The 72,089-nt window shown below is 46.3% G+C and overlaps 1 long non-coding RNA gene across 1 annotated transcript; it reads right to left on the bottom strand.

The window, feature by feature from the left end:
• Nucleotides 1-34,489: 34,489 nt before the first annotated feature.
• LOC139236384 (uncharacterized) lies at nt 34,490-62,811 on the bottom strand. Its single transcript, XR_011588509.1, has 3 exons — nt 62,717-62,811; nt 36,702-36,758; nt 34,490-34,660 (listed from the first exon to the last, which is right to left on the bottom strand). It is a non-coding gene; the product is annotated as an uncharacterized lncRNA (long non-coding RNA).
• Nucleotides 62,812-72,089: the final 9,278 nt, after the last annotated feature.

Below are 72,089 nucleotides of genomic sequence, written 5' to 3'. Positions count from 1 at the left end.
TGTTGCCTCCGGCATTACAAGGATTGGTAATATAGGTTATTACCTGTGACCTTTTTATGACTGAGGTTTCACTGCTTTTCAAAGCACCAACTGTATAAAGGACTTTCCGCATTACATCGGAGGTTTCCAAATGTCAGGCACATCAATAATCTTTATTTGTAACACATAATCCAAAATTCATTTCTGTTTGTTTCCTCTTGTGGGAACTGTTAGTTTATAACCTGACCTTCTATTTCAATCAAAGGCAAATTCAAGTTGAGAGATGTGAACTAGGTGAATATTCTTATGTTATTCTCACTTCTCATTTAATATCTTCCTTTGTGGCTTGGATTAAATGCCTGTTTGCAATTAATCCAAGCCATACAGCCCCTCGAGCCTGCTCCATCATTTAATATGATCATGGCTGATCTGATCATGGACTCAGATCCACTTCCCTGCCTGCTCCCCATAACCCCTTAATCCCTTATCGGTTAAAAAACTGTCTATCTCTATCTTAAATTTATTCAATGTCCTGGCTTCCACAGTTCTCTGAGGCAGCGAATTCCACAGATTTACAACTCTCTGAGAGAAGAAATTTCTCCTCATCTCAGTTTTAAATGGGCGGCCCCTTATTCTAAGATTATGCCCTCTAGTTCTAGTCTCCCCTATCACTGGAAACATCCTTTCTGCATCCACCTTGTCAAGCCCCCTCATAATATTATACGTTTCGATAAGATCACCTCTCATTCTTCTGAATTCCAATGAGTAGAGGCCCAACCTCCTCAACCTTTCCTTATAAGTTAACCCCCTCATCTCCCAAATCAACCCAGTGAACCTTCTCTGAACTGCCTCCAATGCAAGTATATCCTTTCATAAATATGAAAACCAAAACTGCACACAATACTCTAGGTGTGGCCTCACCAATACCCTGTACAGTTGTAGCAGGACTTGTCTACTTTTATACTCTATTCCACTTGCAATCTTTGTATCATTAGCAAACTTGGTTACATTACACAGTCCCTTCATCCAAGTCATTAATATAGATTGTAAATAGTTGAGGACCCAGCACTGATCCCTGTGGCACCCCACTAGTTACTGATTGCCAACCGGTAAATGACTCATTTATCTCGGCTCTCTGTTTTCTGTTAGTTAGCCAATCCTCTATCCACGCTAATATATTACCCCCAACCCTGTGAGCTTTTGTCTTGTGCAGTAACTTCTTACTGACATATAAAAAACACCGTCTCTGGGCAGTTGAGCAGGTTAAAATCCGGAACTGTCAGCTCCTGCATCTCAAGGTCAGATAAATAAACTGGATGTTTTTAACTGTCCACAATCACTTACAAACTTTAAGATCACTTACTAATAAACGTGTAAATTTCCTAACTTACAAAAAACTTTTAATTTGAGAACAGTTACAACAGTAACAATAATAATAATAACAACAACAACAGCAGCAGCAGCAAAGAAAGGCTGCACCCATCTCTCCTCCACCTTATTCTAAGACCGCCCGCTGCGCTTGTTCTTGATGACTCCACCTCTGCCCGCAGGCAGTGGGGCAGTGTTTCTGGGGTTGGTACCAAGCTTATTCTTTCTAACATCTCACATCTAACATCTAACATCTGCGCACCTGTTGATTGGGGGGGGGGGGGTGCGGGGCGGTGGGGGGCAGCAGGCGGCAATGTGGAGGGGTCAACGCTTGGGGCTCTTCAGAGACTGGTGTGGGGATTGGAGTGAGAGTGGCAGTTGATTCTATCAATGGACGTGGGGTCTGGGCGTGTTCCCTTATTGCAGCAGCTAACTCCAACATGCCGTCCCTCATGTGCCCTGACAGTGTCTCAACGACCTGCAACATTCCCTCCCTCATGTTCAGTGATAGTGTTTGCACCATCTCTGATATTCCCTCCCTGATGTTCATTGACAGCACATCACCTACCTGTGACATTCCCTCCCTCATGTTCACTGACATCGTTCCCATTTCTCATGAGATTGCTGTTACTTCTCTTGACAGTCTGGCTACCTTGTCACCCACCCCACTGCTGGTGTCCAGGAGTGATCGCGTAAGGTCAATGCTCTCCCTACTCATTGCCATCATCTGAAGCACATCTTTTAGATCCTGCACCTCAGGAATGCACGGTCCAGCTCTCCTTCCCCTCCTCCCCCTGGGTGTGCCCTGCTGCACCCCACCACTGGGACCCGCTGCCTGGGATGATGGGGCCCTGGGTGTGCCTCGATGCACCCCCCTCCCCCCCGCCCCACTGGGACCCGCAGCCTGGGATGGTGGAGCCCTGGGTGTGCCCTGCTATACCTCACCACTGGGACCCGCAGCCTGGGATGGTGGAGCCCTGGGTGTGCCCTGCTATACCTCACCACTGGGACCCGCAGCCTGGGATGGTGGGGCCTGGGTCTGCCCTGCTGCACCACATTACTGGGACCCGCAGCTCGGACATTCGGAAACCATGGAATGTCCCACCAGTACTCAAACCACTAGTCACAGAAGGAGCTGTCACCACAATGAGCGGCACCTCCTCCAGAGTCAGTAGAACAGTGGGGGCTTCATCAGCTGCATCCCTTGTCCCTCCCCCTCACCCCCGTGTTCTTGGTCTGAAGGGTTGGATTCGAAGATGTTATCCTGTTCAGGCTGATCCTCATCTGAATTTTCTTCTACATCGTCAGAGTCGACCTCAAGTTCTGCAAAATATAAGAACACAGCCAAATGGTTAGCAGCAGAGGAGGGGACAGGGTGGCTGGCATGAGTAGGCTCACACAGTGCAGGCCAAGCAGCAGGCTGATGTGTAGGACCATGATGAATGATAGCACATTGCATCAACCGAAGAGCAGCTGATGGAGATATCCCCAGGAACTGAAGCATAGCTAGCCCGCGCAACACTTAACATTTAGTAAAGCCAGACTGTGGAATTTGCAGGACTTATCCTCTCCCTCGAGTGTGGGTCCAGCTTGTGCAGTGGTGGTTGCTTTTCTCCAGGCAGGACCCATCAAAGCAGCGACTCTCTCTTCCAAGGGTGTCAGTGGGTGCAGATTTGCCGATCCTCCTCCTGTTTGGGTTCTTTCTCGTTTGTTGTGTGCCACCTTCCTTTACAGAGATGAAGACATAACTTTTTCGAGGGGGTGTCTTTCTGCTGGGTGGGACATATACAGCTGGTCACATTTACAATTGCAATTGCATTGAATAACTGAAAATATTACTTACACTAACTACTTGACCAAGGTCGTGCCACTTCTTTTTACACTGGCCTCCAGATCTCGTGGTGGTCACCATTACGCAGTAATCTTCTGCAAATTGATTCCAGCATTTCTTAATTTCTTTGCGTGGAACTTTTATGTGACCTCTGCTGGTGTCCAGCTCCTGCCATCTGTTCTCAATCACAGTAACTAGTGTCTCCACTTCATCCTGCAAGAAATGTTTGGTCCTTGCACCGCGTTGCATCTTGTATTGCTGCAGATCTGATTTTTTCAATGCTCTCACACATCACTCCTTCTCACACACACAATTGGCTCTTTAAAAATGGCCGATTGCCAACTTGGAGCTTTACTGACCATGCGCGTCCATTGCAACAACGTCAAAACGTAACTTCTTTTGTCGCACACGCACAGAAGGTGCGGCATTGTTTTTCGGCGCCGTCAGCAGGCTCCTCCCCCCGAGGCGACTAGACATGCTGTGTGGCGCCAAATTTGAATTATAAATCGGGGAGACTTTGGCAAAATATTTCTGCCGCATTTCTGGCCTAGAAAAATGGGCGTAACTCTGGCAATATGCCAGAAAATGGGCTTGAGCAAAATTGTGCCCATTATCTTTTTGATTTGGAATCTATCCTTTGGCAATACAAACTATGGGGTAAATTTTCATCTTCACTTCACGGCAATAATCTGGTAGAGAGGATCACTTGCCCATTATCAAATCTGACTGATTTTCATTTCATTGATTTCAATAGAATGAAAATTGGATGGGTTCTGCAATGGGTGGGCAATCTGCTATGCTCGTTTACTGCCCATGCAATGAAACTGAACATATAGCCCACATGTTATTCAATTCTTTCATTGGATTGGTCAGTTAAGTTACTTTTTTTCCCAATAACCCCAGATCTCTTTCCTAATTAACATCCAGTATGACTATTCCATTCAACACATACTCCCTATGTTGGCCTCTTGATCCCATACTAATTCTTCTATATTTGTGCACAGTGCTGTATTTGTCCTCAACTGAACTCTGTTTTTTAAAATTTTTCTGAATCTAATTGTAATAGTCTTCATATTTGTTCAGCCTACAATGACAATGTGGCTAAATTTGCGGCATGCATGAGATGCGTAGACGCCCGTAGGGACCCCGCACGTTCCGGGTTTAGGCATGCACTGCGCATGTGCTGAAACCCGAAACTTGCGATCTGTCAAGAATCCTCCTGACAGATCGCACACCTCCGAAAAAAAAGGGCCTCTGTGGGCGGAGAGTTGGGCTATTTGCCCAACTTCTGCATCACGAATGCCCTTGAAATTCTTACGCCTGGTAAAAGCAGGTGTAAGGCCTGCTTTTACCAGTGTAAAATTAAAAAAAATAGAAAAATAAAGTTCTATAGTCTACATTTATACATGAAAAATTCTGTCCATTAAGCTAAGTTTATTTGTAGCCCCATTAAAACATATTAATGGCTAAATTACGGCTGAAAATTGCGGTCGGATGCTTACTTCGTACAAATGCCTGTGACCCCCAAAAAATCTACAAAACTGCCTGTTGGTCCCGGAGAATGTAGGATTCCGGTCTGAGGCCTTCATTCACTGTGCAGCGCATGGGAAAATGTCTTCCATGTACACACGCACCTGCTGGAATTAAGTGGGGCTGGACCACCAACCACTATCTAGTATTCTCATTGATAAAAATGGGAACTTTGGGCTAGACTTTCCACTTCATATCGCCCATCTAAGGCCCATCTATCACCCAAAATGGACCTCTATCGCCCATTTTCATGAGAAAGCGGAAACTAGGCCCAAAACATCGCTGGAAAAACAGGTGCCCAAGTTTCCATTCACGTCACCGAAATGGTCGCAGAAATAATCGCCCACACAAGGCCCATCCCAAGTTCCGGCACCTAGCATGCACTTCGCTGGGCTGATGCAAAGCCCAAAAGAGTGCTGAGAAATATTTGCTTTTACTGGGCTTAACAGAAGGAAATGGGCACAACGGATGCCATTTTGAAGATCGGAGGAAGGGTGGAGGCAACAGAAAAGGAGCTAAATAGTTGTGAGTTATTTAGAGAGTTATTTAAAGATAATTCTATTCAGAATATTAGATCAGATTATATAATGTAGGTATTATAGAGTTATTTTGGAAATAGCATTTATATAGTGAAATTATTTTGGAAATAGCTTTTACATAATGAAATTATTTACTGATATTGTTAGGGCCTATTAAACTGACTGGTATACAGTGTAGAGAGTACAGAGAGTATAGAGTACAGCGATTAGAGAGTATAGCGATTATTTTAAATTAGTGAAAGGAATTATTGATAGTGATATGGGGCCTATACTTTCCCTGCCATTAATTGTAACTGCTCACACACTGGTTACTGAAAGGTTCAATCGAAGAGGTGGCAGAGAAATGCATAGACAGAGTCGAAGACAGAGGAGGCGACCGTACAGCCAACTTGGAAAAGCAATCTTACCTGAACTTGTCTGAAAACGCTTGTCTTAGGAGGCTGCGATTCCGGAAGGAGGTCATCAATGAGATATGCCAAATCATCAAGGGTCATTTGTAGCCTTCCAGTATCATCAGAACCGCACTGTCCGTTGAGGTGAAGGTCACTGCTGCCCTAGCCTTCTACACATCGGGATCTTTTCAGGCTTCAGCTGGCGACATCTGCCATATCTCTCAGCATGCTACACACTGCTGCATTCGACAGGTGACTGAAGCCCTTTACGCTTGCAGGATGCACTTCATAAGCTTCCCAATGACCAGGGAGGCACAGACCGAGAGGGCTTTGGGTTTCTACAGGATATCACACTTCCCCAAGGTACAGGGATCAATAGACTGCACGCACATTGTCCTGAAAGCACCCTTAAAGAACGCGGAGGTGTTTCGTAACAGAAGGGGGTTCCACTCTCTAAATGTGCAGCTTGTTATCGACCACAATCAAACAATCCTGACAGTAAATGTGACATTTCCTGGCAACATCCATGATGCGCACATCCTACGTGAAAATGCTATCCCTGACCTGTTTGTCAATCAGCCAGAAGGTCACAGTTGGATGCTGGGGGATAAAGGATATGGCCTTGTCAGTTGGCTCATGACCCCTCTGTGTAATTCCATCACTGAAGCACAGAAATTATATAATGAAAGTCACATAGCGACATACAATATCGTTGAAAAGAGTCCTAAAGCAGCGCTTCAGATGCCTGGATCATTCTGGAAGCAGCCTACAGTACCACCCTGACCAGGTCGCAGAGTTTATTGTGGTATGTTGCATGCTGCATAACCTAGCTATAAGGAGAGGACAAGTAATGTCAGATCGGGCTGCAGGTCCACCTCCAAAAGGAGGGGAGACAGAAGAGCCAGCCGGCGAGGATGAAGAGAAGGAAGGGGCGGAAGAGGATGCAGGCGAGGACATAGGGGATTACAATCAGCCTGGCGATCTAGCACCGGTACCACCACCCCCCTCCCGAAGACCAGTGGCCAGGGGCAGTTGTTGCGTCAGCAGCTCATTAATGAACATGTTGCATGAACTATCATTGTGGATATTCAAAAGTTAATTTACAGTTAGGGTTAATCACAAGTTTCATTTGCGTGGGGTTTCCTTGTTGTCTTGCCTGCACTGGCCTATCATTGGCATTAATGCTTACTTTAAGTAAAGTTTAAATAAAGTACTGCGATAATAAAGGAATATACAAATAAGGATGAACAACTGTAAATTTGTTAACTAATGTAACTAAGGGCTTAAGTTTCAGCCTGAGTTGCTCCTATTTTTTTGGAGCAACTAGTATAGAATGGAACATTTTAGAAATTGCAATTCTCGGCATTTAGTTTGCTCCAGTTCTAGTGAGTTAGAATAGTTTCATTGTCGAACAGATTTTTTTTTCAAAAGGGGGCGTGTCTAGCCACTTCAACCTGATTTGCAAGTTTAGGCAGTGAAAACTTACTCAAAACTAACTTAGAATGGAGTAAGTATAGATTTTTATACGCTTAGAAAAACCTTGACTACACTTTAGAAATTAGGCGCAGGGAACGAGATATAGGGGGGTGGTGGGTGGGGGGGGGCGCAAGGGAAATTATGGAATTTTACAAGCATTTAACACTTTCACTTCTACAAATAAAGAGCCATCCTGAATAATAAATGATAAATAAAGCAAATAAAAAATACATTTAATTTTCCTACCTGTCTGAAGCAGCAGCAGCAGCAGCCTCCGAGCTGCGAAGACTTAGGCTGTTCGGCCAGGGGACAGGGGCAACATCAGGCCACCCACTGCGACGGTAGCAGCAGCCTCCGAGCTGCGATTTAGGCCATTCGGCCAGGGACAGGGACGACGTCAGGCCACTCACAGCGATGGCCGAGTGCCAATGTTTGTATCACACTGTGCATGCGCGCATGCTCCAGCACACATGCGCAGGGCTGCCAGCCCAAAATCTGCTGCTGTGAGGTAGCCCCGCCCCCCTGCTTGCAGATCTTCGGCACCACGCTTTGGCCCCGCCCCCCGCAGATGCTTGTACGTGGCGCCGAACTGGAACGGGCCCGATTCGGAGCGCAGAATGCAGAGGTAGGCATTAGGCACACTTTTTATTCCACGAAACAGACGTGCCTCTCGGAGGTGCGCCGTTCTAAAGGAGGCCCGAAAATTGCCCCCTAAGAGAGAAGGCACAACATTTGTTGAATTAAAGATTTTTTTTTATTAACAAAGAGAACTAACTAATTAATTTTAATAAATTATTTAACAACACCCTCCCTCCACTCCTTCCCCCCACCCCCAACCCACCCTTCCCTCAAATCCCAAAGAGCATTGAACAAAACGCTAACAATTTTCTAACAAAAATAAACAATTCAACAATGAAAAACACACCCCTCTCCCTACCTGCGGCCATGTTTCCCTCCAGCTCCTGTTCCACCCCATGTTCTTACCCCACCCGTCTGTTTTGGTCTACGCTGACCGACATGAACATGTTGTGCAGTGTGGGATGGCAAGACTTCCTGCCGTGAAGGAGTGGAAGTTAAAGCCTGAGGCTCCACTTCCAAGTCAGGAGGAACTGTGTCCTCCATACTCGCTTGCATGCTCGAGGTCTCCCTGCGAGCTGACACGACACCTTGGGGTGCAGCGCCGTGTGCAGCCATCAACGCATGCCGAAGGGCATTGGTTGCGACAGTTTGCTTACAAATGGCCTCCAACGTCTCTCGTGCTGCCTGTGTTTACATGGAGGAGCAGTTGGAGAAGTTCATGCTGAACTCGCTCCAGGTTGCTGGAAACTGGCTCCAGTTCATGGCGAGCTGGCTCTAGTTTGCGGAGAAACCCGCGAAACCCTGGATAAGGTCACGACCGATCGCGACCGTCTCCCTGCACAGGGATATCAAGCTCTCCGTCTGCTCCTCCATGGTAAGTGATTGCTCACCCCACTGACTCGACCTCCGTGGGGTCAGCGTTTGCAATATTTCGTGCCTTGGCGTCACCACCTACACACCACTTGGTCCCGGTGCCTCATCCATCTCAATAGAGATGGCCGCAGGTTGTTCCCCCCGCCCACAAAAACAATATCATCCTCTTGCTCCTCCTCCTCCTCCTCCTCGTCTTCCTCCTCCTCCTCCTCTTGCTTCACAGTCGGCAGCTGTTCCTCCTTTTGCTCCTGCGAGGTATTTGATGGTGCAGGAGGAGTGGATGAGTCCACTGATTCTAACGACACTTGAGCTTAAAAAGACGAATGACATTTCTAAACAACTTATTAGGACATTAACGGTGCTCATTATTAGTAAACATACATATCAATATATATCAATTTTTCAATAACCCATAACATAAGAATACTTTTCAATACCCCATATGCACAAGGGTTCACCAGGGCTGACATGACCTCATTTGTAAATCAAAAGTACATCAAAAGTATATATCATATTGCATTATAATTGCAGGACATTACATGCATAACTAAGATATTTTTAAGATGTCTTTAATAATGTTAGGCATATTGCACAGTTCCCATTACTCATGAGACTCAAGAGTGGGTTCGGCCACACCATGGGTCGTGGCCGAACGGCTGTCAGGCCCCACTAAGGCGGCTGCAAGCTCCTCGTATTCCGATAAAATCTGCACCTGAGCAGAGCCGCCGCCCGTCCTCCTCTGCTCAGCTCGATTGATAGATATTTTCTTCTGTAAATGATAAGATAACATTGCATGGCATAAGCTAATGGACTTGTTAATTAACATTTAAGATTGACAGATTTAAATGTTAGATTAGAACTTTGCATTGCATTGCATATGAACAATATGAACAATATTCCATAATATAAAATTCAACTTAGTGTTAGGATGCATAAATTAATGTATAATTTAATTAATTAATACTATAACGAAATGACATTCAAGATTCCAATTAAAATTTGTATGCATCATTTAAATATTACACATTTAAAATTTAAAATATAAAATGCAACTTACTCTGGCTGCTGCCAACAAGCTGTTCCATCTTTTCATGCACTGGTCAGGTACTTCATTCGAGGCCAAGATTACGACATCGGCAATCTCGACCCATATTTTCTGATATGCACGGGGTGGAGGTTTCCCATGCCCACCCCATGTCAAGTCATCCCACCTGCCACTTACTATGTTAACGAGTGCCTCGTTGGCCTCCTCGCTAAAGGGTTTAGCCCGTTTCCTTTCACTATCTCCCTCCATATTTCAATATATTTCAATATATTATATAATATATTATATTGTATTTTTTTTCAATATTGAGCAAAAAAATAAGTATAAGTCGATAGGAATGATTATTTATCAATCCAAATTCTAATATCAATTCCAGCAAACACAAACAGCTCCTCCTCGTTTATTTTCTCCCTCTCTCTCTCTCTGACCCTCCCTATGCTTCTGAGCATGTGTGATGACTCCTGACCTCTCAAAACACGGCAAAGAAACTCAACCACAAAAAAAAATCCCACACATGCGCAGAATAGCATTGCTAGGGAAGCTTTTTTATTTACTTCTATCTTCGGTGGACGATCGTGAGATCGCCGAAAAATCACATCGCCCATTTGACATTGCCAGGGTAAGGCCTAGTGGAAAATCGCAAAAAAAAATGGGCCTTGTGTCAGCGATCAGCAAGGCCGAGACGTCCCACATCGCTGGAATATGGCCCATTTTTGGGCCCTTAGCCACCTAGTGGAAAGTCTAGCCCTATGTTTTTATGATGTCCCATTACTATCAATGAGAATAACCCCCTAAAACAAGAAACACAGCACAATTAGTTAAAAAACACTTCAAATGTTTAAAATTAATTGAAATTAAAGGTAATTAAATGTTTTAGAAAAACAAAATTGGGGGAAAAAAAATGCTGTGTTTTAATAGGGTTAAAAATAAACTTACCTTCATGGACAGGGTTTTTAATATAAAAGTGAATGATTACATTTAATTTTTCTGTGTTTTAAAAGTGTTACGCTGGTAAAAGTAAGCCTTTACCAGGCGTAAAAGTTTGAAGGACATTTGTTGGGCATGAGTTGGGAAAATAGCCCAATCTCTGCCGCATGGATGTTCTTTTCCCGGGGATGTGGAGAATGTCTCTAAAGAAATTTTGACAGATCAGAAAAGTCGGTTATCAGTGCATGTGCATCGCGCCCCAAGAACCGGCTTTTGCGAGGCCTCACCGGGTGGGTGCACACTTCATACAGACCCGGCGAGGCCGCAATTTCTGGCCCATAATATTTGCTTAAAATATTTAATTAAATGATATTTTAATTAATTTTAAATATGTTAATTCTTTTTATTTATTTCATGTGTTCGTGTATTTTTTAAGTGATCTCCATTCATACTTATAATGATTCCGTACAACACCATAAGTATAAATGAGGATCCCCTTCTTTTATTGGTTGGGCCAGCCCACATGATCCCAGGATTGCTTACGAACCGCATGCACCCCTGGGATACGTGGGCCTGTATGCAGGCCGCGCGTAGAGGTCCAGGAGTGCGAATCTACAAGCCAGGTAAATTCATAGATTTTTTGCAGGTCAGAGCCATCTGCCCACGGGGAGCCTCCAACAGCAATTTCTACTCTAATATTGCAAACTTACAAATCCTGTTTGTGACACTCTCATTCAAGTTACTTATGATATGATGTCCTGAGATTGATCCTGAGGATATTCACCTTGTAGCACATTTACAATTCAAAGAATTTTACTTCATGGCTATTTCCAGTTTACTGGTTTTGATCTGTCCATCACTCTGCTTTACCTCCCCATTCCCACCCTGTTACATAACTGCTTATGTTAACATTAATCGACAACACAGAACCTTTTTATGACATTTTGTTTGAAAATCTAACTATATAATGTAGACTGCATTCCCTTGTCTGTCACAGCAGTGATATCTTTGGAAAGATTCCAGCAAGCTAATTAAGCATGACCTCCCTTCCTGAATCCATACTGGCTGCTTCTTTTTAAGGTATGTTTGTCCAGCTGTTTCCCCGTTAGAATCATAGGCCTCCATATTGGTGCCTTACCGCCCACAGCAGCCTGCTGCCACCGACTGCCGCCGAGTATTGCTGCCTTTTTCCTCTCTCTCCCTGTTTCCACTTGGGCTGGAGCGGGCGGGAGGGGAGCACTGCCGGGAACCGCCCACTGACGTCCTCTGGCAGCCAAATCATGCAATTGGCCTCCCACCCGCCAAGATACTAGATTGGTGCAGGCGGGAGTCGGCGGGAGTCGGCGCCAGCAGGGGGAAGGACCGCTGCGTGAAGCCTGTTCTTACCCTGACGGTAGGTATGAAGACATGAAGGAAAAGGTTAGTGAACATCTTTAAAACATTTTTTTTTCCAGTGACTTACCTGGATGGAGTCCCCTGAAGGCGTTCCAGTGTTTTTTTTTGCTAATCTTTTTTTACTTTTCAGAGTTACCTCCTCCCTGGGCCCGACTCCATCCTTGGTGGCACTTGGGCGGCAAGTGCATTTGCCACCGAGATTGAGAGCTCCTGCCCGCTGCCACCCAGATTGATGGCGTAAGCCATTATTTTGCCGTCGGGCGGTACTGCCACCTCTTTTAGAGGAATCGTTCAGGCAAACTCTTGGCGGCCATCGGCAGTCCTTTTGGTGGCAAATGGGCGGGTCTTGCAGCTCATGAAAATCAGGGCCATAGAAACACAGCACAAAAGGAGGTCACTTGGCCCGCCGTGACTGCACCAACTCCTTCAAAGAACAATCATGTTTAGTCCCACACCACTCCCTTTTGTCCATATCCCTGTAAGTTCTTCATTCTCAAGTATCTGTCCAACTCCCTTTTAAAATTATTTATGGAATCAAGTTCGGCCACCTTTTCAGGTAGAGTGTCCAGATCCCGACAACTCTCTGTGTGAAAAGATTTCTCCTGATCTCCCCACTAGATCTTTAGTCAATGATTTTAAATCCATGATCCCTGGTTATTGACACAGTCATCAGAGGGAATAGTTTTTCTCTATCATATTGAAAGCCCCTATTAGGTCACCACTTAATCTTCTCAAAGAGAACAGTTCTAACTTTGCCAACCTCTCCTCGTAACTGATGTCTGTCAACCCTGGTAACATTCTGGTAAACCTCTTCTGTACCCTTTCGAGACCTTTACATCTTTCCTGAAGTGTGGTGCCCAGGATTGTCCACAATAGTCCCACTCAGGCCTAACCAGCGATTTATATTCTATCATGATCTCTTTGTTTTTATATTCTATTCCTCTATTTATAAACCCAAGTAACCCATATGCTTTCTTAACCACCTTATCAACTTTCCCACCACCTTTAAGGATTTGTGTATATGCACACCAAGGGCTCCCTGCTCATTTATACTTTTCAAAATCGTGCCATTGATGTTATACTGTCTTTCCATATTAGTCCTCCCAAAATGCATCACTTCACACTTCTCCGCATTGAAGTCCATCTGCCAAGCTTCTGCCCATTGCATCATCCTGCCGATTTCATCCTGAATCCTATAGCAATCCTCATCATGATCTAGTATGTTGCCAAGTTTTGTATCATCTGCAAACTTTATAATGCTGCTCCCTACACCTGAGTCTAGGTCATTTATAAAAATTGCAAAGAGTAATGGACCTAAAACTGGCCCTTGGGGAACACTACTGCAAACCACCTCGCAGTCAGAAAAACATCCATCCACCATCACCTTTTGCTTCCTGTCACTGAGATCCATTAAATCCATTAAAATTGTTTAAAAGTTTTCCCATTATAGGCTATATTTTCTACTAGGTTAAATTTAACAATGGCCAGGATTTCACAGTCAGCGGCAAATGAACAGCGCTCGCCTTTCATTACACTTACACTTGGCCACAGAATTTCTATAGGCTTTTACAGCAAAATTTGCGGACCTGGGACCTGTGGGAACAGCACAAGTTACAGCGTGTCCCCTCAACCAATCAGATTAAAGAATCTTCACTGTGGCACGCAGCATAAACCAGGTAATGCCAGTTAGAATATTTAATTCAATGTAAAGTCATGTACAGAAAGTGAAATAAAGAGAGGGAAAGAAAGTTAGAATTAAGAGAAAGTGATAAAAGAGACAGAAAGAAAATGTAAAAACATTATTTTAATTCTTTATTTTTTTTAAATCTCAACAAATCTAAAATTTGGACGAATGAGACTCCACACTTGTAAAAGTACATTTTCAGTATCAGAGAGATTGTTTGACTGTAATTAAAATGTATCACGCCGTTAAAAATTCACTTAAGATTGAATGGACAAGCCCTAACTTTTTCTGGCGTGTTAATGGGTGACTGGTGAGTAAGTGCCTCAAATTCACACCTTCTGTGTATTTAAATATCGAGTATCTTGGTGAGGTACTGTTAGAACGAAGATTGTGGAGGAGCAGGGCAACTCAGACAGCAGCTTCCTGATTTTCTGGTTTATCTGCACATGTGCGTACACCGGAATTTACCTGATTTACTTTAAAATAACGGTGAGCGCTGATAGCCTCTCTGATATTCTTACTGCAACATCCGAGTCAATAGTGCTTTATGGGAGATGCAGTGCAGTTCTACTTTGGCAATGTGACATAAATTATGATAGACAAAAAGGGATTCATTCCAATTTAAATGTCATCCAACATATTTAATAATATGGCATGAGCATGAAAATCTACCAGTAAATATGGGCCGTGCATAACAAGTGAAGGAAAAATGGGACCAAAATCCTCATAAATGTTTTCATTGTTCATGTTCTCTTCTCTTTGTGCCTTCAAAGAGTTTGATTTCATGCATGTTTAATTTCCTGATTAAGCAATCAGTATCCTTTCTGGTTAATTTTCTCTTTTTTTGTTACGCTATCTTTGTTGTCATGTTGATTAGCACTCATAGCCAAGTTGGTGCTTGTTACCTCTTACCTTATTCATATTTTATTTATATGTCTCCTCTGTTACTCAATGCATTTATCTGGTGTACTTATCTTTATTAAATAACAACTGCTTACATCAAGCAGAAAGCATGTCCTAGTACCTCCAGAATCCGTATAAATATGTCCAAAACTACAGAAAATGCAGCCAGTCATCTACTGTAATACAAGCTGCTAGTTACTTAATTAGCTACGTTAAGGTCCTCAAGCAAACACGAGATGCCACTCAGAAGACTTTGATGCTTTCCATGAAAAAATCTTCATACAGCAATTCATTTACTGTACACACAACAATTTTAAAACATCATTGGAAAACTGCAGAGGCTCTGGCCACAATTTTCCAATTTTCCTTATATATGGCTGTGGTGCTAGAGTACTGGAGGATTGCAAAAGTTACACACCTGTTCAAAAAGGAAAGAGAGATAAACTTGGTAACTATAGGCCAGTTAACCTAACGTGGGTGGTGGGGACAAAATTAATTGGCACTTGGAAAAATATGGGTTAACAAATGAAAGCCAGCACGGATTTGTTAACAGCAAATCATGTTTTACTAACTTGATTGAGTCCTTTGATGAAGTAACTGAGACGGTTTTTTAATTGGTTCCTGGGATTTGGGCATCGCTGGCAAGGGGAGCATTTATTGCCCATCCCTAATTGCCCTTAAGAAGCAGGTGGTGAGCCGCATTCTTGAACCACATCAGTCTGTACAGTGAAGGTACTCCCATAGCGTTGTTAGGGAAGGAGATCCAAGATTTTACTCAGCGACGATGAAGGAACGGTCATATATGGTGTGTGACTTGGAGGGGAACTTGGAGGTGATGGTGTTCCCATGTGCCTCCTGCTTTTGTCCTTCTAGGTGGTAGAGGTCGCGGGTTTGGGAGGTGCTGTCGAAGAAGTCTTGGCGAGTTGTTGCAGTGCATCTTGTAAATGGTACACATTGCAGCTACGGTGCGCTGGTGGTGGAGGGTGTGCCAATCAAGCGGGCTACTTTGTCTTGGATGGTGTCGAGCTTCTTGAGTGTTGTTGGAGCTGCACTTGTTCAGGCAAGTAGAGAGTATGCCATCACACTCCTGACTTGTGCCTTGAAGCTGGTGGAAAGGCTTTGGGGAGTCAGGAGGTGAGACACTCACCGCAGAATACCCAGCCGCTGACCTACTCTTGTTGCCACAGTATTTATGTGGATGGTCCAGTTAAGTTTATCATCAATAGTGACTCCCATTATGTTGATGTTGGGGGATTCAGCGATGGTAATGCCATTGAATGTCAAGGGGTGGTGGTTGGAGGCGCTCTTGTTCGAGATAGTCATTGCCTGGCACTTGTGTGTTGCGAATGTTACTTGCCACTTATCAGCCCAAGCATGAATGTCATCCAGGTCTTGCTGCATGCGGGCATAGACTGCTTTATTATCTAAGGAACTGAACACTGTGCAACTATCAGCTAACATCCCTACCTTATGATGGAAGGAAGGTCGTTGATGAAGCAGCGGAAGATGGTTGGATTTAGGACACCTTTAGAAAGTCCGTATAAACAATATCAAAACACTATCCTCATCAAACCTCATCAAGGAACAGTAGCATAGTGGCTATGTTACTGGACTAGTAATCCAATCATCTTCAGCCATCAGCAAAGTGATGGAAGGTGTTGTCGACAGTGCTACCAAGCGGCACTTACTCACCAATAACCTGCTCACCGATGCTCAGTTTAGGTTCCACCAGAACCACTCATCTTCAGACCACATTACAGCCTTGGTCCAAACATGGACAGTAGAGCTGAATTCCAGAGGTGAAGTGAGAGTGACTGTCCTTGACATCAATGCAGCATTTGACCGAGTGTGGTATTAAGGAGCCCTAATAAAACTGAAGGGACTGGGAATCAGGGGAAAACTCTCCGCTGGCTGGAGTCATATTTAGCACAAAGGAAGATGGTTGTGGTTGTTGGAGGCCAATCATCACAGACCCTGGACACGTTCCGTCACTTTGCTGATGATTGAAAGTAGATTGATGGGGCGGTATTTGGCTGGATTGGATTTGTCCTGCTTTTTGTGGACAGGACATGCCTGGGCAGTTTTCCACATTGTTGCATTGCTGCCGGTGTTGTCGCTGTACTGGAAGCATCATGAGGCGTTCGTTAGCCCAGCAGGGGGAGTCTTTGAGGCGGTCGACCAGCCCGTGTTTGATGGCAAAGCCGACTCCGTGGAGGTGGCGTTCTGCCTCTGGTTTCCCTTTCCAGAAGAAGGTGTAATCTCCACCTTGTTCCTTGAGCTGGCCTTCCCCAGGCTGCTGGGTCTCGCTTAAGGCTGAGATGTCGCTATCAAAGCGTCTAAGTTCCCGGGCAACTATGGCGGTGCGGCGTTCCGGTCTGTCGCTGCTGGGGTTGTCCATGAGGGTCCTGACGTTCCAAGTCCCGAACTTCATGTTAGAGGAGTGGAAGATGCCCTTGCGTGATTTCTTTTAACGTGGGGTGGTCGCTGCGGGCTACAAACTGATCATCTTCGGCGACTTCAACGCCAGGGTTGGCAAGGATACAGACCTCTGGGGAGGCATGATTGGCAGAGAGGGGGTAGGGAAAGCCAACTCCAGCGGTACACTACTCCTGACAAAATGTTTAGAGCATGAACTTGTCATCACCAACACCTTGTTCCGCCAGAGAGACAAATACATGGCATCGTGGCAACACCCTCGCTCCAAACACTGGCACCTGCTCGACTATGTCATCGTCTGAGCCACGGATCGCAAGGATGCGCGCATCACTCATGCCATGACAGGAGCTGACAACTGCTGGACGGACCACCGCCTAATCCAATCCATCATTGACATTAACATAGCCTCAAAGCGAAGGGGGCAGCAGAAGGAGTGTCGCAAAAAAGTCAATGCCGGGGCACTTAAGGACCCAGCTAAGAGAGCCCTATACAGCCAGCGCCTCACAGCTAACCTGGCGTGCCTTGATGACCCCGAGACACAGAATGCCCACATTGCTTGGTCTGCCCTCCAGGCCTCTATAACCAGTGTGTGCAAAGAGAAGCTCCGTCACTCAACCAGGAAACACCAGGACTGGTTTACTGAAAATAATCAGGAGATTCAAGAACTAATAGATTGCAAGCACAGAGCATTTCTGAGCCTTAAACATGAACCCAACCTGGGAGCAGCAAAGCAGCATTACAGACGGCTAAAGACTAAGGTCCAACAAAAAACCCGGGACCTAAAGAATAGATGGTGTATGGAGAAAGCACAGGAGATACAGCAGCTGGCTGACAGCCATGATGTGCGAGGATTCTTCACCACAGTCAAAGCCACCTACGGTCCAAACTCCCAAGGCTCCACCCCACTCCTGGCCAAGAACGGGGAAACACTCATCACGGACACCGAGACAGTCAGGGCCCACTGGAAGGAGCACTTCGAAGATCTCCTTAATCAAGACTCTGCCTTTGACTCGAGTGTTCTCGACTCCATCCCGCAGCATGCTACCCGCCACCACCTCAGTGATACCCCAACACTGCACGAGGTAGAAAAAGACAGCTAAAAAACAAGGCTACGGTAGTGGATGGAACCGTGCTGAGGCACTGAAGTATGGCGGAGAGGCACTAATGGCGCAAATTCACGACCTCATCTCTCTCATTTGGAGGGAGGAGAGCACGCCGGACGATCTCAGAGATGCAGTGATCGTGACCATCTTTAAAAAAGGGGACAAGTCCAACTGCGGCAACTACAGAGGAACCTCCCTGCTATCAGCCACTGGGAAAGGCGTTGCTAGAGTCCTCCTCAACCGTCTTCTTCCCGTGGCCGAGGAGCTCCTCCCGGAGTCGCAGTGTGGATTTCGTCCCCTCCGAGACACAACAGACATGACTTTTGCAGCATGACAGCTGCAGGGAAAATGCAGTGAACAGCACCAACCCTTATACATGGCCTTCTTTGACCTTACAAAGGCCTTTGACACTGTCAACAGCGAGGGTCTATGAAGCATCCTCCTCTGTTTTGGATGCCCCTAAAAGTACGTCACCATCCTCCGCCTGCTCCACGAAGACATGCAGGCCGTGATCCTTACCAATGGATCTATCACAGACCCAATTCATGTCCGGACCGGAATCAAGCAGGGCTGCGTCATCGTTCCAACCCTCTTCTCAATCTTCCTCGCTGCCATGCTCCACCTCACAGTCAACAAGCTCCCCGCTGGAGTGGAACTAAACTACAGAAGCAGTGGGAAGCTGTTCAACCTTTGCCATCTCCAGGCCGGGTCCAAGACCACTCTAATCTCTGTCGAGCTACAGTACGTGGACGACGCCTGCGTCTGTGCATACACAGAGGCTGAACTCCAGTACATAGTCAACGTATTTACCGAGATGTATGAAAGCATGGGCCTTACACTAAACATCAGTAAGACAAAGGTTCTCCACCAGCCTGTCCTCGTCGCACAGCACTGCCCCCCAGACATCAAGATCCAGGCACGGCCCTGGACAATGTGGACCACTTTCCTTATCTGGGGAGTCTCCCATCAACAAGAGCAAGCATTGCCGACGCGATTCAACACCGCCTCCAGTGCACCAGTGCAGCCTTCGGCCGCCTGAGGAAAAGAGTGTTTGAAGACCAGGCCCTCAAAACTGTCGCCAAGCTCATGGTCTACAGGGCCATACTAATACCTTCCCTCCTGTATGGCTCAGAGACGTGGACCATGTATAGTAGATACCTCAAGTTGCTGGAGAAATATCACCAGCAATGTCTCCGCAAGATCCTACAAATCCCTTGGGAGGACAGACACACAAACATTAACAGCCTTGTCCAGGCCACCATACCCAGCATTGAAGCACTGACCACACTTGATCAGCTTCGCTGGGCAGGCCACATAGTTCGCATGCCAGACACGAGACTCCCAAAGCAAACGCTCTACTCGGAACTCATCCATGGCAAACGAGCCAAAGGCGGGCAGAGGAAACGTTACAAGGACACCCTCAAAGCCTCCCTGATAAAGTGCAACATCCCCACTGACACCTGGGAGTCCCTGGCCAAAGACCGCCCTAAGTGGAGGAAGTGCATCCGGGAGGGCGCTGAGCTCCTCGAGTCTCATCGCTGAGAGCATGCAGAAATCCAGCGCAGGCAGCGGAAAGAGCGTGCGGCAAACCAAGCTCCCTGCCCACCCTTCCCCTCAACCACTGTCTGTCCCACCTGTGACAGAGACTGTGGTTCTCGTATTGGACTGTACAGCCACCTAATGACTCATGCTAAGAGTGGAAGCAAGTCATAGTCGATTCCGAGGGACTGCCTATGATGATGATGGTGTTCTGGAACAGCTTGGCTAGAGGCCCTACTAGTTCTGGAACACAATTCTTCAGCAAGACAGCTGGGATATTGTCAGGGCCCATAGCCTTTGCTGTATCCAGTACACTCAAATGTTTCTTGATATCAAGTGGAGTGAATCAAATTGACTGAAGGTTGGCTTCTGTGATGGGGGGAACCTCAGGAGGAGGCCGAGATGGATCATCCACTCTGCACTTCCGGCTGAAGATGGTTGCATTACTAGTCCAGTAACATGGCAATTATGCTACTGTTCCCCGATGAGGTTTGATGAGGATAGTGTTTTGATGTTGTTGAAATGGACTTTCAAAAGGTGTTTTTGACAAAGTATCACATGATAGACTTGCTAGCAAAGTTGAAGCCCATGGAATTAAAGGGGCGGTGGTAGTGTGGAGACAACATTAGCTGAAGGACAGAAAGCTGAGAGTTGTGGTGAACATTTATTTTTCAGACTGGAGGGCCATTTGCACTAGTGTCCCCCAGGGGTCAGTGTTGGGAACAATGTGCTTTTTGATATATGTTCATGAATTGGAGTTGTGTATATGGGTTATATAAGAACCATAAGCACATAAGAAATAGGAGCAGGAGTAGGCCATCTGGGCCCTCGAGCCTGCTCCGCCATTTAATAAGATCATGGCTGATCTGATCTTGGCCTTAACTCCACTTCCCTGCCCTCTCCCCATAACCCTTGACTCCCTTACCATTCAGAAATCTGTCTATCTCCACCTTAAATATATTCAATGACCCAGCCTCCACAGCTCTTTGGAGTAGAGAATTCCAAAGATTCATGACCCTCTGAGAGAAGAAATTCTTCCTCATTTCTGTTTTAAATGGGCGACACCTTATTCTGAAACTATACCTCCTAGTTCTAGATTTCCCCATGAGGGGTAACATCCTCTCTGCATCAACCCTGTCAAGCCCCCTCAGAATCTTATACGTTTCAATAAGATCACCTCTCAGTCTTCTAAACTCCAATGAGTATAGGCTCAACCTCCTCAACCTTTCTTGATAAGACAACCCCTTCATCTCAGGAATCAACCTCATGAACCTTCTCTGAACTGCCTCCAATGCAAGTATATCCCTCCTTGACTCTGAGGTACTGCCTAAGAAGATGATCCCACCTTCAATAAGGAGACTAAAACTGCATGCAGTACTCCAGGTGTGGTCTCTCCAACATTTCTATTGTAGCTACAGGTGTAGCAGGATTTCCCTACTTTTATACTCCACCAGCCCCCCCTTGCAATAAAGGCCAACATTCCATTTGCCTTCCTAATTACTTGCTGTACCTGCATGCTAACTTTTTGTGTTTCATGCACAAGGACCCCCAGATCCCTCTGTAATTCAGCATTTTGTAATATCTCTCCATTTAAAGGGTAGCATAATAGTTATGTTACTGGAATAGTAATCCAGAGGCCTGGATTAATGATCCGGAGACCAAATTCCACTATGGCAGCTGGGGAATTTAAATTCAGTTAATTAAATAAATCTAGAATAAAAAGCTAGTATTAGTAATGGTGACCATTGGATTGTCAGAAAAACCCATCTGGTTCACTAATGTCCTTTAGGGATGGAAATCTGACGTCCTTACCTGGTCTGGCCTATATGTGAGTTCAAGCCTCACCACCACCTTCTCAAGGGCAATTAGAGATGCGCAATAAATGCTGGTCTTGCCAGCAACACCCACATCCCATGAACGAATATAAAAAAGTAAAGGGTATAATTTCGAAGTTTACAGATGACACAAGAATCAGAAATGTAGTAAACAGTGAGGAGTATAGTAACAGACTTTAGGAGGACATGGACAAATTGGTGAAATGGGCAGACAAAAGGGGAGAAATTCAGCTGCTTAGCACCTCTTGTTAGCGCCTGGGGGGGCGCTAAGTGGACGCGCCTGCAGTGATGCCCGTGAACTTTAGTGCCAGTTTAGCATTGGCGCTAACTCTTAGCGCCTGGGTCTCTAGCGCCTCGCAGATCGTGATGTCATAAAGTGCTCAGCGTCCTGTAACTGCCCGGATGTGAAATTGCCTCGCACCTTCTGCTGTATCGCTGGGCATGAACAACAGCAGGAAGAGGAGGTGCTGTCAACTGACCGCTTGGGGAGCACTAATTAAAGGGAATGGTTTTCAGGTAGACCAACCTTTATTATTTGCACCAGTCTGGTGCCTTTTGATGATTCATTGTGGCAAGATGTCCAAGCCCTCCACTTTGTGAGAGTGTTTGGGGCTGTAATGGCAGTTGCACAGGTCATCTTGCAACACAGAACTGCCAACAACTAGCTTGTGCAGCATCATTGGCTCTTCCCTTTAAGCGAGGGAAGCAACCTCTGATGCTGTTAGCAATGCGCTCCAAATTGTTTAGTGCTCTGCCACTACTACCCTGCTCTCGGACTTTAGCACCCTAAGTAAAACGGTTAGTGCTTGATTTAGCACTCCACTTCCCTCTTGGAGTGCTATGGCTGAATTTCCTGGCAGGAGAAAATCATTAGTGCCTGGCACTACATTTTCTATTTATCAAAAGTTAGCGCCCCAATTTCTAGCCCATGGCAGATGAAATTTAATGCAGAGAATTGTGAAGGGATTAATTTTGGTAGGACTAATGAGGAGAGGCAATATCAACTAAATGATACCATTTTAAAGTGGATGCAAGAACTGGGAGATTGGGCATGTGGCAGGACAAATTGAGAAGGCTGTTAAAAAGGCATACGGAATCCTTGGCTTTATAACAAGAGGCATAGAGTACAGAAGCATGAACATTATGCTAAACCTTTATAAAACATTGTTCTGACGAAAGGTCATCGACCTGAAACATTAAATCTGTTTATTTCTCCACAGATGCTGCCTGACCTGCTGAATATTTCCAGAATTTTCAGTTTTTATTTTATAAAACTTTGGTTAGGCTCCAGTTGAAATATTGTGGCTAATTCTGGGCACCACACTAGGACAAAAGGCCAAGGCCTTAGAGAGGGTGCAGGGATGAAAGACTTCACTTATGTAGAGACACGAAAGAAATTGGGATTGTTCTCCTTAGATCAGAGAAGGTTAAGTGAAGGTTTGATAAAGGCATTCAAAATTAGAAAGGGTTTCGATAAAGCAAATAAGGAGAAACTGTTTTCACTGGCAGAAGGGTCAGCAACCAGAGGACACAGATTGAAGGTAACTGGGAAAAAAAACAGATACGACCTGAGGAAAAAAGTGTTTCCACAGCAAATTTTTATGATCGGGAATGCACTGCTTGAAAGGGTTGATTGAAGCAGATTCAATAAAAACTTTCACAAGAGAATTTGACAAATACTTAAAAGAGAAAATTTGCAGGCTCTTAGGAAAGGGCAGAGGAGTGGGACTAATTGGATAGCTCTCTCAAAGAGCCAGCACTGGCACGATGGGCCGAAAAGCCTCCTTCTGTCCTGCATCATTCCATAATTCTATGACTCTATGATCTTGTTTGCTCTGATTCTTTTCTCCAATTATGCTACTATATAAACCATAGCCATTTTGTAATTAGCATGTGGAAAGATTGTCCTTCACTGTCCTGCCCCAAATTGGGCTAGATAGAGGCAGAAGCAGTTTGGAAATTCGACGCGTCCACCCCAGCCTTAATTTCCTTCCCCACCGCCCGCTGTCGCAGACCACCCCTTCCTTGCCTACCTTATACGGAAGGTAGTGGTCAGCTGGTGCCCGGGTTCCCAGCCTAATACCCTCCTACTAGCCTCTCTTATCACGCCTCCATTGGGATGGTGATGGGAAGACCCCAAAGTCTCCTGATGCAGGAAAAGGAGCTCCTTTCCCTCCACTAATCCATTACCACCAGTTTTAGTTGAGCTTTTGATAGAAGATTTGCTGTAGTTTTTAGAACAGGAAAGAAGAAAATAATGGCACTAAAGAGTGACAAAGTCCCAAGGCCAGATGGTTTCTATCCCGGGGATTTGAAGGAAGTAGGTGAGAACATGGTGAATGCCCTAACTATAATTATCCAAACTTCTCTCAATTCAGGAATCATTCCTTTAGATTGGAAAATTGTGCACTTAAGAATGGTGAGGGGGGGAAAACAAAAAATTATAGACCAGTTAGCCTGCCTAACAACTGTTGTTGGAAAATTACTCGTGACTCTAATTAAGGACAGAGTGACTGAACACCATGGGGTCAAAATTTGGTACCGTCATTTATGAGGCGGTATAACTGCCTGATTGCTTATTTTAGCGCCAGGCACTAGGCGCAGCCTTAAAGTTCCAAATTCAGTTTTTACGTCTAAAGATGAGAGAGCAGCGCTAAAAAGTGGCGTTGCATATTCATCCTCGGGTGGGAGCTCAGGAAGCTGACTGAATTTCCCGACGGGAGGTTGTCGCCATACTAGAAAAAAAACGGGAAGAAGAAAAGAATTTAAACTTCTCCAATCCACACACACACTTCCCCACTCTTGAAACTAATGAAAACATGCAGAAATAAATAAAGAGAAAAACTTACCTTCCTTTCTGGATGATTCCGCCCGAGATCTGCTTTTTTATGACAACTTTTTCCTGTTTGTATGGCAGCCATACAAAGCAAATGTCACGATAGGCATCAAAGAGGCGTTGTACACTGGCTGGCGTTACCATGCGGATGGCAAAAGACAGCACAGCATTGTCTCTTGGCACCTCTGCCAAAGAGCCGACTGAATTTAGGTTGAGGTGTCGATGCCGCTTATCGACGACGGTAGGCATTTGCTGTCCGCTAGCTGCCTCCTACGCGCGGTAACAGACAGTATCCACAACCAAATTTCAACCCCCTTGTTTTCAGTTGATCGGTGAGTGCCAGCATGGATTTGTAAAAGGTAGGTCATGCCTAACAAACCCGATTGAATATTTTGAAGAGGTGACTAAAGTAGCGGACAGGGGAATGTCCATGGGTGCTATTTATATGGACCTCCAGAAGGCATTTGAGAAAGTCCCTCATATGAAACTGTCAGCTAAAGTTGAAGCTCATGCAATTGAAGGCAAATTATTGATCTGCTTGGGAAATTTGCTGAGCGGCAGGAGACAGAGAGTAGGGATAATGGGTAGGTACTCTAATTGACAGGATGTGATTTGTGGTGTCCCGCAGGAATCTGTGTTTGGCCTCAACTATTCACAATATTCATTAACGATTTAGATGATGGGATAGAAAGCCACATATCCAAGTTTGACGATGACACAAAGATAGATGGCATTGTAATCATCATCATAGGCAGTCCCTCGAAGAGAGGATGACTTGCTTTCATGCCAAAAAGGAATGAGTTCACAAGTGTTTCAATGAAGGACCTAATATTCCAGGTCCCGAACTACATCTTGGAGGGTAGAAGATGCCTGTGCATGGATTTTTTTAACGTGTGGTTGCCATTGCACACCAGCCACCACACGGGCTTGATAGCATTAGGTCTTGGTCCAGTGGCAAGGATTAACCAAGACGACAGGAGGGCATTGTAAGCAGTGTAGATCGAAGTATAAAATTACAAAGAGATATACAAGATTCGGTAAATGGGCAAAACTGTGGCAAATGGATTTCAATGCAGGCAAATATGAGATCATTTACTTTGGACCTAAAAAGGATAGAACAGGGTCATTTCTAAATGGTGAAAAGATAGCAACAGTGGAGGTCCAAAGAGACTTGGGGGGTCCAGGTACATAGATCATTAAAATGACATGACCAGGTACAGAAAATAATCAAAAAGCCGAATCGAATGTTGGCCTTTATATCTAGAGGACTAGAGAATGAATTCATGGAATCTATACAAGATGGTTTTCTAGGTCAATATGTTGAGGAACCAACTAGGGAACATGCTATTTTAGATCTAGTATTGTGCAACGAGAAAGGGTTAATTAATAACCTTGTAGTAAAGGGGCCTTTAGGGAAGAGTGACCATACTATGTAGAATTTTAGATTGAATTTGAGCAGTCAGGAGATCGAGCAGTCAGTTGGAGAGGCGGGAGCTCGGAGTAGCGCGAGCCTGGGGATTTCTGGAGGCCAAAAAAGGGCAGCAGGAGATCGAGCAGTCAGTCAGAGAGGCGGGAGCTCGGAGCAGCGAGAGTCCAGGGATTTCGGGAGGCCTATAAAGGCCAGCCGGTGCAGCTGCAGCAGGGAGGCAAAAAAGTAGAAAGAAATCAAAAGGTGATGTCACAGCCAAGGGGGTAAGTGATTGGCTGGTGATTGGTAAGTAGTTTTTCTTTTTCTTTTCTATATCAGTATGTAATATATCAGTATATATTCAAAAAGGAGTTAGATGTAGTCCTTACTACTAGGGGGATCAAGGGGAATGGCAAGAAAGCAGGAATGGGGTACTGAAGTTGCATGTTCAGCCATGAACTCATTGAATGGTGGTGCAGGCTCGAAGGGCCGAATGGCCTGCTCCTGCACCTATTTTCTATGTTTCTATGTAATGTTTAGCATTGTTGTTGCCAAATTAAGTTTATCTAAGGGTTAAGTCATGGCAGGACATCTCGAACACATGTTATGCTCCTCCTGTACTATGTGAGAAGTCAGGGACGCTGACTACGCGTGCGGGAAGTGTATCCGCCTCCAGCTCCTGACGGACCGCATTGCAGCACTGGAGCTGCGGGTGGATGAACTCTGGAGCATGCACAATGCTGAGAATATTGTGAATAGCACATTTAGCGAGTTGGTCTCACCGCAGGTAAAGGGTACACAGCCAGATAGTAAATGGGTGACCAACAGGAAGAGCAGTGCAAGGAAGGTAGTACAGGTCATCGCCCTGCAAAACAGATACACCACTTTGGCTACTGTTGAGGGGGATGACGCATCAGGGAAGGGCAGCAGCAGCCAAGTTCATGGCACCGTGGGTGGCTCTGCTGCACAGGAGGGCAGGAAAAAGAATCGGAGAGCAATAGTGATAGGGGATTCGATTGTAAGGGGAATAGATAGGCGTTTCTGTGGCCACAACCAAGACTCCAGGATGGTATGTTGCCTCCCTGGTGCAACGGTCAAGGATGCCTCGGAGTGGGTGCAGGACATTCTGAAAAGGGATGGTGAACAGCCAGTTGTCGTGGTGCACATAGGTACCAACGATATAGGTAAAAAACGGGATGAGGTCCTACAAGACGAATTTAGGGAGCACGGAGCTAAATTAAAAAGTAGGCCCTCAAAAGTAGTAATCTCAGGATTACTACCAGTGCCACATGCTAGTCAGAGTAGGAATCGCAAGATAACCCAGATGAATACGTGGCTTGAGGAGTGGTGCAAAAGCGAGGGATTCAAATTCCTGGGACATTGGAACCGTTTCCGGGGGAGGTGGGACCAGTACAAACCGGACGGTCTGCAACTGGGTAGGACCGGAACCAATGTCCTAGGAGGAGTGTTTGCTTGTGCTGTTGGGGAGGAGTTAAACTAACATGGCAGGGGGATGGGAACCTATGCAGGGAGACAGAGGGAAATAAAATGGAGGCAGTAGCAAAAAATAGAAAGGAGAATAGTAAAAGTGGAGGGCAGAGTAACCCAAGGCAAAAAACAAAATGGGCCACATGACAGCAAAATTCTAAAGGGGCAAAGTGAGTAAAAAAGACAAGCCTGAAGGCTCTGTGCTTCAATGTGAGGAGTATTCAGAATAAGGTCGACGAATTAACTGCGCAGATAGCAGTTAACAGATATGATGTAATTGGCATCATGGAGACATGGCTCCAGGGTGACCAAGGCTGGGAACTCAATATCCAGGGGTATTCAACATTTAGGAAGGATAGGCAGAGAGGAAAAGGAGGTGGGGTGGATTTGCTGGTTAAAGAGGAAATTAATGCAATAGTAAGGAGGGACGTTAGCATGGATGATGTGGAATCGGTATGGGTGGAACTGCGGAATACCTAAGGGCAGAAAACGCTAGTGGGAGTTGTGTACAGACCACCAAACAGTAGTAGTGAGGTTGGCTACAGCATCAAACAAGAAATAAGGCATGTGTGCAATAAAGGTACAGCAGTTATCATGGGCGACTTTAATCTACATATTGATTGGGCTAACCAAACTGGTAGCAATGCAGTGGAGGAGGATTTCCTGGAATGTATTAGGGATGGTTTTCTCGACCAATATGTTGAGGAACCAACTAGAGAGCTGGCCATCCTCGACTGGGTGATGTGTAATGAGAAGGGACTAATTAGCAATCTTGTTGTGCGAGGCCACTTGTGGAAGAGTGACATAATATGGTAGAATTCTTTATTAGAATGGAGAGTGACACAGTTAATTCGGACACTAGGGTCCTGAACTTAATGAAAGGTAACTTCGACAGTATGAGGCGAGAATTGGCTAGAATAGACTGGCAAAGGATACTTAAAGGGTTGACGGTGGATAAGCAATGGCAAGCATTTAAAGATCACATGGATGAACTTCAGCAATTGTACATCCCTGTCTGGAGTAAAAATAAAACGGGGAAGGTGGCTCAACCGTGGCTAACAAGGGAAATTAAGGATAGTGTTAAAACCAAGGAAGAGGCATATAAATTGGCCAGAAAAATTAACAAACCTGAGGACTGGGAGAAATTTAGAATTCAACAGAGGAGGACTAAGGGTTTAATTAAGAGGCGGAAAATTGAGTACGAGAGGAAGCTTGCAGGGAACATAAAAAATGACTGCAAAAGCTTCTATAAATATGTGAAGAGAAAAAGATTAGTGAAGACAAATGTAGGTCCCTTGCAGTCGGATTCAGGTGAATTTATAATGAGCAACAAAGAAATGGCAGACCAATTGAACAAATACTTTGGTTCTGTCTTCACAAAGGAAGACACAAATAACTTTCCAAATGTACGAGGGGACAGTGGGTCTAGTGAGAAGGAGGAACTGAAGGATATCCTTTTTAGGCGGGAAATTGTGTTAGGGAAATTGATGGGATTGAAGGCTGATAAATCCCCGGGGCCTGATAGTCTGAATCCTAGAGTACTTAAGGAAGTGGTCCTAGAAATAGTGGATGCAATGGTGATTATTTTCCAACAGTCTATCGACTCTGGATCAGTTCCTATGGACTGGAGGGAAGCTAAAGTAACACCACTTTTTAAAAAAGGAGGGAGAGAGAAAACGGGTAATTATAGACTGATTAGCCTGACATCAGTAGTGGGGAAAATGTTGGAATCAACCATTAAGGATGAAATAGCAGTGCATTTGGAAAGCAGTGACAGGATCGGTCCAAGTCAGCATGGATTTATGAAAGGGAAATCATGATTGACAAATCTTCTGGAATTTTTTGAGGATGTAACTAGCAGAGTGGATAAGGGAGAACCAGTGGATGTGGTGTATTTGGACTTTCAAAAGGTTTTTGACAAGGTCCCACACAAGAGATTCGTGTGCAAAATCAAAGCGCATGGTATTGGGGGTAATGTACTGATGTGGATAGAGAACTGGTTGGCAGACAGGAAGGAAAGAGTTGGGATAAACGGGTCCTTTTCAGAATGTCAGGCAGTGACTAGTGGAGTGCTGCAGGGCTCAGTGCTGGGACCCCACCTCTTTACAATATACATTAACAGTTTGGATGAAGGAATTGAGTGTAACATCTCCAAGTTTGCAGATGACACTAAACTGGGTGGCGGTGTGAGCTGTGAGGAGGATGCTAAGAGGCTGTAGGGTGACTTGGACAGGTTTGGTGAGTGGGCAAATGCATGGCAGATGCAGTATAATGTGGATAAATGTAAGGTTATCCATTTTCGGGGCAAAAACACGAAGGCAGAATATTATCTGAATAGCGGCAGATTAGGAAAAGGGGAGGTGCAACGCGACATGAGTGTCATGGTTCATCAGTCATTGAAGGTTGGCATTTAGGTACAGCAGGCGGTGAAGAAGGCAAATGGTATGTTGGCTTTCGTAGATAGGGGATTTGAGTATCGGAGCAGGGAGGTCTTACTGCAGTTGTACAGGGCCTTAGTGAGGCCTCACCTGGAATATTGTGTTCAGTTTCAGTCTCCTAATCTGAGAAAGGACATTCTTGCTATTGAGGGAGTGCAGCGAAGGTTCACCAGACTAATTCCAAGGATGGCTGGACTGTCATATGAGGAGAGACTGGATCAACTGGTTCTTTATTCACTGGAGTTTAGAAGGATGAGAGGGGATCTCATAGAAACGTACAGGTTCTGACAGGACTGGACAGGTTAGGTGCGGGAAGAATGTTCCCGATGTTGGGGAAGTCCAGAACCAGGGGACATAGTCTTAGGATAAGGGGTAGGCCATTTAGGACTGAGATGAGGAGAAGCTTGTTCACTCAGAGAGTTGTTAACCTGTGGAATTCCCTGCCGCAGAGAGTTGTTGATGCCAGTTCATTGGATATATTCAGGAGGGAGTTAGATATGGCCCTTACGGCTAAGGGGATCAAGGGGAATGGAGAGAAAGCAGGAAAGGGGTACTGAGGGAATGATTAGCCATAATCTTATTGAATGGTGGTGCAGGCTCGAAGGGCCGAATGGCCTATTCCTGCACCTATTTTCTATGTTTCTATGTAAGAAACAAAAACCTCCCGAAATAATAAGGAACTGAAAGAAATTAGTGTTAGTAAAAAATAGTACTGGAGAAATTAATGGGACTGAAAGCCGATAGAGATAGAGATAGTGCATGCATTGGTTGTCATCTTCCAAAATTCCTTAGATTCTAGAATGGTTCCCGAAGATTGGAAGGTAGCTAATGTAACCTCGCTATTTAAGAAAGGAGGGGGGAGAGAAAATGGGGAACTACAGACCAGTTAGCCTGACATCAGTCATCGGGAAAATGCTCGAATCTATTATTAAGAATGTGGTACCAGGGCACTTAGAAAATAATAATAGGCTTAGGCAGAGTCAACACAGATTTATGAAAGGGAAATCATGTTTGACAAATCTGTTAGAATCTTTTGAGGGTGTAACTAGTAGAATAGATACAGGGGAACCAGTGGATGTGGTGTATTTGGATTTTTAGAAGGATTTGGTAAGATGCTACACAAGAGGTTACTAAACAAAATTAGGGCTCTTGGGATTAGGGGTAATATACTAGCATGGATTGAGAATTGTTTAACGGACAGAAAACAGAGAGTTAGGAATAAACGGCTCATTTTCAGGTTGGCAGGCTGTAACCAGTGGGATGCCGCAAGGATCGGTGCTTGGGCCTCAGCTATTCACAATCTATATCAATGATTTGGATGAGGGGACCAAATGTAATATATCCAAGTTTACTGATGATACTAAGCTAGGTGAGAATGTAAGTTGTGAGGAGGATGCAACGAGGCTTCAAGGGAATATAGACATGCTAAGTGAGTGGGCAAGAACATGGAAAATGGAATATAATGAGAAGAAATGTGAAGTTTGGTAGGAAAAATAGTAAAGCAGAGTATTTTTTAAATGGTGAGAGATTGGGAAATGTTGGTGTTCAGAGGGCCCTGGGTGTCCTTGTACACACATCATTGAAAGTTAACATGCAGGTACAGCAAGCAATTGAGAAAGCAAATAGTATGTTGGATTCCAAGGGTTAAATTATGAGGGGAGATTACACAAAATAGGGTTGTTTTCCCTGAAATTTAGAAGTTTATGGGGTGATTTGATCAAAGTTTTCAAGATATTAAGGGGAACTAATAGGGCAGATAAAAATAAACTACTTCTGCTGGTTGGGGAGTCTAGGACTGGAGGCATAGTCTAAAACTAGAGCGAGGCCTTTCAGGAGTGAAGTTAAAAACACTTCTACACACAAAGGGTGGTAAAAGTTTGGAACTCTCTTCCACAAATGGAATTAATGCTAGATCAATTGTTAATTTTAAATCTGAGATTGATAGATTTTTGTTAACCAAAGGTATAAAGAGATATAGGAGGAGATTAAGGCAATAGTTAGGAAGGACATTAGCTTGGATGATGTGGAATCTATATGGGTCGAGCTGCAGAACACCAAAGGGCAAAAAACGTTAGTGGGAGTTGTGTACAGACCTCCAAACAGTAGTAGTGATGTTGGGGAGGGCATCAAACATGAAATTAGGGGTGCGTGCAATAAAGGTGCAGCAGTTATAATGGGTGACTTTAATATGCACATAGATTGGGCTAACCAAACTGGAAGCAATACGGTGGAGGAGGATTTCCTGGAGTGCATAAGGGATGGTTTTTTAGACCAATATGTCGAGGAACCAACTAGGGGGGAGGCCATCTTAGACTGGGTGTTATGTAATGAGAGAGGATTAATTAGCAATCTCGTTGTGCAAGGCCCCTTGGGGAAGAGTGACCATAATATGGTGGAATTCTGCATTGGGATGGAGAATGAAACAGTTAATTCAGAGACCATGGTCCAGAACTTAAAGGAGGGTAACTTTGAAGGTATGAGGCGTGAATTGGCTGGGATGGATTGGCGAATGATACTTAAGGGGTTGACTGTGGATGGGCAATGGCAGACATTTAGAGACCGCATGGATGAACTACAACAATTGTACATTCCTGTCTGGCATAAAAATAAAAAAGGGAAGGTGGCTCAACCGTGGCTATCAAGGGAAATCAGGGATAGTATTAAAGCCAAGGAAGTGGCATACAAATTGGCCAGAAATAGCAGCGAACCTGGGGACTGGGAGAAATTTAGAACTCAGCAGAGGAGGACAAAGGGTTTGATTAGGGCAGGGAAAATGGAGTATGAGAAGAAGCTTGCAGGGAACATTAAGACGGATTGCAAAAGTTTCTACAGATATGTAAAGAGAAAAAGGTTAGTAAAGACAAACGTAGGTCCCCTGCAGTCAGAATCAGGGGAAGTCATAACGGGGAACAAAGAAATGGCGGACCAATTGAACAAGTACTTTGGTGCGGTATTCACGAAGGAGGACACGAACAACCTTCCGGTTATAAAAGGGGTCGGGGGATCTAGTAAGGAGGAGGAACTGAGGGAAATCCTTATTAGCCGGGAACTTGTGTTGGGAAAATTGATGGGATTGAAGGCCGATAAATCCCCAGGGCCTGATGGACTGCATCCCAGAGTACTTAAGGAGGTGGCCTTGGAAATAGTGGATGTGTTGACAGTCATTTTCCAACATTCCATTGACTCTAGATCAGTTCCTATGGAGTGGAGGGTAGCCAATGTAACCCCACTTTTTAAAAAAGGAGGGAGAGAGAAAACAGGGAATTATAGACCGGTCAGCCTGACATCGGTAGTGGGTAAAATGATGGAATCAATTGTTAAGGATGTCATAGCAGTGCATTTGGAAAGAGGTGACATGATAGGTCCAAGTCAGCATGGATTTGTGAAAGGGAAATCATGCTTGACAAATCTTCTGGAATTTTTTGAGGATGTTTCCAGTAGAGTGGATAAGGGAGAACCAGTTGATGTGGTATATTTGGACTTTCAGAAGGCGTTCGACAAGGTCCCACACAAGAGATTGATGTGCAAAGTTAGAGCACATGGAATTGGGGGTAGTGTACTGACATGGATTGAGAACTGGTTGTCAGACAGGAAGCAAAGAGTAGGAGTAAATGGGTACTTTTCAGAATGGCAGGCAGTGACTAGTGGGGTACCGCAAGGTTCAGTGCTGGGGCCCCAGCTGTTTACACTGTACATTAATGATTTAGATGAGGGGATTAAATGTAGTATCTCCAAATTTGCGGATGACACTAAGTTGGGTGGCAGTGTGAGCTGCGAGGAGGATGCTGTGAGGCTGCAGAGCGACTTGGATAGGTTAGGTGAGTGGGCAAATGCATGGCAGATGAAGTATAATGTGGGTAAATGTGAGGTTATCCACTTTGGTGGTAAAAACAGAGAGACAGACTATTATCTGAATGGTGACAGATTAGGAAAAGGGGAGGTGCAAAGAGACCTGGGTGTCATGGTACATCAGTCATTGAAGGTTGGCATGCAGGTGCAGCAGGCGGTTAAGAAAGCAAATGGCATGTTGGCCTTCATAGCAAGGGGATTTGAGTACAGGGGCAGGGAGGTGTTGCTACAGTTGTACAGGGCATTGGTGAGGCCACACCTGGAGTATTGTGTACAGTTTTGGTCTCCTAACCTGAGGAAGGACATTCTTGCTATTGAGGGAGTGCAGCGAAGGTTCACCAGACTGATTCCCGGGATGGCGGGACTGACTTATCAAGAAAGACTGGATCAACTGGGCTTGTATTCACTGGAGTTCAGAAGAATGAGAGGGGACCTCATAGAAACATTTAAAATTCTGACGGGGTTAGACAGGTTAGATGCAGGAAGAATGTTCCCAATGTTGGGGAAGTCCAGAACCAGAGGTCACAGTCTAAGGATAAGGGGTAAGCCATTTAGGACCGAGATGCGGAGGAACTTCTTCACCCAGAGAGTGGTGAACCTGTGGAATTCTCTACCACAGAAAGTTGTTGAGGCCAATTCACTAAATATATTCAAAAAGGAGTTAGATGAGGTCCTTACTACTAGGGGGATCAACGGCTATGGCGAGAAAGCAGGAATGGGGTCCTGAAGTTGAATGTTCAGCCATGAACTCATTGAATGGCGGTGCAGGCTAGAAGGGCCGAATGGCCTACTCCTGCACCTATCTTCCTATTTGCTGTAGTTTTCAGAACTCTTTTTCCCCTTTAAGCTGGCCTTCCGTCTCTTCTGGTCCATTTATAAACAGCTGGAATCTTCATTAATGTAACTAAATGAAGGAGCGACACTCCGCATGCACTTTCCCAACATCTGCAGGCCATTAAATGGACCTCCCATCAGAGAGATGGGGTTGCTGGTCCACATGCTCCCAATAGCTCAAATGTTCTCTCAGAGACAGTGGTAGAGTTTTTTTTATTTCATCTGATACACCACAATGCATTTACATTCCAGCTGCATAAAGTTCAAGTCCTAATGGCAAGTTTGGTAAAAATTCTACCGATTGCTTGTCCTATGAGAGGTGTTGGTACATCAGGGAATGCTACAGGGTACAGCATTCTTCCAATTAGCATCCCTTGTGCCAAAAGAGACAAAACATTTTTAGATTGAAATCCTTTTATTTCTGCTGAAACAAATTTACCATTTGCAATGCTTAAAGTGCAATGTGTAAAATAAGAATAGTGCTTACAATTTGTGATAGAAAAATAAACTGCTCCAGGTGTCTTTTTCCGACCTATTTTAGCTAATGTTTTAAACATTCACCATCTTTGAACACTTACTGCAATCTCTTGATGTTAGATCATGTGAAATGAACATAACATCAGTTGAGCTTGTAGCCCACTGGATCTTGCATATCACAACATTTGAAGATATTGATTTTACTTAAAAATACTAGTGAGCCATGAGATAATAAATGCTTGAAAAGTGTAGTGCTCCAAAAAGCAGAGAACAAAAGGGATTCCTGCCCAACTGCCTATCACAGATCTCTTTCTTTTGTTATTTTCCTGCTCCCTCTTTTTCCTGGCTTGGTTCTTGCTTAAAAGCTGTTGATCTGTAACCTCTTCCAATTCTGCTAAAAGGTCATCGACCTGAAACATTTGCCTCGATTTTCATGGGCGGTGGGAAGTGTGTGGGGGTAGCTCGGTAGCAAGGCCAGGAACATGGAGGCCCTGCCAATCTTAATAGCAGGGTCTCATTTAAATAAATCTATACAGAGTCCCGCCTGATAACTGGACAGATAGGTGACCTGTGGGCTGGAGTGTGCATCTGGCAACAGGATGAACGGTCTCCAGCAGGCAGTGATGAGGTTTAAAGCTCTGTGCAGGGATCAGGAGTGGGATAAAGCTATCGACAGGGATTGGGAGGTGGGGGAAAGGCTCTGTTGAACATCGGGAGGTGGAGTAGCCCACGGTAAGGGAGGCCCAAGGCTTCTTGTGAGATCCAGAGGAGCCTCTCCTGCTCCTGCTGGCTTACAGATAAAACTAATCTTAACTTCTGGCCCTCTTCTGGACTAGGATCCAGCTCCCACAGGTTTTCCGGCACTTCACCCCATTCCTGCTCAAGCTTCATGTTGAAATCAGGACATGGGCGGAAGGCAGCGCGATCAGAAGCGATAAGTGTCTTGTATTATTACAACTGCACCCCACCCAGTTTCCGGCAGCTGAGATGAGTTAAAATTGGGGCCCTTAACTCTGATTCTCTTTCCACAGATGCTGCCTGACATGCTGGGTGTTTCCAGCACTTTCTGTTTTAATTTGGATTTCCAGCATCTGCAGCATTTTGCTTTTGCTATATATTGTTCGTTAGAAATTAGGTTGCTTTGAAATAAAATCTTTTTTATAACAGAGTTTTTCAGTGTGGCTTGTTCTGAATTAATTGTTCATATGCTATTTTTATAGTTCTCCAAGGAGACCACAATAGATGGTCAATGATGTATTTAAATAAAACAATTAAGGGTCCTTATTAATATTGCTTCACCCGCATCCCAAAATAAATTTTCCATATTTCTCAGCCCACATTTCCTGTGTCTTCCTAAACAGATGTCTGTACTTATACTATTGTTTTCACTCTGTTCAGTTATTTTTAGTCGGGATAAAGTAGGCAGGGACCAGAGGCCTAGTTTGGTTAAGTTTACATTCAGCTAACTTGAATATGAACTTGATCTGACAGAATAAGTGCTGTTCTTCCAGCTCAATGACAATGTGTAAAGATGGCTGTGTGCCAGCTGAAATTCCATCCACATTATCACTGAAACCAAGTTAGCAGAACTGCAAGGCAAACTTTATTTTTAATTTAGCCCAATTCCAACTAACCCACTGCCAGTAATGATCCTCTATGATTCCCTCTAGCTGGCTCATATTGAACTCGAGCAGTCAAACAATATTCAGATGCAATAGGCAGTCATAAAATGTCCTTGTTAAGTGAAATCTCAGATTTGCGACTCAGATTTTCATTCTTAACCTGACTCAATTTCGAATCCCTCAGTGCAGATGGTTGAGTCAATTAATTTCCATGTATGCATAGAAAGTCACTTATTCTCACTATAGTCTCTCTCAGGATCTTTAGTTATCCAGTTAGACTGATTATTACACAATGTCTAAAAGAATTGGACTGACCTTGGCCATCAGTAATCAATATTCAGCTGCTGCCTGCTTCAATTCTTTCTGAAAAGTCTGGAAAACACAAAATGTAATGCATTTGTCTTTCCACCGCATGCATTTATTGGAAAAAATTTACATAATAGGCCCTTTTCATCTTTTACTGTGTTGGCTTCGCTCAGTAGTAGCACTCTCTTCTCTGAAGCAGAAGATCAAGCCCCACTCCCGGACTCGAGAACATAATCTAGGCTGACACTTCAATGCAACTCTGAAGGAGTTCTGTTTTTTGGGTAGAATGTTAACCAAGGAACCATCTGGCTCTTCAGGTGGATGTAAAAGATTCCATTGCACTAAACAAATAAGAGCAACGAAACACTCCAGGTATCCCAGTCACATTTATTCTTCAACAAATTACCGAATCATTTATCTCATTGCTGTTTATTGGAACTTGCTGTTCACAATTTGGCTTCCACATTTATCTACAAAGCAACAGTAGCTGCACTTCAAAAGTAATTCATTGACTGTGAAGCATGTTGGGACATCCCAAGGGCATGAAAGGAACTATATACATGTAAGGTCTTTTTGTAACACTATTTTGTAGGTTGCTACTACAGATACATTGGCTGGAATCTTCCCAGCCCTGCGAGTGCGGGTTTGGAGGCGGGCCCACTGTCAAAATGGCCCTGATTGACAGTGGGTCAGGATCCCGCTCTAAACCTGCCTCCGTGTGAGTTTCTGAAATGTCACATCTGCGTTCGGATAGCAGACCCGATAGCAAGCAGTGGGACAGGAAATTTACATAATTAAAAAGTATTTAAATGGTAGTTAAGATTGTTAAAAGCAGACACTTAAATTGTACCAACCTTTTGACTGGTTTGTCATGCCTTGGGTTTCATACCTGGTAAATGGAGTCAGGTTCTCAGTAACTCTCCACCACTTTGGTTAGTTGACAGCTGCAGAAGTGCTATAAAAGCTACCTTTTCACAGCTGTCCACTTTCCAATTTCAGAAGCTGAAGCCTTCAAGTTTTGGAAGAAACTTCTGAGCTGTATGCAGTTTGGAAGTGTTTGCAGTGAACTCTCTATTCACTGTCACCTCCTTGGAGCAACCTCTTTCACCATTCACAGGGCACTTCTGTCATCTCAACTTCACCTGCCATCTATTCCAGCAGCATCGGTGCCCTTGAAAAGATCTCACCTTGTCCTTCAAATCCCACCATGATCAACCCCAACACCAACATCACTAAACACACCAGCATCACCAACAGCAAAACAAAACTTCTCTGCCATCACCTGATGCTGCACAAGACACAGGGCATCAGCACCTGACCACATTGCTGCCCGGGAGGCCAGGGATGGCCTCATCATGGCCACATTTACGTCACTTCATGCTGTGCACCCTAACTGTCACATGATGCTCCAGATTGGCACCACCTCACACCAGCTCCATAAAGCATCCCGGCAATGTCCAACCATTCCTTTCACACTCATCACCATTGTGGGGGGTTTGGTAAAGTCCTTACACAATACCACAAATCCACACGAGGCACATTCTATGGACAAGGTCACCCCATGACCTGAACCTTTATTCACAGGACCAAGAAGTGATGACCCTGCGTGGGACCTCCCTTTATATACCTGGATGACCAGGTGAGGAGTGTCTCCCACAAGTTCACCCCTGTGGTCAAGGTGTGCATTTCTCAAGTATATACAGTATTGCAGTGTTGTTACATAAAGGTTACTTACATGAGATCACCTCCCCCCAACGTCTTATTGGGATCACAGGTTAAGTCTTTCGGGTGGTCTGCGTTCCCTCATGGAGCGCCGCAGTTGGGGCTCTGGCTGTTGAGCCTTGGCCTGCGTGTCTGTCCCCTGTGGTGATTCCGGCCTGTCCGGGCTGACCGCAGGGACTGCGCATGCTGCTGATTGTTCTTGTTGCTCATTCACAGGCGGTGGTGTGAATACCATCTCATGATCTTCCTCAGGTTCCTCAGAGTCCATGCTGAACATTTTTTTTACTTGGCCCAGATGCTTGCAACACATCTGTCCATTGTTAAGTTTAACAATGATGAACCTATTCCCCTCTTTGTCTATTACAGTACCTTCAAGCCATTTGGGCCCCAAAGCGTGATTGAGAACAAATACGGGGTCACCAATTTCTATACATCTCCCCCTTGAATTACGGTCATGGTACTCATTTTGGGACTGGTGCTTGCCTTCAAGAATGTCGGACAAGACAGGATGAATGAGGGACAGCCGAGTTTTGAGTGTACGTTTCATAAGGAGCTCCGTGGGCGGGACCCCCGTGAGCGAGTGCGATCGGCGCGATAGGCGGCATTGAAGGGAGGGACCTTGAATCCGGAGCATGCCTCGTTTTATGATTTGGGCCGCACGTTCCGCCTGGCCATTGGAGGCCGGCTTGAACGGTGCTGTCCTGACATGGTTAATGTCATTACCCGACATGAACTCCCGGAATTCGTAGCTCGTGAAACATGGGCCATTATCGCTAACAAAGATGTCCGGCAGACCATGGGTCACAAAGGCCGCACGTAGACTCTCCACAGTGGTGGATGTCATGCACAAATTCAAAATGATGCACTCGATCCATTTCGAGTACGCATCAACCACAATGAGAAACATTTTCCCCATGAACAGGCCAGTGTAGTCTACGTGAATGCGTGACCATGGCCTGGTGGGCCAGGGCCACGGGCTGAGTGGGGCCTCCCTGGGGGCATTTCCCAGTTGAGCACACATCGCGCACCTGCGAACACAGTGTTCCAGGTCTGAATCAATTCCCGCCGACCAAAATGTGTGACCGGGCAATGGTCTTCATCGGCACGATGCCTGGATGCTTGCTGTAGAGTTCCCTGATGAATGCTTCCCTGCCCCACTGGGGCATGACTACCCGACTGCCCCATAGTAGGCAGTCGGCTTGGATGGAGAGCTCACCCATCTGCCTGTGTCTCCTCAGGGCATGCTCCGTGTGCGGGCGCCCAATCCCCAGTCAGGACATATTTCTTAATCAAAGGTAGGAGGGGATCTCTGTTGGTCCAGATTTTGACTGTGATGGGGGAGCCTGCACTGTCAAAGGCATCAACGGCCATGACCATCTCAGCGCTTTGCTCCGCTGCCCCCTCAGTGGTGGCTAGTGGAAGCCTGCTGAGCGCCTCAGCGCAATTTTCAGTGCCGGGCCGGTGCCGGATGGAGTAGTCATACGCAGCCAGAGTGAGAGCCCATCGCTATATGCGAGCTGACGCATTGGCATTGACAGCCTTGCTGTCTGACAACAGGGATGTTAACGGCTTGTGGTCTGTTTCTAATTCGAACCTCCTGCCAAAAAGGCACGGGTGCATCTTTTTCACCCCATAGACACAGGCGAGTGCTTCCTTCTCAACCATCCCATATCCATGTTCTACTTGAGAGAGCGACCTGGAGGCATCAGCCACAGGTTTGAGTTGCCCCTCATTTTGCACTGCTGCAACACGCACCCAACCCCATAGGACGATGCATCACATGTCAGAACCAATTTCTTACAGGGGTCGTACAGGGTCAACAACTTATTTGAACAGAGTAGGTTACGCACCCGATTGAAAGCCTGTTCCTGACAGTCCCCCCAAAACCAATCGCAACCCTTACGCAGGAGCACATGTAGCAGCTCCAACAATGTGCTTAAGTTTGGCGGAAAGTTCTCGAAATAGTTCAAGACTACCAGGAATGAACGCAACTCCGATGTGTTGCCGGGCCTGGGCGCTCGTCGAATCACCTCTGTTTTGGATTCGGTAGGACGAACCCCATCTGCAGCAACCCTCCTGCCCAGAAACTCGACTTCGGGAGCCAAAAACACACATTTAGGCTTCTTGAATCAAAGGCCTACCCAGTCCAATCAGCATAGCACCTCTTCCAGGTTGTGGAGGTGTTCCTCGGTGTCCCGACCCGTGATAAGGATGTCGTCCTGGAATACAACCATTCCAGGAATGGATTTGAGCAGGCTTTCCATGTTTCTTTGAAAGATCGCAGCCGCTGATCGAATGCCAAATGGGCACCTGTTGTAAACAAACAGTTCCTTGGTGATTGTGATCAGTAGTTTGGATTCATCGGCCAGTTCTTGGGTCATGTAGGCTGAAGTGAGCTCCAACTTGGTGAACAGCTTGCCGCCTGCCAGCGTGGCAAAAAGATCCTCCGCTGTCGGAAGCGGGTATTGGTCTTGTAGTGACACCCGGTTGATAGTGGCCTTGTAGTCACCACAGATCCTGACTGAACCATCCACTTTTAGGACGGGAACAATGGGGCTCGCTCAGTCGCTGAATTCAACAGGCGAGATGATGCCCTCTCTCAACAGCCGGTCCAATTCACTCTTGATCTTTTCCCGCATCACATACGGCACAGCTCTGGCTTTGTGGTGCACTGGTCTGGCGTTCGGGGTGATGTGAATCACTACTTTGGTATCTTTGAACGTCCCGACGCCAGGTTGGAATAGCGACTCAAATTACTGTAAGACCTGTGAGCATGAACTTTGCTCCACAGATGACACTGTATGCACATCCCCTCATTTCCAGTTCATCTCAGCCAGCCAGCTCCTCCCCAACTGTGCGGGACCATTGCCCGGGACAATCCAGAGCGGCAGCCGGTTCACTGATCCATTGTGTGTGACAGCCAACGTTGCACTGCCTAGCACTGGAATGATTTCTTTGGTGTACGTCCGTAATTGAGTCTCAATGCGTTCTAGTTTGGGTCTGCTGGCTTTGATTGTCCATAGCTTTTCAAATTGTTGAACGCTCATGAGTGACTGGCTGGCCCCTTGTCCAGCTCCATGCGTACTGGGATGCCGTTTAATAGCACCTTCATCATCGTAGGTGACGTTTTAGTATATGAGCTATGAATGTTTGCCACATGAACACTGAACTTCAGCATCCATTGATTTGCCCCAGGCATCATCCTGCCTCGCAGATCCCTCTGCTGGTCCATCCACCTCGTAACTTAGCCTGGTCACAGGCTTCCTGCACATTCTGGCTAAATAGCCAGTGAGGTTACAATTTCTGCAGGCGAACTTTTGAAACCTGCAAGTCCTAGCAGTATGTCTGCCCCCACACCTCCAGCATGAACTGAAATTCCCATTGTTGTGAACAAAAGAGCTGTTACCAGGCATTCCTCGCTGATTGTCCCTTTGACTGCTCTTGAGCACCCTGTTAGTGGGTGTCAATGGCCCCATCCCAGAATGCATTGGCCACTGGGATGGCGTAAATGTCCATTCAGCCTGTCATTGTCTGTGTTGAAAACCTGTTCTGGGGTCTATTGCTGCCTGGGGTGTGTCGAACTGCCCTTGCCTGCCTGCTGGGCTCTGAGTCGCATTTATGATATTGACCCCCTGATCCATCGTGTCAAGTCCTTGGTCTCGATTAACTTTCTGAAAATCCCGGCATGACCGATGCCCTCAATAAAGAAATCCCTTAGCATCTCCTCCCTGCAGCCGTCTGTGAACTTACAGAGGCTGGCCAAGCGCCAGTGGTCCGCAACAAAGTCCGGTATGCTCTGTCCTTCCCGACGTCGGTGGGTATAAAATCTATGTCAGGCCATGTGTATGCTGCTCGCCGGTTTGAGGTGCTCAGTAATTAGCTTGCTGAGCTCTTCAAAGATTTTGTCCGCCGGCTTCTCGGGTGCTAGCAGGTCTTTCATGAGCGCGTAAGTCTTAGATCCACAGCTGGTCAGTAGATGAGCCCTTCGCTTGTCGGCCGCTGCATCTCCCAATTCAGTCCTTCGTGATAAAGCTCTGCTGAAGCCTCTCAATGAAATCGTCCCAGTCCTCACCAACACAGTACCGTTCCTCTGTGCTACCGGTGGCCATTCTCGTGGGTCGTTGTTTCCCGTTTCTCGTTGCCAATGTAAAGTCCCTACACAATGCCATAAATCCACACGAGGCACATTCTATGGACAAGGTCACACTCCTGCACCTTTATTCACAGGACCAAGAAGTGATGACCCTGCGTGGGACCTCCGTTTATATACCTGGATGACCAGGTGAGGAGTGTCTCCCACAAGTTCACCCCCTGTGGTCAAGGTGTGCATTTCTCAAGTATATACTGTATTGCAGTGTTGTTACATGAAGGTTACATACATGACAACCTTTATGTTTCACCATTCAGTACAACTCACTAAACCACTTCCAAAGGTGCCCACAAATCTGTCCAAGTGCTGAAAATAAGGATTTCAATGTTGAAAACACATCAACATAAACTATACATGAACATTGGCTAAAGGATCCAAGTGCCTACCCTTGTGTGTTGTTAGTTGGTATGATTGGACAAGGATGAGTGTGAGGGGTGGCTAGTGAGATGGGGAAGTGATAATGTAGATAGTGAGAGAGAGGGATGGGTGGAGGTGCAAGGTAAGTTGGTGTGAGTAAGGATGTGTAGGAGGATAGGGAAGGCAGAGTGATGGGGATGTGATGAGTGGCACAGCAGGATGAGGTTGTGTGTGGCTTTGCGGTAATGTTTCGTGATCATTGAAAGGTTTGCGCCACTGCAGCCAGGTCCTCCTGATGACATCCCTGCTTGTGCCTTCCTGTGCATTGTGAAACCAGGCTGCGTGGGTGTCCTGGGGAGGTTCCTTCCGCCCATGAGAAGGGAAGAGAACCTCCCTGCATTCTGTGACTCCCTCCATAGTATCTGCCGGGAGTCATGTAAGAGCCTGGGTGCAGCCATGCACCTCTGTGCAGTGCTTGTCAGTGTTTGCAGCACTTCAATGCTGCAGAACACTGCCAGCAGAACTATCAAAACCATTGTGTGCATGGACCCTTTAAGGAAACCGGCTAGTGATGTCATCAGACTTTCTCTTAATTGGCCAGGAAGCCATCAGGGCGGGCTTAACAAGCCCAAACATCGGAAGATTCGGAAGAGAGGGCAGGCTCGAGTCGGGAGCGGGCTTTTCACACGCCACCAACCCCAGCTGCATCGATCCTGCTGCATGTCGAGATATCACGGCCATTGTATGAACTTTATTCCATACCAGTATGAAAAAGTAAAATGTGTTGCTAACACCTGTTGCTGTAGTTATAAGGAGGCAATTTGCGATGCAAGAAAGACACAGAATTTCTTTTTAGCAAGAAAATGTAGGTGTAAGCCATCATGGCCATTTGGGCACCTTTGAAATACTTCACCTGAGTTTCCTTGCGTTCTTTGAGCCTCTTTGTCATTATATAGAGAGAAAAGAGGGGCAACACAGGATGGGGAAAAGGAGTCAGACACCATTCAAGGAAGAAGCAGTCAATATATATTGCACCCCCACTCTCCCCATGCAAACAATATATATACAACTCAGAACATACAAGAACCTCTCTCTCTGAGGAGCTCTGCATAAGAAGAGTTTGCTTTTCCAAGTATGTAATAGGCCATCTTTTTGACCTTCTGCAGGAAAACGTTAAGCCACGTTCATCTGCCCACAATGCTCTCTTAGTGGCTGTGAAGGTCACCAACACCCTCAAGGTCCTTTCAGGCAGCCATAGGGGATCTCCACAACATCAGCCAGGGAGCAGCACAGTCGTACATTTTTCAGGTTATTGCCATCCTTTACAGCAGAACAGCCTAATTCATAACTTCGGGCATTTTAGCAAGAGAGTTGAGAGAAAAAAACTACACAGTTTTATGGGATAGCTGGCTTCCCCCAGGTACAGGGTGTGATTAGTGGCACCCATGGTACACTCCATAAGCTATGTGAAAAGGAAGAGCTTCTCTCCCTCAATAGTTTGTGACAGCAATCGGAGAATCCTTCATTCAATGCCGAACACACAGGAAGACGCCATGCTAGCTTCAACTTTGGCATTCGGCCCTTGCTAATCTCTTCAACCATGAGAATCAATTCCACAGATGGTTTCTGGGTGACAAAGATTACTCCCGACATCCATGGCTGATGGCCCCAATCAGAGTGCCCTGAAGAGCATCAGAAAAATGCCACAATGCACATGGGTCTGGAATTTGCGGCAGGTAAGAGCAGCATTCACTGTTATTATCTCCTCGAAACTGACCGCAACTTCAGGAACAAGCACATGCGCATCCTAAATCCTGAAGTTGCGGTCAGTCATTCACTGCTCCAACACTGGCTGCACTGCACCCCACCCCACCCCACCCCAATCACTGTGAAAGAGTGAAATCAGGGAAATCAGTGAAAATGACGAAAACTTCGGCTTTTCCGCGGTAATTGTTAAAAGTTAGACCCTTTTGGATTAGCTGTAATTGGGGTTTTAACAGCGTATTGACTGCTAAACAAATGTTGTGGCCCTGAATAACTGATTTTAATTTTGTGGAGTGTCAAATTTATCCATTTCATAAAATTATAATTTTTAAGAAACTTTAAGAAACTTATTATTTGAAAAAAAAGTTTGTTCCTCTTTATTTCAGGGTTACCTTTTCCCCATGTGGGAGCCCCAATCTTTTTTTTGTTGCTCTCTATAACATCTTTGTGGGAAGCCATGGCTTTGCTGCTGACTGTAAATTATGGGCCCATATGCTATAATTAGAATCATATATGGGCTCAAGTTTCCCCAGGAGTTGCTCTGTTTTTTTTGGAGCAACTTAAGATTTTTTTGGAGTAACTTAAAAATCGCAATTCTGCTCATTTAATTTTCTCCAGTGTAAGTGAGTTAGTTAGGTTTTTTTTTTGTTTCGTTTAATTTTCAAAAGGGGGCATTACCACCCATTTACGCCTGTTTTGGCCATTTAAGCAAGTTTAGCCAGCTAAAAGTTACTCCAAGTGTATGTGGCCACTTGTGTCCGCTCAGAAAAACCTTGCAGTGAATTAAGAAATCAGCGCAGGTAGCCAGAGATAGCGGGGGGAAGGGAAGTGAGCGGATTTTGCAAAGCACTAAACACCTTCACAACAACATTAAAGAAGCATAAAAACCATCATCAATAATAAATGAAAAATAAATCAATTACTAAAAAATAAAAAGTCCTACCTCGCCGACTGCAGCACGCACCGGCAAGTCCTTCGGTCAGGGCTAGGGGCGGGAGTCTCACAACAAGCAGCAGGAGAGGCCATTATTCATGCAGGGGACCAGACAGTTAGCACGCTGTTCAAAGACATGAGGCTCCACAGCAGAACCCAATCCAGTCCTCATTCGACACCTGTATTTTTCCAACAAGGATCAGTCCTTAATAATCAGGAGTAGGAGTTCTGATTTTTCTCCTATTCCAGCCCAAGGATGTGGAAGACTTGCGTGGCGCCCTTAGTAATCAATTAACACAGCACAGATTGACGATTTAAGCTGGGAGCTTTTTAATCTGTACGACTCAGTACAGGTACCAACAGTACTGTCCACTGACCTACTGAGCCCATCATACATCTCTGAGCTAAAAAAAATATTTAGAGGGAATATTTTTCAATGCAAACCTTTCTACTCTACCTCACAGTGCAGTGCAAGTTGTAGCTTGACAACAGAGGATGCAGGCAATGGGGGTGTGAGCGTGGGAAGGCAGGCCACTCGGCCCGGGATAGAGGCGGCGAACATCAGGATGCGCTGGGAGGGTGAAGAGTTACTGTGCATGCGCGCAGACTCCACTGCGCGTGCGCACAGCTGCCGGCACTGTTTTCAGCGCAGGGCTGTAGCTCTGCCACCCACTCAAACAGAAACGCCGTGCCAGGACCCGGGACACACAGGAGAGCTGCGAGAATACGCAGGAAGTTCTTTGGTGCCGTTTTGAGCACACAAAGTCGACGCATCTCGTGTTAGTGCGCCGGAAAAAGGGGTTGGGGAAACTTGGGCCCATAGATTGATAGAATGTTTACAGCACAAAATGAGACCATTCAGCCCGTCAATCCCATACTGGCTCTCTTCAAAAGCACTTCAGCTAATCACATTCCTCCGCCCTTTTCTTGTAGCCCTGAAAAATGTTTTCCTTCAGGTACTTATCCAATTCCGTTTTGAAAGCCACGATTATATTTGTCTCCACTATGCTTTCAGGCAGTGCATTCCAGATCCTAACCACTCGCTGCCTAAAAAAGTTTTTCTTCATGTTGCCTTTGGTTCTTCTGCTAATAACCTTAAATTATTATATTTAAACACAAATAAGGAGGACCAGTGTCTTTTGCATCCCTGCAACTATTATTATCAGTTTATTTGTTGCTAAGACTGACTCTGCCTTTACAGATAGTGTACTAAACAGAATATTATCATCTGTTCTGATGAAGGATGGGACAATAACCTATCTTTCTTTTACAGGTGATGACTAACTCCTGTGTACTTACAACATGTTCTGTATTTATTTTTAAAACATAATAGGAAGTTTTGACATTGCAAGAATACACAACTCTGATAATAGTAAGCTCCATTTAAGGTCATGGTTTATCTAATATAGATTTTTTTCCAGTTATGCCATTAAACTTTTGATAAGATTTAACGGGCCTGGGTTTAGTCGACTTACCGCTGGCTACCGCCGAGTTTTCTCGCTGGTCTCGATGTTTTCTGGGCTCTCTCCCCTCTGAGCGAGTTTGGTCAGGTCCTCACGCCAGAGGGGAGAAAAGACCGCTGGGGAGCATCCACTGGCTTGCACCAGCATACAAGGCCGACAGAAGTCTTCCCGCCCGCTGAGTCCTCAGTTTGATCCAGGTGGTCCTCCACTCCAGCAGCAGAAGAGACTGCTGCGTGGAGGCAGGTCTTACCTGAACGGTAAATATGAAGACCTATAAGAAAAGGTTAGTGCAATTGTTTTCTTTATTTCATTTGGAGGGATTTTGGTGCATGGGTCCTCTGAAGGATTTGTAGTGTTTTTTTTTAATGTTTTGACATTTTTTTATTTTTGACATTCCCTGCTCCCTAGGCCCTATCCTCGGCGTTACTTTGCCAAGGATTGCATTTGCTGCCCAGAATGCGATCTACTGCCCGCTACCGCCCAGAATCGGCGTGTAAGGCTCATTTTTTCCATCGGGTGGTTTTTCCCACATTTTGTCACCAAACTTCCACCCAAAGTACCGCCAGGATCTTAGCGGTCCTTTCAATGGTACATGGACAGAACATACGTTTGACCAAACTCGGGCCCACCATATTTAAGCCCTTCTTCAGTTCAATTGGCAAACTAAAGCTTCAGGAATAGTCACAATCCTATAAAATTGTATTTGATTTCTGTCAAAATGATCTGAACTAAAATCTCCCATGGTTTATAATGAAGGCTAATTTAGATTCAGTTCATGTGTCGATAGATAAAGACCCGTAATTTGCGATCAGCAGCGAAGCAAAGGCATTCGTCGTCGGCTCCATGGCATGAAACCAATCACATTGCTGAATTCTAGCAGACAGGGTACCAGGAAATAGGAAGCACTAATAATTAATCACCTTTTAAAATTTTTTACAGAGAGCGAAATTAACTTTGGGACATACACATCGGCTTAAGGTAAAGGCTGAAATATCATGAACAAACTTTAGTAAAATCAGAACTTTTTAAATTAATTTTTAAATCTAAAAATCTTAACTTAATGAAGAAATTTGACATTCCCCCATTATAAAATTAGTTTTTCAGGGTCAGAACAGTTGTTTATCAATAGTTATTACACTGATCGTCGTTAAAAACCCAGTTACACCTCATTTGAATGGGTTTAGCTTTTTATGGGGTTTCTAAGAGCAATATTTGTTCGGAAAAAGGAGAAGTTTTTTTCAGATCAGCGATTTCACTGATTGCTGACTCTGGGGTGGGTGGTGGGGCAAGGTTCCATAGTACAGCCCGTGTCGGAACCGTGAATGACAGAACGCAGCTTCAGGATTTCCACGTTAGGCTGTGCATGCGCTAAATCCCGAAGGTGGGGGTCAGATTCAAAGGCGAAACAACGGCGAATGCTGGCAGTTCACCACCATGAGGACCGCAGGTTCCGGGCCATTAAATTTAACTGCCCAATTAAAATATAAACTTAACCCAAGTTCAAAGGACTTGGCTCTGTTTGAAGCTATTGTGGTTGCATATTTTACAAGTTCATTAAAAATAAAATTGAACAGACTAAGTTGTAAAATTCTGATTTTACAAGAAATGTGCACAAACATTCTTATTTGTTTGTGTTTTTGGCATGTAGAGGTGAAGAGGGCTGATGTGTTGTCATGTTGTAAGATGGATAGTGGACTGAGGGCATGCCCCTTTATTTGAAGGTGGAGGAGAAGGAGGTAAGTCCCTGGTGTCAAAGGTAGAACGTGTTGCATAGAAAAGAAGATTTCAGTGATGAGGTGTACTGTTATGCCTCTTGCAGCAAACACTGCCCGATTCTTACTGTTCTTTTATTTTGCTTGAATATCGCAAGCCATGTAGAAACTTTGGCATTTTCAACAACAAACCCTTCAACTACCTGACTTCAGAACCTGCATTATAGCTGCCTTTATGTCATCATCATCATCCTAGGCAGTCCCTCGGAATCGAGGAAGGCTTGCTTCCACTCTTAGCATGAGTTCTCAGGTGGCTGACCAGTCCAATACGAGAACCACAGTCTCTGTCACAGGTGGGACAAATAGTCGTTGAGGGAAGGAGTGAGTGGGACTGGTTTGTCGCATGCTCCTTCCGCTGCCTGCGCTTGATTTCTGCACGCTCTTAGCGACGAGACTTGAGGAGCTCAGCGCCCTCCCGGATGCGCTTCCTCTACTTAGGGCGGTCTTTGACGAGGGTCTCCCAGGTGTCAGTGGGGATATTGCACTTTATCAAGGAGGCTTTGAGGGTGCCCTTGTAATGTTTCCGCTGCCCACCTTTGGCTCGTTTGCCATGAAGGAGTTCCGAGTAGAGCGCTTGCTTTGGGAGTCTCGTGTCTGGCATGCGAACTACATGGCCTGCCCAGTGGAGCTGATCAAGTGTGGTCAGTGCTTCGATGCTGGGGATGTTGGCTTGTCGAAGATGCTAACAATGGTGCGTCTGTCCTCCCAAGGGATTTGTAGGATCTTGCGGAGACATTGTTGATGGTATTTCTCCAGCGACTTGAGGTGTCTACTGTACATGGTCCATGTCTCTGAGCCATACAGGAGGGCAGGTATAACTACAGCCCTATAGAGCAATCTTCCTCACTGCCATGCTCCACCTTACAATCAACAAGCTCCCCGCTGGAGTGGAACTAAACTACAGAACCAGTGGGAAGCTGTTTAACCTACGCCACCTCCAGGCTAGGTCCAAGATCACCCCAACCTCTGTCATTGAGCTGCAGTATGCGGACGACGCCTGTGTCTGCACACATTCAGAGGCTGAACTCCAGGATATAGTCAATGTATTCACTGTGGCATATGAAAGCATGGGCCTTACACTTAACATCCGTAAGACAAAGGTCCTTCACCAGCCTGTCACCACCGCACAGCACTGCCCTCCAATCATCAAGATTCATGGCGTGGCCCTCGACAACGTGAACCATTTCCCATATCTCGGGAGCCTCTTATCAACAAAGGCAGACATTCAACATCACCTCCAGTGTGCCAGTTCAGCCTTCGGCCGTCTGAGGAAAAGAGTGTTTGAAGTCCAGGCCCTCAAATCTACCACCAAGCTCATTGTCTACAGGGCTGTAGTAACACCCGTCCTCCTGTATGGATCTGAGGCATGGACGATGTACAGAAGACACCTCAAGTTGCTGGAGATATGTCACCAACGATGTCTCCGCAAGATCCTGCAAATCCCCAGGGAGGACAGGCACACCAACATCAATGTCCTCGACCAGGCTAACATTCCCAGTATTGAAGCACTGACCACATTCGATCAGCTTCGCTGTGCAGGCCACATAATTCGCATGCCAGATACGAGACTACCGAAGCAAATGCTTTATGCGGAGCTCCTTCGTGGTAAACGAGCCAAGGGAGGACAGTGGAAACGTTATTAGGACACCCTCAAAGCCTCCTTGGTAAAGTGCGACATCACCACTGACACTTGGGAGACCCTGGCCGAAGACCGCCTGAGGTGGAAAAAGTGCATCCGGGAGGGTGTTGAGCTCTTCGAGTCTCAAAGCAAAGAACGTAAAAAGGCCAAGCGCAGGCAGCGGAAGGAGCATGTGGCAAACCAGCCCCACCGACGCCTTCCCTCGACGAATGTCTGTCCCACCTGTGACAGTGTCTGTGGCTCTCATATCGGACTGTTCAGCCATCAAAGAACTCACTTTGGGAGTGGAAGCAAGTCTTCCTCGATTCTGAGGGACGGCCTATGATGATGAGACCATGAGCTTGGTGGCAGTTTTGAGGGCCTGGTCTTCAAACGCTCTTTTCCTCAGGCAGTCGAAGGCTGCACTGGCGCACTGGAGACGTGTTGGATCTCGTTGTCAATGCCTGCCCTTGTTGGTAGGAGGCTCCCGAGATATGGGAAGTGGTCCACATTGTCCAGGGCCGCGCCGTGGATCTTGATAACTGGGGGGCAGTGCTGTGTGGTAAGGTCAGGCTGGTGGAGGACCTTAGTCTTGCTGATGTTTAGTTAGCATCAGGCCCATGCTTTCGTACGCCTCAGTAAATACGTCGACTATGTCCTGAAGTTCAGCCTCTGTATGTGCGCAGACGCAGGTGTCGTCCGAGTAGTGTAGCTCAACGACAGAGGTTGGGTTGGTCTTGGACCTGGCCTGGAGACGGCGAAGGTTGGACAGGTTCCCACTGCTTCTGTAGTTTAGTTCCACTCCAGCGGGGAGCTTGTCGACTGTGAGGTGGACCATGGCAGCGAGGAAGATTGAGAAGAGGGTTGGGGTGATGACGCAGCCCTGTTTGACCCCGGTCTGGACGTGGATTGGGTCTGTAATGAATCTGTTGGAAAGGATCACGGCCTGCATGTCGTCATGGAGCAGGCAGAGGATGGTGATGAACTTTTGGGGGCATCTAAAACGGAGGAGGATGCCCCATGGACCCTCGCGGTTGACAGTATCAAAGGCCTTTGTAAGGTCGAAGAAGGCCATGTACAAGAGCTGGTGCTGTTCCCTGCATTTTTCCTGCAGCTGTCGTGCTACAAAAATCATGTCCGTTGTGTCCCATAGGGGACAAAATCTGCAATCTGACTCCGAGAGGAGCTCCTCAGCCACAGGGAGAAGACGGTTGAGGAGGATTCTAGAGACGACTTTCCCAGTGACTAATAACAGGGAGATTCCTCTCTAGTTGCCGCAGTCGGATTTGTCCCCTTTTTTAAAGATGGTCACGATCACTGCATCTCTCAGATCTCCCAGCATGCTCTCCTTCCTCCAGATGAGAGAGATGTGGTCATGTATTCGCGCCAGTAGTGCCTCTCCGCCATACTTCAGTACCTCAGCAGGGATTCCATCCACTCCCGTAGCCTTGTTTTTATTGAGCTGTCTTATGGCTTTTTCTACCTCATGCAGTGTTGGGGTTTTACTGAGGTGGTGGTGAGTAGCATGCTGCGGGATGGAGTTGAGAACACTCGCGTCAAAGGCAGAGTCTCGGTTGAGGAGATCTTCGAAGTGCTCCTTCCAGTGGGTCCTGACTGCCTGGGTGTCTTTGATGAGTGTTTCCCCGTTCTTGGCCAGCAGTGAGGTGGGGTTTTGGAAGTTTAGACCGTAGGTGGCCTTAACTGCGATGAAGAATCCTCGCATATCATAGCTGTCGGCCAGCTGCTGTATCTCCTGTGCTTTCCCCATCCACCACCTGTTCTTTATGTCCTGGGTTTTTTGTTGGACCTCAGCCTTGTGGAATCTGTAATGCTGCCTTGCTGCTCCCGAGTTGGGTTGTTGCTTAAGGCTCAGAAATGGCCTGCACTTGCAATCCATTAGCTCTTGGATCTCCTGATCATTCTCATCAAACCAATCCTGGTGTTTCCTGGTTGAGTGACCGAGCGTCTCTTTGCAGGCACTGGTTATGGAGGCCTGGATGGCAGACCTAAGCCCTGTGGGCGTTCTGCATCTCGCGGTCATCAATGCACGCCAGGTTAGCTGTGAGGCGTTGAAAGTATAAGGCTCTCTTAGCTGGGTCTTTAAGTGCCCCGGCATTGACTTTTTTGCGGCATTGCTTCTGCTGCCCCCTCCGCCTTGGGGCTATGTTGGTGTCAATGATGCATCGGATTAGGCGGTAGTCTGTCCAGCAGTCGTCAGCTCCTGTCATGATGCGGGTGATGCGCACTTCCTTGCGATCCCTGGCTCGGATGATGACATAGTTGAGCAGGTGCCAGTGTTTGGAGCGAGGGTGTTGCCATGATGACTTGTACTTGTCCCTCTGTGGAACAGAGTGTTGGTGATGACAAGTTCATGTTGTAGACATTTTGTCAGGGGTAGGGTAACGCTGGAGTTAGCTTTCCCTACCCCCTCTCTGCCAATTACGCCTCCCCAGAGGGCTGTGTCCTTGCCGACCCTGGCATTGAAGTCACCGAGGAGGATCATTTTGTCGTCCGCAGGGATGCGGGACACGGATTATTCGAGATTGGAGTAGAAACCCTCTTTGGTCTCATCTGTTCCATCGAGTGTTGGGGCGTACGCACTGATGACTGTGGCGCATTGATTCCGGGATAGGGTGAGTCGAAGAATCATGAGGCGTTCGTTAACCCCGCAGGGGGAGACTTTGAGGCAGTCGACCAGCTCATTTTTGATGACTCCTCCTGCAGCGGCGTGCCTTCATTCCGCCAGCGGTGGTGGGCCTTCACTCCTCCAGCGGCGGCGGGCCTTCACTCCTCCAGCGGCGGCGGGCCTTCACTCCTCCAGCGGCGGCAGGCCTTCATTCCAGCAGCGGCGGCGGGCCTTCACTCCTCCAGCGGCGGCAGGCCTTCATTCCTCCAGCGGCAGGCCTCACTCCTCCAAAGGCAGCTGTCCTTCACTCCTGTCTTTATGTAGTGGGATGCTGAAGCACAGATCTTACGGATATCCAAACAGGTAAGTTTACTCTGGGAACACCAGCAGTTGCTCGAGTGCTGTTTGTCAGGAGCTGTTGGCTCAGCACCCTATTGAGCACAATATAAAAGAAGTTGATAACTATGAGAGATTTGCGTAACCCTAATAGTAGCCCCAGGCAATACGAGCAACAGAAGATGAGTGTACATGTGTTTGTGATCTCTGTAGCTGTCAAACACATTTGATGTTGTCATGTATCTTACATTATTATATATAACTGTATCCTAACATGCTATACATGACTGTAATAAGATATGACCTGTAACCACCAGCATAAGTTACCACCAGGGGTGCACTTGCAAGAGACAGGTATATAAGCACAGGTTTCAGGCAAGTGCAGCATTCCAGAGCTGTGAAATAAAGGTGCAGGTCCAGAGTGACCTTGACTTCACTACATGCCTCGTGTGAATCTGTACTGAGGGGACAGGACTTTACAGTGGCGACGAGTTATGGGATTACAGAATCCACAGAATGGCGAACAACGGATCAGATGAAAAGTACAATGCGGGAGACAATTGGGAGGACTTTATAGAAAGGCTCCAGCAAAGCTTTGTAACTAAAGACTGGTTAGGCGACGATAAGGCAGACAAGAAAAGAGCCCATCTCTTGACCAGCTGTGGCTCGAAAACATACGCTTTAACGAAGGATCTGTTGGCACCCGAGAAACCAGCAAGCAAGTTGTTTGAAGAATTGAGCACACTGGTAAGAGACCACCTGAAGCCAGCGAGCAGCCTACACATGGCCAGACACAGGTTCTACAACTACAGGCGCTGTGTGGGCCAGAGCATACCCGACTTCGTGGTGGAACTTCGGAGGTTGGCTACTTTATGTGAGTTCTCCGATGAACTGAGGAGAGAAATGCTGAGAGACTTTTTCATTGAAGGAATAGGCGATGCAGGCATATTCCAAAAGCTCATAGAGACCAAGAACCTGACCTTAGACGCAACAACACTGATTGCACAGACATTCTTGGTAGGGGAAGAAGAAACAAGATTGATTTACAATGCAGGTACGACAACTAACGAAATATCGGAACAAGAAGTTCACAGCACTAAACAAGCTGCTACCCCCACACACAGACAAAACTGGGAGAACAGGCTCTCGACAGCAGGCAGAAGCCATCAAGGGCCACAGGAACGGCCGTTCACACCTCATCAACCCACAATGCGAGCAATCAACTACAAACTGAGAGAAGCTCAAGAGGGATCAGCCAGATGCAGCTCATTCTTTGGGAACACTTTGAACAATGGAACAGGTCTGTGCTGGAGGTGTGGAGGTGGGCACTCATCAAGGGGATGTCGATTTCAGCTGGCTGTTTGCAGAAATTGTGAATATACAGGGCATTTGGCCCGCATGTGCAAAAAAACAGCAGCTCGGCTGGTATACGAATCGGATGGGTCGGAAAGCGGACCAGAAGATGGTGGGGACAGTACCCAGGACACCGATGTACAGCGGGTCAACACGATCAATGGCCACTGCTCCTACAACAGGACGCCTCCTATAATGGTGAGGGTCCTACTCAACAGGATATCTGTCAACATGGAGCTGGATACGGGAGCGAGTCAATCTCTCATGGGCGCTCAACAATTTGAACAACTGTGGCCGCATAAAAGAGACAGACCAAAACTCACAAGGGTCAACACCAAACTAAGGACCTATACCAAAGAAATCGTACCAGTCTTCAGCAGCGCCATGCTCTCTGTCACACACAAACGGACAGTGAACTGACTTCCCCTGTGGATTGTCACCAGAGACACCCCAGCACTGCTGGGGATAAGCTGGCTGGCAAAACTAAACTGGAAATGGGATGATGTCCATGCCATGTCATTAGAGGAACGGACCTCCTGCTCAACGGTTATAAAGTGATTTGAACATCTCTTTCATGCAGGTGTGGGCACTTTCAAAGGGGTCAAAGTCAAAATCTACATCACACAGGATGCTAGACCAGTCCATCACAAGGCCAGAGCTGTACCCTATGTGATGAGGGAAAAGATTGAACACGAACTAGACAGGCTTCTGCGGGAAGGCATTATATCACCTGGGGAATTTAGCGACTGGGCAAGTCCCATCGTCCCAGTCATGAAGCCTGATGGATCCGTACGAATCTGTGGGGACTACAAATCTACCATAAACAGAGTCTCCCTACAAGACCAGTACCCGCTGCCCAGAGCGGAGGACTTATTTGCCACATTGGCTGGAGGTAAACTTTTCTCAAAACTATACCTCACATCTGCGTATATGACGCAAGAATTGACCGAGGAATCCAAGCTACTCACCACCATCAACACACATCGAGGCCTTTTCATGTACAATCGATACCCATTTGGCATCAGGTCGGCAGCTGCCATATTCCAGCGCAACATGGAGAGTCTGCTCAAGTCCATCCCGGGGACGGTTGTATTTCAAGACGACATTCTTATCATGGGCAGGGACACCGACTCCCATCTCCGTAATTTGGAGGAAGTACTAATGCGGTTGGATCGGGTTGGCCTACAAGTCAAGAAATCCAAGTGCCTGTTTCTCGCACCCGAGGTTGAATTTTTGGGCAGAAGGATTGCCGCTGATGGAATCCGCCCTACAGAGTCCAAAACAAGCAATTCGCCTGGCACCCAGGCCCCGGAATGTCTCAGAACTGCGCGCCTTTCTCGGGCTACTCAATTACTTTGGGAACTTTATGCAGAACTTGAGCACGCTGCTGGAGCCTCTCCACGTGCTACTCAGGAAGGGGTGAGATTGGTTTTGGGGGGACGCCCAGGAACGTGCCTTCAATAAGGCACGCAACCTTCAATGTTCCAACAGTGTTTTGACTTTCTTTGATCCAGGTAAAAAGCTAGTTCTCACATGCGATACGTCAGCGTATGGGGTCGGGTACCTTTTGCAACATGTCAATATTGTGGGCAAATTACAACCCATAGCTTTTGCTTCCAGGTCACTTTCGCTGGCGGAGTGCGGGTACGGAATGGTAGAGAAGGAGGCGCTCGCGTGCGTGTATGGTGTCAAAAAGATGCACCAATATCTTTTCGGGGCCAAGTTCGCATTAGAAACCGACCACAAGCCCCTCAAGTCCCTCCTATCCGAGAGCAAGGCAATAAACGGCAACGCCTCGGCACGAATTCAATGGTGGGCACTCATGCTGGCGTCCTACGACTATACCATAAGGCACAGACCAGGCACAGACAACTGTGCCGACGCGCTCAGCAGACTACCCCTGGTGACCACGGAAGGGTCTGACGAACAGGACTGTGAGATAGTCATGGCAATCAATGCCTTTGAGTCCACAGGTTTGTCCATGACGGCTCGCCAAATCAGAGCCTGGACGGCCAGCGATCCCCTTAGTAAAACAATGTGTCCGAACCGGTGACTGGGCAGAGGCTCGCGATGCTTGCCCCGAGGAATTAAAACCCTTTCACAGGCGCATGCATGAGCTATCACTACAAGCAGACTGCCTGATGTGGGGCAGCCGAGTAGTCATGCCTCTGCGAGGCAGAGAGGCATTTGTCCGGGAGCTCCATCGCGAGCACCAGGGGATCGTTCTCATGAAGGCCATAGCCAGATCCCACGTCTGGTGGCCTGGTATTGACGCGGACTTGGTGCTCTGCGTCCGAAGGTGCACCATTTGTGCCCAACTCAGCAATGTCCCCAGGGAGGCTCCACTGAGCCCCTGGCCCTGGCCTACCAAACCGTGGTCGCGGGTGCACGTAGACTATGCGGGCCCATTCATGGGCAAAATGTTCCTCGTAGTTGTAGATGCATTTTCAAAGTGGATCGAATGCACCATTTTAAACTCGAGCACAACCTCCACCACTGTGGAGAGCCTCGCAACCATGTTTGCAACACATGGAATCCCTGACATATTGGTCAGTGACAATGGTCCATGCTTCACCAGCGCAGAATTCCAAGACTTTATAATTGACCACGGCATAAATCACGTCAAGACGGCACCGTTCAAGCCGGCCTCCAACGGCCAGGCGGAGAGAGCAGTGCAAATCATTAAACAAGGCATGCTTAAAATCCAAGGTCCCACGCTGCAGGGTCGCCTGTCGCAACTGCTGCTGGCATACAAATCTTGTCCGCACTCATTGACTGGGATTCCCCTCCGCACAACTGTTGATGAAAAGGACTTTAAAAACAAGGCTCTCATTAATCCTCCCAGACATGCACGAAATCGTTGAGGCGAAGCGCAGTAAGCTGACTGAGTACCATGACAGAAATTCGAGGGAGAGATGGAATGAGATAGGGGACAAAGTGTTTGTACTAAACTATGACCGGGGTCCCAAATGGCTTGCAGGGACAGTAACGGGCAAGGAAGGAAACAGGGTACTGGTAGTACAGATGGACAATGGCAAAACCTGCCGGAGGCATGTAGACCAAGTCAAAAGCAGATTTACCAACAACACTGCGGAACCAGAGGCAAACTACAATGTGGAACTCGCACCACACCTGGTGGACAGATAGAGGGAACAGCCTGAGGAAAGGGCAATCCCAACAGACAGCCCAGGCGAGTCAGCAACAATCACACCAATCGAAACAGACAGCCCAGACGAGATACCAGCAACCACACCCAAAGAAAAACAGACACCAAGGCAAACAACTGAACCACAACTCAGACGCTCCATGCAAGAGCGTAGTCCACCTGAGAGACTGAACCTATAAAGACAATAAGACCTTGGGGGAGGGTGATGTCATGTATCTTACATTATTATATATAACTGTATCCTAACATGCTATACATGACTGTAATAAGATATGACGTGTAACCACCAGCATACCTTACCACCAGGGGTACACTTGCAAGAGACAGGTATATAAGGACAGGTCTCAGGCAAGTGCAGCAGTCCAGAGCTGCGAAATAAAGGTGCAGGTCCAGAGTGACCTTGATTTCACTGCATGCCTCATGTGAATCTGCACTGAGGGAACAGGACTTTACAGATGTGAATCAGCATTCTGGGTATAAATCAATCTAAGGTGACCCTGGAGTCTTTTGTCCTGTTTTCAGGCACTATTAATCAACCATTAGCAATCCACAGTCATGTAACAAAGCCTCAGAATATGTTAATAGCCTATCTGGAATAGGTTAAAAATGAAGTGCCACATATTCAATAGAAAGTACCAAATGTGGGCCTGAGTTTAGCTTTGCGGCACGGCAGTCCTGACACCCATCATTGCAAAATCACGATCATCCTACTGCAATTTCCTCTCACATCCCTCATGACACATGCAGGGCAGTTTGGAGGCCAGGAAATGCCATTTGTTGGCTGACCACTACTGGGAGGAAGAACGCAGCATATGTTACAGTACAGCGGGACCTGGGGGTACTTGTGCATTAAACACAAAAGGTTAGTATGCAGGTACAGCAAGTGATCAGGAAGGTGAATGGAATCTTGGCCTTTATTGCAAAGGGATGGAGTATAAAAGCAGGGAAGTCTTGTTACATCTATACAGGGTATTGGTGAGGCCACACCTGGAATACTGAGTGCAGTTTTGGTTTCTATATTTAGGAAAGGATATACTTGCTGTGGAGGCAGTTCAGAGAAAGTTCACTCGGTTGATCCCGGGGATGAGGGGGTTGACTTATGAGGAAAGGCTGAGTAGGTTGGGCCTCTACTCATTGGAATTCAGAAAAATGAGAGTGATCTTGTAGAAACCTATAAGATTATGAGAGGGCTTGACAAGGTGGATGCAGAGAGGATCTTTCCACTGATGGGGGAGACTAGAACTAGAGGGCATGATCTTAGAATAAGAGGCCGCCCATTTAAAACTGAGATGAAGAGAAATTTCTTCTCTCAGAGGGTTGTGAATATGTGGAATTCGCTGCCTCAGGGAGCTGTGTAGCTGGGACATTAAATAAATTTAAGACAGAAATAGACAGTTTCTTAAACGATAAGGGGATAAGGGGTTATGGGGAGCGGGCAGGGAAGTGGAGCTGAGTCCATGCTCAGATCAGCCATTATCTTATTGAATGGTGGAGCAGGCTCGAGGGGCCTTATGGCCTACTCCTACTCCTATTTCTTATGTTCTTATGTTCTTCTGTTCTTAAAAGGTTAATGTGTTAAAGGGCAAAATCACTTCTCAGCAGAAATAGAAACCTCAATGGTTTCAGCAGGTGGAACGGCTTTCCCACCCCCAGCCACACATCAATTCCAGAAGACATTTGAGAAAGTCCCTTATGAGAGACTGTTAACCAAGGTAGAAGCCCATGGAATTGTAAGCAAATTATTGACCTGGTTGGGAAAATTGGCTGAGCGGCAGGAGACAGAGAGTAGGAATAATGGGTAGTTACTCTAATTGACAGAATGTGACTAGTGGTGTCCTGCAAGGATCTGTGTTGGAGCCTCAACTATTCACAATATTTATTAATGATTTAGATGATGGGATAGAAAGCCATGTGGCCAAGTTTGCTGACGACACAAAGATAGGCAGCATTGTAAGCAGTGTAGATGGAAGCATAAAATTACAAAGGGATATTAATAGATTAAGTAAATGGGAAAAACTGTGGCAAATGGATTTCAATGTCGGCAAATGTGAAGTCATCCACTTTGGATCTAAAAAGGATAAAACAGGTTACTTTCTAAATGGTGAAAAGCTAGAAACAGTGGAGGTCCAAAGAACTTGGTGGGGTACAGGGGGGAGGGGTCCAGGGACATTGATCATTAAAATGTCATGAACAGGTTTAAAGAATAATTTGAAAAAAGGCTAATGGAATACTGGCCTTTATATCTAGAGGACTAGAATACAAGGGGGTAGAAGTTATGCTGCGGCTGTACAAATCCCTGGTTAGACCACACCTGGAGCAATTCTGGCCACTGCACCTTAAGAAAGATATATTGGCCTTGGAGGGAGTGCACCATTGATTTACCAGAATGCTACCTGGACTCCAAGGGTTAAGTTATGAGAAGAGATTACACAATTCGGGTTAAGGCGTGACTTGATATAAGTTTTCAAGTTATTAAGGGGAACAGATAGGGTAGAGAGAGAGAAACTATTTCTGCTGGTTGGGGAGTCTTGGACTGGGGCCATCATCTAAATATTAGAGCCAGACCTTTCAGGAATGAAATTGGGAAACACTTCTATACACAAAGGCTGGTAGAAGTTTGGAATTCTCTTCCGCAAACAACGATTGATGCTAGATCAATTGTTAATTTTAAATCTGAGATTCGCAGATTTTTGTTAACCAAAGGTATTAAGGGATATGGGCCAAAGGCGGATATAAAGAGTTAAGTCACAGATCAGCGATGATCTCATTGAATAGCGGAACAGACTATCTTTTACACCAGAGACTTACCTCCTTCTCCTCCACCTTCAAATAAAAGGACATTCCCACATCCACTATCCATCTTACAACTTGACAACACATCAGTTCTCTTTGCCCCTACATGACAATAATTGTCACCTGAGTCAAGACATCAGCACCAAATGTATGTACTCTTTCCTGCATGATTCTGACCTCCATCAATTACAAAGTGCCATCTCAGTACACGTTCTACTTTATTGCAGTGAATTGCAAAGTGCAGAAAATCAACCTACTCTATTTTAACATTGTCCCTCAAGGTGCTTACACGTGAATTTTTTAAAATCTATTTTTGTGCGCCTTATGAGGGCCAAGAGGTGGTTGGCTCCTCATGGTTTCAAAAGACTTATGGAATTGAGGTGGCATTTGTTTCATGGTAGCTTGCTCCAAGCAGGGATCCGCCACTGGCTGCATCCATGCAGCTTATCCCGAGGCAGCCTGTCTCAGCGACCAACTTCCACAGGCATGGTGCTCTGAGGGGAAGACCTGGCATGTGCAGCTGTCCTGAAAGGCAGGAGTAGTGGGCAAATCTGAGACAGATTAATTGGTCGTTCATTCAATTGCTGTTGTTGTACACAAGTTGGCTGGCATGTTAACCTACATTGCATCTGTCACTCAGCTTCAAAAATGATTCATTGTATGTGTTGTATCTCAAATGATTGGCCCAGAAATCCCAGCCGGCTGCTTCCCACGGGCGATCGAGGGAAAAACCTAAAAAAGATGCGTATTTACTTGAAGCTGCTGCGCCCTGATGAATTCACGGTCCTGAGGCCTCCACTGACTGCGCGTCGCAGCGCGTGCACATCAGGAAGTATGCAGGGCTCGAGCTGCAGTCACATGGCTCTGGGCAGCCAATCAAGATATGTTCTCATTCATAATAATGGGAACTCCGTAAGTTGGAGTTCCCATTATTATGAATGAGAAACCCACCCCAAACACACAAAACTCTAATGAAAAATAGAAAAAATACACCACATATTTTTATTAATTTAAATTAAAGTTATTTATGTATTATAAAATAATATATATTTTTCCGATTCTTTAAAAAGTTTTTTTAATTATGGTTTAAAAAAAACTTACTGTAGTGGGGAGGGTTTTTAACAATAAAATGTGTTTTTATAATTTTATTTTAAAATGTTTTTGTGTATTTTAAAACTCTTATGCCTGTAAAAGTAGGCTATGCATCTGCTTTTATCAGGCGCAAGAGTTTTCAGGACATCCGTTGGGCAAGATATGGGTAAATACCGCAGTCTTGCCCTTGCAAATGTCCTGGCTGCCGAGATATGGAAGATCTGTCCAGCTCCAGCTTGACAGATCAGAAAAGTCGATTTTCAGTGCATGCGCATTGTGTGTTGAAAACCGGCTTTTGCGATACCTTCCCGGGTCTGTACACATTTAGTACGGATCCGGGAGGACGGAATTTCCACCCCAATATCATACAGTGTGAGAGAATATATGGGTATTTTGTAAATTGCAAAAGACACTCAGTGCTGAAAGTAGGGCTGAAGTAGTATTAACCAATTATAAATAATCTTAGATATAAGGCCCCAATTTTGGCCATGACTTGCATCAATTTTTTTGGAGTAAGTTGGTTTTTCGAAGGTTCATTAAAAAATCCCATTTTCCCCAATAAACTTGCTCCAGAGTAACTTAGTTAGGTACGACTTTTTTTAGTTCCGTTTTTTTTCAAAGGGGGGCGTTCCCAGACACTTACGGCAGTTTTGGCCATTTATGCCACTTTGGCCAGCTAACACTTACACCAAATCGACTTAGGTCAGCGTATGTGGCCAGCTCTGAAAAACGTTGTGGGCAGTTAAGAAATCGGCGCAGGTAAGTAAGGACCTGCACCCAAGCACCAAACATTCCAAATAAAAGTTAAAATAACTAAATAAAAATAAAGAACTCAGGTAAACAATTGATTAACAATTAAATATTTGAAGTAAATCCTACCTTGGGCCGGGGAAGGCAGCGGGCCGGCCTGTACGGGAGGCCATTCGGCGTGGGATAGGGGAGGCCGGCAACGACGCATTGGGAGGCTCGTGGGGGGGGGGAGGGTGGAGAAGGAAGGGAGGGAGAGGAAAGGCTGGGCTCGGCAGCATCGGGGGATGCCATCGGGAGGGTGGGAGGGAGAGGAAAGGCTGGGCTCGCCGGCATCGGGAGGGGGAAGGGAGGAAAGGCTGGGCTCAGCGGCATCGGGGGACGGCATCGGGAGAGTGGGAGGGAGAGGAAAGGCTGGGCTCGCCGGCATCTCGGGTAGGGTTCTGACAGCCAAGACTGCACTCAGATGCGGGCGACCATTCGGCCACGGCTAGGGGCGGCGAACATCAGGTCCCGCTGACAGCTTGCAGGACACGCTGGGAGGGCAAAGAGCATGCGCGCAGACTCCACTGCGCATGCGACGGCTGTAGCTCCGCACCCCCCACTCCACCATGGACACCGCGCCAGGACCTGGGACACTCGGCAGAGGGGCCAGGATACTAAGAAAGTTTTATGGCGCCCTTTCCAGTGCACATAGTCGGCGCATAAAGGATCAGTGTGCCATAAATACGGGTTGACCAAAATTGTGCCGGTTATAACTATTAAAACTATGGTTAAATGAACACACTGTCCATTTGGACGACAGATTAATCTGGTTTCATGCACAGACAGTGCACTGGATTCTCTATGGATCACAACAGCATAAATCTGCTACTAATGGTCCTTTGTACTTTTCTAGTGGACTCTAACACTAAAAACAATCAACTGTACTAAGTAGATTGCACTCCAGTGATTAATTTGGTGCAAGCTGAGATGAAATGAACCAATAGTGGGTCAAAATCATTGTAGATGAGGAAGAGTAAAGCAAATGAAATGGAGGTCAACAATGGCCTTATAAAACAAACTAATAGACAGAGAGAATTACCCTTCTGGTGAATTCCTGTGCATTGGTCTGTGCAAGGAGAAAATATCCACATATTGTTTTAATATTTAAAAGGCTTATTTTATGCTTACAAGAACTTGACAAATAAATAAAATGCTAATTCTTGAGCTTATGGCCTCACATTTATGTGAATGCATGAATGAAGCCTATTAGTACTGGAAAATGTCATTCTGGTCATATCTTCTTTGAAATGTGCAAAATAGTTGCAAATTTATTGTACTAGTGTTAATCCAGCTTCTAGCAATAAACTGTTGGCACAAATAAAACATAAATTGACAAAGAAGGTGCCACTACAGCATAAAATTAAATTTTGACTGGTGCAATACTGGGGGGCAGAAAATTTGGCTCCATAGCACACGATTTTTTGATGCTACAGGAGCTGTTTTGTGATGAAAAAGGCATCCCGCCACATGCGTGCACTTGGGTATGTTGGACGTTAGTGAGGGCGTTAGTATTGGTGCTGGGAGCATGCGCCAGAAATATGTAGAGTAGGCAGATTGTGACTTTAATCAACATGCAAGACTGATTTGACACCCGTGCTGCCATTTTTGTCCTTAACGTTGGAGTTAATGCTCTGTGTTAACCTCGCACAGCTAAACATGCATTCAGCAGCCTCAAAGACCCCCCATCAGTGATATTTAAAGGGATCAGCAACCACTCTAACATAAGTTGCTGATTAATTTCTACTGGCTCTGTCTAAGTTTGTGTAAGCGTTTGCAGATTTTTAGAGTTGTTTAAAGTTGGTGTGAGAGGGAGTGGTGCTGCCAGTGGAGGAGGCCTTGGTTCAGACTTCAAGGGTTCTGGTCAGACCACTTGCTCCCAGTCATGGGTGGTCCAGTTGTCATCTCCCTTGGTCTGCAGTATGACAGAGAGATGGAGCAGAGCCAGCGAAGAAGAGGACAAGCTGCTCGCAGAGGGAGGGGGAGGACAAGGGGAGAAGGGCTCTGAGCAGGAGGCCTTACCCACCTAGGGTCTTCCGAGGGCAATTCTCTTACCTCAGCCTGAGGCAGAAGCAGTGTGTGAGGCATCTGTGGTTTACGATGGAGTTTCTCACAGAACTCTGCCACCTCTTGAGACCAGATGCAAGATGTCTCAGACCGGGGCAAGGACAGCACTGCCAATGGCTGTGAAGGTGACTATGGCTGTGAATTTCCTCACATCGGGATCTTTACAAGCTGGAGCAGGTGACATCAGTAACAGCTCCCAGTTTACCGTCCACTGCTGCATAAGAGAGTTGACAGACACAGAGGCGCAGGAAAGGGGAGTTCATTGTCTTCTCTCTGACCAGAGGGAAGCAGGTAGAGCATGCATGTGGCTTTGCCAGAATAGCGGGCTTCCCCATGGTGCAGCAAACATGTGGCTTTGTGGGCCCTGCATCGAAATACTGAGATGTACCGCAACCGTAAAGGTTGCCACTTGCTAAGTGTGCACTTGGTGTGTGACCATGCTCAGCACATCATGATGGTGAATGCCTGGTTTCCTGGCAACAGTCATGATGCTTTTATTCTGCGCCAGTCTGCTGTTCCCTCAGTCTTTGAGCCACCGCAACAAACCAGTGGGTGGCTCCTGGGTGAAAAGGGCTATCCACTGAGCACCTGGCTCCTGACTCCGGTGTGCAACCCAACCGCACGTGGGCAGTATGTGCTAAGTTAGTGCTAGACTCCTCCATGCTCCTTGACATTGCGTTCAGGCTTTCTGGCAGACATGCCAATGCACCAAGCATTTCATTGTGCATACCGATAAGCTTACCTGAGGTGAAGGGGTTGTCTTATGAAGAAAGGTTGAGCAGGTTGGGGCCATACTCGTTGGAGTTTAGAAGAATGAAAGATGATCTTATTGAAATGTATAAGATTCTGAAGGGGCTGGACAGGGTAGATGTTTCCCCTCATGGGAGAATCTAGAACTAGCGGGCATAATTTCAGAATAAGGGAGTCACATTTAAAACTGAGATGAGGAGGAATTTCTTCTCTCAGAGGGTCGTAAATCTTTGCAATTCTCTGCCCCAGAGAGCTGTGAAGGCTGGGTCATTGAATATATTTAAGGTGGAGATAGACCGATTTTTGTACGATAAGGGAGTCAAGCGTTATGGGGAGTGGGCAGGGAAATGGAGTTGAGGCCAAGATCAGATCAGATCTTATTGAATGGCGGAGCAGGCTCAATGAGCCAAATTGCTTACTCCTGCTCCTATTCCTTATGTTCTTCTGTTCTTCTGTTCTTCTGTAGGCCGCCCCATTGAAGTCATCATCTGAGTTCTCTGTAGCAGGACTCGTCCTCTGGGGAGCTGGCACCTGCGCTACCCTTTTTCCCTGCCCTAGCGCTGCCCACTCATGCCCGGTGATGCACCACGTGCAAACCCCGCCTCAAATCTACCCTCTAAATTCCACGCAGAGCTAGTATTGGACCTGGTGGCTGCCAATGTTAGATTGGTTGACAGTGTTTCTTTTCATCATAACTCTTCTCTGCCTTGTCTTCTTCCAATGTTGACTGGACAGGTTGTGTTGCTTGGGTCTCTGAACTGAGAAAGGCTCAAGTGTGGGGTTGTGGTGAGGGGTGGAGGGAAGCAAGAGGTACATGCTTACACCATGTGCAGCTTGTAAATCAGAAGAGATTGTAGAATGAGGGGGAAGTGCTTGGATCTTGGATTGCTTCAGCTCAGTGATTGCCCTGCAAAGAATGGCAAGTTGAGTCACCTCCATGGGGGTAAGATTATGCAGGCGCACTTGTGCAACTTCGGGTTGCCTATGCTGCCTGTGATTGTGAGCCACCTTATTCTGCAAGAGAAAGGGGAGTGTATCAGTGAGTGTGGTGCAATGTGTTTGGGTGATGTAGCTGTCATGTTTGAGTAGCTGGCAGTGTGTGCAAGCTGTGAGATATGGGTGTGAGGCTTGCAACAGTAGTAAGTGTGTGAGGGTGAGATGAAGCTATGAAGTATGTGAGTCATGTTTGGTAGAGATTATTGGAAGGTGAGTGATGGGGGTGTGATGCATTGAGCATCGTATGAGGCTAGTAGTGCAGATGGTGGAATATGACATTTGAAGATTAATTCACTGACCTTGATGATTAGTGTGAGGTCATTAAACTTCTTCCTGCACTGCAGCCAGGTCCTCGGGGCTACACTGCTGGCATTGACAGCTCCTATTGTTATTTACGATTTTATCTGGAGGCCTCCTGGCCCCTGTGGAAACAGGACCTCTCTCCTCCTATCCACCTCCTGCACCATGGGCTCCAGTGCTGCATCTGAGGACCTTTGTGCATGCTCTCTCTCCCCTGTTGTGCTATCATTAGTTGTTGTTCCTGCACACCCAGCCAGTTCAATAAACCCCTTTAAGAGATGTAGATTGTCTTTAGGTAGTGCAAGCTAGTTTTAAGTGATGCTAGCCTTGCAAACTTGGTCCGCCTGCTGAGCAATCAAGGAAATGAGCAGGCAGCATGAAGTTAGCGTGTTTCCTGTATTCCTCCGAATGGTCCCATTTACGGGGTTAGTAAATTTCTCGGCCATATCATTTTTTTATTTTCCATACTATTTTTAAAGTCTTTTGAGAATTCCTGTAATTCACTCAAGTTGCAGTATTTTCCTTTGTTCACAAACTTTTTTAGTTTGCTAATTAAACAGAGCAAATCCACGAAAGCTACAATTTCATCTGCTGATTAAATAACTCCTATTATGTATAGAAGAACTCCACGAGGCTGAACATAAGAATTAGAAACAGGAGTAGGCCATCTAGCCCCTCGAGCCTGCTCTGCCATTCAACAAGATCATGGCTGATCTGGCCATGGACTCAGCTCCACTTACCCGCCCGCTCCCCGTAACCCTTAATTCCCTTATTGGTTAAAAATCTATCTATCTGTGACTTGAATACATTCAATGAGCTAGCCTCAACTGCTTCCTTGGGCAGAGAATTCCACAGATTCACAACCCTCTGGGAGAAGAAATTCCTTCTCAACTCGGTTTTAAATTGGCTCCCCCGTATTTTGAGGCTGTGCCCCCTAGTTCTAGTCTCCCCAACCAGTGGAAACAACCTCTCTGCCTCTATCTTGTCTATCCCTTTCATTATTTTAAATGTTTCTATAAGATCACCCCTCATCCTTCTGAACTCCAGTGAGTAAAGACCCAGTCTATTCAATCTATCATCATAAGGTAACCCCCCCATCTCCGGAATCAGCCCAGTGAATCATCTCTGTACCCCCTCCAAAGCCAGTATATCCTTCCTTAAGTAAGGTGACCAAAACTGCATGCAGTACTCCAGGTGCGGCCTCACCAATACCCTATACAGTTGCAGCAGGACTCCCTGCTTTTGTACTCCATCCCTCTCGCAATGAAGGCCAACATTCCATTCGCCTTCCTGATTACCTGCTGCACCTGCAAACTAACTTTTTGGGATTCATGCACAAGGAGCCCCAGGTGTGGCCTTAGTCTTCTTTATTACAACTCCAGAGTGCCTAAACAACATGGCAGCCAATCTTTTATACTGGCTCTGCACGTGTGTGCAGGTGATGATTAGGACTCCAAAAGTTGCGCCCTCTGGTGGTAAGTATTACATAGTTACATACATAACATCACTCCCCCCCAAAGTCTTCGGTACAAGTTATTTACAAGTTGAGGCGATCCGGAGCCCTTCGCTCCCTGGTTGATCGTCTAAGTTCAAACCCTGGCGTGTGTGAGTTGGTCGGACCATTGCTGCACTGCACTGCGGCTGGTCTGAACGGACTGTCAGGAATGGTGGGTTCATCCTCGTGATTGACAGCGAGGTTGATTGCTGGTTGGGTATGTGTTGGTGGATTGTCGATGGTGATGTCCTCTTCAAGTCGTTCCTGGTTGTCAGTAAATTGCAATTTGTTCTGATCTAAATGCTTTCTGCACGTTTGGCCATTTAACAGTTTGATTATAAACACCCTATTCCCTTCCTTGGCCAAAACAGTGCCTGCAACCCACTTGGGACCATGACCATAATTCAGGATAAACACAGAGTCGATAACATCAATGTCACGTGAAACAGCCGCGCAATCGTGGTACATGTTCTGCCGGTGTCGCCGGGTTTCCACATGATCATTGAGATCCGGGTGGACTAGTGAGGGCTGGTTTTGAGGGCTCTCTTCATTAACAGTTCTACCGGGGGAATCCCGGTGAGCGAGTGGGGTTGCATCTGGTAACTGAGCAGAATGTGAGACAAGCGAGTCTGCAGGGAGCTGTCCGTCACACGTTTCATGCTGTGCTTGATTGTTTGGACTGCCCGCTCTGCTTGACCATTAGATGCGGGCTTAAACGGAGCAGACCTGACATGCTTGATGCCATGGTGGGTCATAAACTTGTTGAATTCCGAGCTGGTGAAACACGGTCCATTGTCGCTGACAAGGACGTCGGGCAAGCTATGGGTGGCAATCATGGCCCAGAGGATTTCAATGGTGGCTGTGGACGCGCTGGATGACATGATTACGCATTCAATCCATTTGGAGTAAGCGTCCATTACTACTAAAAACATCTTTCCTTGAAAGGGGCCGGCAAAATCTACTTGGATCCTGGATCACAGTTTAGAGGGCCATGACCACAGACTTAGTGGAGCCTCCCTTGGTACATTGCTCAGTTGCACTGATGCACGCATGACTCCAATCCGAGTCAATGCCAGGCCACCAAACAAGCGACCTGTCAATTGCATTCAACATGATAATGCCTGGGTGGGTACTGTGTAGTTCGGGTATAAATGTTTCCCTGCCTTTTTTTGGCAAAACCACGCGATTACCCCATTAGAAACAATCCGACTGGATGGACATTTCATCTTTGCGTCGGTGAAACGGTTTAATTTCATCTTGCATTTCCCTGGGAACGGCCCACCAGTTCCCATGTTGGACGCAACTTTTTACCAGTTCCCATGTTGGCTGGTCCAGATCCTGATCTGGTGAGCTGTGGTGGATGACCCCTCACTCTCAAAAGCATCCATGACCAGTAGCAAGCTGAGAGCATTGGCACAGTTTTCAGTGCCTGGTCTGTGGCGGATAACATAGTCATAAGCGGATAATGTTAGTGCCCATCTTTGGATGAAGCATTGGTGTTTATACCTTTGCTCTCTAAAAACAGCGAAATGAGCGGCTTATGGTCAGTTTCAAGCCAAATAGGTATTGGTGCATTTTCTTAACCCCACATACACCTACTAATGCCTCTTTCTCGACCATACTATAAGCTCTCTCAGCCTTAGACAGACTTCTAGACAGGTATGCAACCAGTTGGAGGTTGCCCGATACATTGGCTTGCTGAAACACACAGTCGACCCCATACGATGAGGCATCACAAGCTAGCACTAAACGTTTACGTGGGTCATAGTGTACAAGTAACTTATTTTAACATAGGAGGTTCCTGGCCTTCTCAAAGGCTGTGACTTGAGATTTGCCCCAAACCCAGTCGTCACCCTTACATAGCAACATGTGCAAAGGCTCTAACAACCTGCTCAACCCAGGTAGAAAGTTACCAAAATAGTTGAGGAGTCCCAGGAACGAAGGCAGTTCCATCACATTTTGTGGTTTGGGTGCATTCTTGATGGCCTCTGTCTTTGATTCTGTGGACCTGATGCTGTCTGCTGCAATCTTCCTCCCCAAAAATTCGACTTCTGGCACCAGGAAAACACACTTGAAGCATTTCAGCATGAGTCCCACTCTGTCTGGGTGACTTAGAACCTCTTCCAGGTTGTGTAGGTGTTCGATGGTGTCACGACCGGTGATCAGGATGTCATCGTGAAACACAATGGTGCGCGGAACAGATTACAGCAAACTCTCCATGTTTCTCTAGAAAATGGCTGTAGCCGAGCAAATCCCGAAAGGGCACCTGTAGTATATAAATAGCCCTTTCTGTATATTGATGCATGTCAGTCTTTTTGAAGATTCAGCCAGCTCCTGTGTCATGTAGGCGGAGGTTAGGTCCACATTGGTGAATGACTTCCCCCCCCAACGTTGCGAACAGGTCATCTGCACTGGACAGCGGGTACTGGTCCTGTAGTAAGACTCGGTTCATTGTTACCTTGTAGTCTCCGCAGATTCTGACCGTGCCATCGCTTTTCAACCGGAACAATTGGACTGGCCCACTCATTGAACTCGACTGGCGATATGATTCCTTTGCATTGGAGTCTGTGCAGTTTGATCTCAACTTTCTCCCTCATCATGTACGGAACCACTCAAGCCTTATGATGGATGGGCCATGCATCGGGGCCTAGATGGATCTGTACCTTGGCGCCTGTGAAGTTGCCGATGCCTGGTTCGAATAGCAAGGGAAACTTGCTCAGCACTTGAGCACACGAGGCATCATCCACTGAAGATAGTGCTTTGATGTCTTTCCAATTCCATCTAATCTTTTCTAGCCAGCTTCTGCCGAATAGCGTTGGACCATTGCCTGGAACAATCCACAATGATAGGTCATGCACAGCTCCATCATACGATACCTTCACTGCCGCACTTCCAATGACTGGTATGGGTTCTTTGGTGTAGGTACGCAACATTGCATTAATTGGGCCCAGTTTGGGCCTTTGTGCCTTATTGTCCCACAGTTTCTCAAAAGCCTTCTGGCTCATTATTGACCCGTGTTCAACTCCATGGATATTGGAACTCCATTTAATTTCACTTTCAGCATTATAGGAGGGCTCTTGGTGGTGAAGGTATGTAATCCCATACACTTCTTCCTCGGATTGAGTTGCCTATGCTGCGTGATCTGCGCCGGATCGATCATCCTCTGCCACATGGCGTGTCGTAGCCATTTGCACATTCGCTGGAGGTGCCCCATCATTGCGCAGCCTTTGCACACGTAGTGCTTGAATCGATATTAATGGGCCCAACATGGTGCTAATGGATTCACAGTCATCCCCGATGGAGGACTCTGAGTCATCACAGGTCTTACAGCCGCAGACGTATAGGCCCTGCCATATGCAGTTCGGCTTGCTAGCGATGACATTTTATGCACAGTACTTGCCGATGAGCTTCGATATTGAGAAGATATCTGTTTGGTGTTATCGTCTGTAGCCATGCATGCCTGGGCGATCGCGATGGCCCTGCTCAGGTCTAGCGTTTCAGCAGCCAGCAGCTTTCGACGAATGACCTCGTGGCTGATGCCCTGCACGAAAAAGTCCCGCAGCCTTTCCCCCAGTGCAGCTCCAAAATTGCAAGGTCCCGTGAGGCGTCTCAGGTCAGTGGCATAATCGACCATGTCCTGGCCCCCAGAGCGATGATGCGTGTAAAAATGATACCTGGCCATGAGGATACTCTCCTTCGGCTTGAGGTGATCCCAAACCAGTGTGCATAACTTTGTATATTCCTTCTCCATTGGTTTTGTCGGTGCGAGCAGATTCTTGATGAGGCCGTATATTTTAGGTCCACAGATGGTGAGGAGAACCGCCCTGTGCTTGACCGCGTTAGTGTCTCCTTCCA

This window comes from Pristiophorus japonicus, chromosome 1 (assembly GCF_044704955.1).
Source record: "Pristiophorus japonicus isolate sPriJap1 chromosome 1, sPriJap1.hap1, whole genome shotgun sequence".
Taxonomy (NCBI): domain Eukaryota; kingdom Metazoa; phylum Chordata; class Chondrichthyes; family Pristiophoridae; genus Pristiophorus; species Pristiophorus japonicus.
Note: the sequence above shows the minus strand (reverse complement) of the source record. Positions and strands in the feature narration are given on the sequence as shown.